At 39.9% G+C, this 63,279-nt stretch overlaps 1 protein-coding gene across 1 annotated transcript; it reads left to right on the top strand.

Annotated features, from left to right (window-relative positions):
- The first annotated feature begins 5,279 nt into the window (after window positions 1-5,279).
- On the top strand, window positions 5,280-50,899 carry LOC135481420 (uncharacterized). Its single transcript, XM_064761244.1, has 5 exons — window positions 5,280-5,594; window positions 5,997-6,092; window positions 6,808-7,038; window positions 48,109-48,131; window positions 48,392-50,899. Exons 1-5 carry the CDS (start codon window positions 5,352-5,354, stop codon window positions 48,591-48,593), a joined length of 795 nt encoding a protein of 264 aa, XP_064617314.1. The 5' UTR covers window positions 5,280-5,351; the 3' UTR covers window positions 48,594-50,899.
- Window positions 50,900-63,279: the final 12,380 nt, after the last annotated feature.

Below are 63,279 nucleotides of genomic sequence, written 5' to 3'. Positions count from 1 at the left end.
GAGACAAGCCGAGTAATCAGCGTGCCAGCGCGGCACAATGACCCATGTAAGCGGGGATATAGTTCATGTAATGTGAAAGCCCGCTTCTCAGCGTTAATTTAATTCAAAATGATAGGACTGATACCGTGAACACGAGTCTATCCATTGGCCTGAAAATCGTGTTCTAAAACGTGAATACGAATTACATGAAGAACATGACTGATACGCCCTCAGGCTGTTGGGATCGCGCCATATTTTCTAATTCCATAGGGTTGCACTAGTTTAAAGCAAGTCTTCGAGCCACCTCATGCCAATAAGTCGTGCAGCCAGGGGTTTTCTGTGTCTCCATTACGTTAGATGATAGTTGTGCGCAGTGTTTGTGAACCAGCCTAAAACTAGACTTGATCATTTCTCGTATAGCTCGGAAGTGGGCCTGTTGATTTGCATTGTAGGCTTACATTCTTAGGACAAAGAAATGAACACAATGAAGTGATCATATTTCATTCCACACTGGAGAATAGCGAGAGAAAAAACACCTTACCATTTGTTTGTGAACATTATGATTATGTGTTTGTCTCGTTATTAACATACATTGCAGCTGCTGGTGGAAAGATATCACATAGAACCATGGACAAGGATGGATAGATATTACATAGACACAGGAGGATATAGAAAGATGCAGGAAAAACACTATATCAAGAGGGGAATCAGTGCGGAGAAGGGGCGGTCATTCCATCAAAGTACGCGAAGACCTCAGATGAAAAATACTGACCACGAACCTCATGTGAACAATGCACACAAATACACACAAAGATTTATCATAGCTGTAGCTCAGTTGCCATCGGACGTTTTCTCATCAATATATTTTATGTTTATTTATTCTATTGATGTCTTACGCCGTACTCAAGAATATTTGACTTATACGACGGTGGTCATCATTATGTTGGGAGAAAACAGGACAGAGCCCGGGAGAAACCCACAACCATCTGCTGGTTGATGGCATATCTGCCCACGTGTATACAACGGGAGAGGAAGTTTGTCCATTTAGGAGTGTAACGCGAATGTTACCGTCCTCGTGCGACCTGCGGGACGAGATGTCCTCATCCGGCTTCCATATCAATTCTTTACCCGTCTTGTGTACTTTCTTTTTCCGTTATCAATTTGCTGTTCATTTAATGCCGCTTGAATTCTGTGTGTAACTGTTGTAGCTATAGCCTATTCTCATTATACCAGTGTTTTGAAGGTATTCTGTTTGAAAGTAAATGTGATAACAAATATAAATGACACTCTCGTTTGCCACTCAGCACTGGAAAGGTTAGGGCAAGGAAACAGGGGGTGGTTTGGCCCCGTGCAGTATAATGTGTCTGGGTGGCGTAAAAACGTGACGTGTCATGTTTGGTGTCTTTAGCAGGATACTTCAATGGCTGCAGCCTTTGGTGGTATGAACACGTCCCTGTCACAAAAACACCATGTATGTACACATAGCTAATAACTCTTCGTCGTCATATGGTTGAAAAATTGTTCAGTTCGGCGTAAAACTCCAAGCATGCATTATACATACATATAGAAAACTAATATAAATAATTTGCACCCAACTGCTGAAGTAATTTTAGGGAAACTGGTAAATTTCTTAAAATAAGGCATTCGCATATACAGCCTAGAGTTAAAAGGTAACCCTGCTAACCAGTGTAGAGTATAAATGTGTAAAAGCATATCGAGGGATTTACCTCCCCTCCTGAGATCACGTGCATTTCTCTGAACTAAGTATTTTCTGTTTCAGACTGCGTAGTTTTGTGGGTGTTGTGAAGCACGGTGTATTTGTGTTGACAGGTAAGTCATGTAAGATTGAGTACGTCTATTTTGATGGCTGGATGTTTCTATCAGGTGAGGATGTCATATCGACAGTATTTAATTGGTCGAGTTTTGCTCAGATGGATACAAAGTAGACATGCGACTGGGGCGTGTCTTTACATAGACTTCTACCCTCAGCCTGTGGGTAAACCTCTAACACTGTCGATACGCAGTCAGAATATTTCCATCTCCCGGAAAACGACTAATTTTGGTTCATGTTGTTAATTGTGTCGATCTTGTCACTATAAATACAGGGCGATGGTACGTAAATTATTAATGTGAATTTTTGAAGCTTTTGACCTTAAAAGGCATTATGCAGAGTTATGTTTAAGGTCGATTACTGGCGGTGACGTGTCGCCCGTGGCACACAAAGCCAGGACAGCCCAACCAGGGATCGCTGTTTGTTTACTTGCTTTCTTGTTTTTTTTTTTTTTTTGTTTTTTTTTTTTTTGTTACAACCGCTTGCCCGCCTGAACCAAATATCAAAACTTTTTATTTTATAAACACCCAGATTTATATATAAGCATGAAGTGGACTACGTGTATTATTAACGCCACAAACAGCAGGACATTACAGGCTCCCTTAGTGATATCCGACAATGGAGGGTGTAACTTGACACAGCTTATCCCGTACAGGACGGTCGTATACCCAAATTCAGGCCGTTTTATAGGCTAGCCAGGGCTGTCTGTGTGATGCTTTAGCAAAACACTAACCTACTTCTACAGCCTACAGCTTAGACCAGGGGCTTACACCAGGCTGATAGGTGTATGTGTCTAGACATGTATGTCACATTTCTGGTGTGCAGCGTCAACTTAAGTTTTAAACATTGTATGTTTTATCATGGCCCGAGACCTCGATCTAAGGGTGGCTTATATATATATATCTATATATATATATATATATACTTATACGTAGGGACCGCTAGCCACCCTTAGCCCAAGAGCTATGTGGACCAGATTCCGGTATAATGCTTACGAAGAGCTACCCCCTCGTCCAATTCAGATGCATTCGGTCAGCGAGGCGCACATGTGCAGCAGCGGGTGACCTTTCCGTGATATCATATCTTGAAATCTACACTGATACTAGAAGTTATCTATGCCTTAAATCAAACATGTGATAGAAAATGAATAAAGATTTAATTTTAGCTGCTTATCAGAAGTATGACGTACCAGATGTTTTGAAAAGACCACAGATGGAGGTAATCATGGCGATATTTTCCGATACAAGTGTATTTTGCCTTCTGCCAACTCGGTTTAGGAAAAGTTAATTTCTGTTTTACGATTTTATCCATTATAATTTATACACACCTGAATAGTGGTTACCCCCCCCCCCCCCATTCCTTACCCCTTACATGGTAATAAAAAATTGTTGAGAACGACGTTAAACCCCAAGCACTCACTCACTCATTTACATGGTAATAAAAAATAATATGAAAGTTTCCGCATGTAGGGCTCTTCGCTGGCGTCGACAACGTATTGGTTGTCTTTCTTTTGTATTCGACGTATCCCCTACATTCCATCCTTTCCCCTACATTCCATCCTTCCCCTACATTCCATCCTTTCCAGAAATTAACATTCTGACGACTTACCATGCAACTGTTGCTTTCAACAGCAAATGGTAAACGTCATGGCACCAGATCGTCCTGCATGGTGTCGTTGCTGGACTTCTGGTGTACATGGCAACATTCTTCAGCAAAAAAACTATCGAGGCCTTCACGTACCGTAATGCCTGTGGTGCCCAATTTTAAATGGAGCGAATGTCGAAGGTAACCTCCCTTTTTCACTGCGAATTTAATCTGACAGTTTGCACAAACTGTGGGGTTCGTCATTTTGCGCCATGGCCTTCTGTCAAATTCGCGTCTCCTCCGGTCACATGGCTTTGTGCCTGTCAGAACTAACAGCCAGCTTATCAAAACATAATGACGTAATGAAAGGTCAACCACGGATGCGTATAGGCAGGCAGCAATAACACGGTTTAGTAGGTCAGAATGTCGACACGGCATGTGAGCATAAGTCACAACTGTGAATTATCTTGGATTTACTGGTCGTAAAGGCTACAGAATGCGGAAAAACTTGGCAGAGATAGAGAGGATGACACGGTGAACGTAGTTCCCAGGAGTTTTTCCCTGTTAAGGCATGTATTGGTTCATTTTGCGCGGATTTTTGTTGCGCGTAGTTTCTCTGCGCCAGGGTGTTTTTCCATACCACTATTTTATCCTGGATGACTCCTCGGTTATGATCTACGCCTAACCCCATATTAAAAGATCACAGCCAAGATCATAGGCTAGTTTAATCAGCCTTGATTGCACGATATAGCACACTGTGGTAGTCTTTACTTCTGTGGTTCCTCACAATAAACAATAAAACACTGAAATTTGGAAGAGTTGGACTGTTACAATTTGAATTCATATCAAGGTAGACATTCGCCCCGATTATCATATAACGTTCAGTTCTCTTCACTACCATTGTAGTCCAGACGTTTGACCCCATTATCATGTAGGGTTAAGTTCCTTTCCGTGCCACTGTAGTTCAGACATTTGACTCCATTATCATGTAGGGTCATGCCTCCTTCACTAACACCATAGTCCAGATGTTTCACAAAATACATGTATCTTATACCTGAAGCCCCCACCCTTTCTGTTGAAGGTGTTTGCTAATTGGCTGGCCTTACCTTTAAATCAGCAGACCTCTCGTTTTCACACACCAATCTGCTATTCACGGATGGTGCTGTATAAAGGTGTCATCACTGTCAAACACGTCTGGCCAAATTGTCTTGATCAGATCTTTGTCAAAAAAATGTCAGGTACATGATAAATGCTAGAATCGGTCAAATGTCTAACTAAGCAGTTATTTCCTCTCAGGGAAGCGAAGGCGCTCAAACTCTCATATATCATATGTAAAGCAATGCTTCTTCGGCAAAAGCGACAAAAAATACTGTATCCTATATGTTGTTGAAAGAGAGGAACAGGCACTGCACTGTACATGGAGACTGTTACTGTGTTGAATTTTATATTTTCGTAAATGGGAGAACCTGTATTGGTGTCAGTCTAAGTAATTAGCTGGTTTTATTTCAGTGAAAAACCGAGCGTGTAATGGCTGAAAGCAAGGAAAATCGTGAAGAAGTTCTCACATGCCCGATATGTGTGCAAACATTCCGGAAACCAGTAACGTTACCTTGTCAGCACAGTTTTTGCAGGGAGTGTATTGCTGTGTATGCTGACAAGTCTAAACCTGGACAGACAGATGAGGTCACCTGTAGCACGGGAGTGAGGGTGTTCACCAGCTGATCTCATGCCCTGTATGTCGGACACCAATCAGTCTGGGAAGGGAGGTGCGGCTGGTCTGCCTCCCAACTTTCACACCTGGCAGAAATAGTGGAGAGGTTCTCTTCTTGCTGTGAAGGTTGAGGATGACATCCCATATTGTTCTCTGTGTGGTGAGGATAATCAGGCTAAAGCTGTCAAGTTTTGTACCGACTGTTGTTTACTGTATTGTAAAGACTGTTTGGCTTCTTTTCATCCCATGATGGGTGCTATGAAGCGTCACCGGCTGATTTCGTCCCAGGAGTACCTCTCTCTGGAAACCTCACAGCGACAAACCAGTGGCAGGGATGAACAATCAACTCAGCAGCCGTCATGTCCAAAACATGGTCAGCCATTCGGCTTGTACTGTGTACCGTGCCGGCTGGTGATCTGTATGGGGTGTGTGGTTGACCATCCGGAACATGCTGTGCGGGATATACCATCTGCAGCGGAGAATGCCAAGGTAATGCGAAAAAGACATTCGTATATTAGTCAACAACCACAGTGAATATTCTGAGTCATTAATCGTGAAGTCAATTCCAAACATAACGATTAATACGACATACGAAAAACTAAGAAGTTGTGTAAGTTCAAAATTACTTTGAGATCATGCAAAGAGAAGTAGTAAACAGTTTTCAATGATGTTAGAAAGACGCAAGGATATTCTAAGCAAATGACTTAAATCACAATTTAAATCGTGTACCGCGCTAGTATATAGGTCGATAATCACTATAAATGTCATGATTTGGAATGGTATAATGACCCATAGTTTGTAATCTATAGTGAAGAATGTTGCTTTTTGTCCTGTACTGTAGTGAGTCGTTTTAAAGACGATCTTTTTAATGTAGCATTTTTTCCATTACAGCCAGCGGTCTTGAACAAGACCAGTGAACTGGAGAAAGTGCTACAAGAAACTAAAGAATCACTGTCAGGAGTTACGAGGCTGTACAATAAGATACAGGTTGGTAGTTTTGATGACACTTGGTCAAGTTGTGATTTATTGCATACTTGGTGACTCATTTTTCTTATGAAAATTATAGCTACTCTCAGTGACACAGACGCGATATGCCCACCTCGGGCAACTCCAGTAGGTACATCATCGTCGATTATACGCTGTCATAATATCTATATTGTATATACGCACTCCACATATGTGATGGGGACCGGCCCCGATAGCACAGTTGGTCGAACGTCCACTTCTTGAGCGGTAGACCCTGGGTCAACTCACACCTAAGACTTTAAAAGAGGAAGTTGTAACTTCCTTTCTTGGGGTTCAGCATGAAGGCGATAGAGTAAGGACTGTTTGACCCGTATCAGTATAATGGCTTGGGTGGGTCGGCTTACTTGCTTTCGGTAAGGCGTCTTAGTGAAGCAGCAATAGATAAAAGAGCGGTGAAAATCCGTCCTGCAATAAAGAGGTACATTACATGCACCCTAAGGATTCCTCCGTCATCATATGACTGAAAAATTGTAAAAGCACGACTTTAAACCCCAGGCGCTCACTCACTGGTCTGTGATCTGGCGACACCTGGGATTAATAGACGTCTCTTAATCCCAGGGTGACACTCTTGGTGTTTGAACCAAACCACTGGTGATCTCCACAGCATAAAGGCTGCACCATCTCACCCTGCCTGGATGGTCTGGATGAGATAATAAACGTTCCTTTTGTTTGTCAGGAAACCCAGGAACTTCACACTCAAGAGGTAGAAAGGGCTTATTGTGCAGCCTTGGAAGCCTTACAAACCTGGAAACAACAGTCCTTAGATGGCATAAAAACACGCTATTCACAGTGGGGTGTGGAGTGTAGCGCTATACTCAAACATTTCCAGCTACATTCCCAGGAAATGGAGAGAATGGTCGAGGCTTCCAAAGATTTATTAGCCTCAATGGACATCGAGTTTTTACAGGTAAGTCAAACATGTACAATCTCTACTATTGGTTCAGCTGCCTCAGCTCCAGTTAAATACTTCAACTAACCACACAGGACAACCTGACAATAATTTGTCACCTTCAGAGAACGTACAAAGTTTTCTTACATGTATGGGCTGTGGATATCTTGGTTCTGACTGCTCATTTGTAAACAAATGTGATCTGTATGCTATGTAAGTACTCATGCAATGACCCTAATACACAGTTATCAGGTGTTCAAATCCATCTCATGGTGCCAGATCTATTAAAGTTTAGGCCCAGAGTTGAACTGCTTCACTATGTTCAGTGGTTCTCTCTGGTCGCTGTCTGTTTTTCTACTCATAAGCGATAAGACTAATATACAACTCTAGAATCCTATCTATGTAATATTCTACTACCCTTCGATTCCTTTTTATTACATACAACGCACTGCTTGGCTCTATGCCAAGTGCACATTATCTTGATCGTTAGATACCCCCCCCCCCCACCCCCCTGATAACGAGACAGAAGCGTTTGACGTCTGGACGGGTCTTTTGTAGTTCTATGGGTGGATAGAGGTTGTTATAAACAAAGAAACAAAATGGCTATTTTTCTGTCGGAGCGAACGTTTATTTTAAAGAAGAAAAGTATCAGGTTACAGATAATTTAAAGCCCATTGGTGTTAATGCTACACAATAAGAGATAATAATGGTTTCACGAAAATTTTTTTTTTTTACATACGGACCTGATAATTCTTCTTGTGAGTTTTCTTTCACCGGCCTCTCCCAAACGTCCCAGTTGACCACAAACCATGGTATGGCAATCAACCAATGGATCTAAAAAAGATCGGATCCATGATGTCTGATATTTCCCGCGATGCAAAACTTAGCCGCCGGTACACGAATCACTGCGTCCGGGCTACGACAGCCACAGTTCTTGCTGATGACGGGGTTTCTGTGATGGACGTTATGTCTGTGACAGGCCACCGCAATGAATCCAGTGTACGGAGTTATGTCACCAAACCGTACGTTTCAAAACGCCGTGAAATCAGCATTATCCAGCATGCTTCAAGTGTGTTATCAGAAAATGCTGAAAGTGAAAATGCCGTTGAGTGAAAATACTCCCATGTCAGTCACGCCACTTCCAGTGCAAATGCCCAACGCTGTTGACTATAATGTTACACGTAACAGTAGCAATACCATCCAAATGGCAAAATCCCAGTTTTCAGTCACGCCTCAAAGTTTTGGAGGGCTGTTCAACAATGCAACAATAAATAACAACAGAGTTCACATCAACTTCACATCCTCTGGATAGCGGACTGGCTGCAGATCGCCCTTTTCAACTCCCAATCCTTGTTTGATGTTTATCCGAGTTAAACTATTGTTTTTTTTCCCCCACAATGTTCAGTCCGTTTACTCATGTTTTCTCTCCGCAAACGCTATTGTCTGACTGCCGCCAAAATATTGCCGTTGACCCAGATCTTCAAATGTGGTACATCATGTGACTTTTATGCATGAGTGTGACGTGTATATTTTACGTAACTGGTACGGCGCACTGAGTGAAACGTGCACAGGGCTGGTTTAATGTACTATAACTTTGTACAGATTGTGTCATTACAAATTTAAATTGTGATCCATCCATTGTATTTCACAATACAATAAACGCAAATCATATTTATCTTCATGATACCTTCAACATATAAATTATAATATATTTATTTGCTTACTTATAATAAGCATAAACACGTACCTATGATGTTGTTATTGTTTTGTTATTTATCAACATATTTTGAGAAATTAATATTGAATTGAAAATGTGAACTGAAGTGTTCCATTATTTCAACATTCGTTACCCAGTGTTTATGAATTTGATACAGAACACAACACGACTGCAAAGCATTTAGCCTACACAAGTAAACCAAATCAAATTCAGTATCAAACTATTGTTAACCTAATTTTGTGTTTCAATTATTTTTTTTTTTTCGTACGTAATTCAAACTTTAACTAGAATGGATCTGCGAATAGCAGATCCTAGGCCGGGATCCCGGATCTGATCGATGACGTTTTCCCCTTCATGTTCTGTGTTCGAAGGACACATGTTCCACATGCACGGCTTTCAAAGATTCCATGCGACCTTACACCGTTTGTTATTGAGGCAGTCGGCCGGTCATTTGCATTCCCTCGAATAGATCGGCGACCTTGATGATGCTACGCTATGCCCAGTGAAAAACAGTCGTCCCTTGGCAGGCTTAGCCCGCTGTTAGTAAGAAATAATGCAAAAACACGACCAGTGTAACAGCAAGTTTGTACATTCACATCTCAATCCACGACCTGCCATGCACAGACTCACTGCTCCACTGATAGCTCGGCCATCGTTAGAAAGTCCGCACATGTCCATATCTGTCAATCACCCTGGCCTGTTTAACGTATAGTAAAGAGGACGAGGTCTGCGCAAAACAAAGCTAACTTTTACAGGTCCACGTCGTTTGCTGTTGTAGTTAGATCTCTACGCCATCTAATAGAGTACTGGAGTTAGATGGGAACTGGAATCAATGTCATCCTACAACCGTTTCGGGAGATCACGGATAGTGTAGCCGAAAGCATCAGGTCAAATACTACAAACCCAGTCCAGTCCCCATCTAACTCCATGTTAAAGCAATAGGATTCCCACCTTTTTCTAAACAAAAAACGGTGTTGTGATTTAAACGCTTGTAGCGAAAAAACTATTGATCGGAGCTCAAATCTGTTGACGATTGATCGAAAGAGCATGTCTTGGGCTCCAATTTCGTACAGGTTGCACATTTCTAGCTGCCATAGTTCTCGAGATACAGGTCACTGAAGTTACGTCACTTTTTTGAGTTTTTTGCTAATATCTCAAAAAGTTACACAGATATGCAAAAAATACAAGCAGATTCGGAATCAGCAGCTCAAGATACACCAGAATAAGTTCAGAACATTTGAACTTTGAGAATTTTTTGTGACGTCTCAAATTCGACCAATAGCGAACTTCCAGAATTTTGACCGGAAGTGAACCATTTTCGCAATCTTTAAAGAACTCGTAACCTACTAGCTGCATGTCAAATTTGAAAATGATCGGTTCAGTGGTTCTGGAGAAGAAGATTTTTAAAGATTTCACACAAAATCCAATATGGCGGCCGAACCACGTGACATAGCAAAAAAGTGGAGAATTTGTCCCGAGATATTCACCGCCAGAATATGTGTGCAAAATATGGGACCTGTATGTTGAACAGTAAAAAAGTTTCCATGCGAACAATCTCGGTGAAAAAAAAATAATAATAATAATAATAATACTAGAATGGATCTGCGAATAGCAGATCCTAGGCCGGGATCCCGGATCGGATCGATGACGTTTTCCCTTATTTGTCCTTTGAATGGTGACACAGATCGAAGATTTTCAGCACACATAGAGTACATGTGTAGCGCTTTCCACTCAGTGATGTTTAGGTTTACGGCTGTAACGGTTTTCTCTCACCAGACCTCCACATATGTTGAAAAATTGAGCTTTTTCGCATTTTGATTGCAATTGGCGGCAAAACTATACGTCGCCATCAAGAAATAAGTCCAGATTCATGATCAGGACGTCAAAGTACGTCGGGTACCATGCTTACAATGCCCGTGCCTTTATCGTGGTCACAAATGCATTGAAAATGCATCATATAACATGGGGACGTCGAAGAGCAAAATACAGCAAATCGGCCTTTGGACAATATTTGAAGTACTGCAACTCCCACATTTATTGACACACTTTAATGATTTTCCGCACGCCTAGAGTACCCAAAAAGCCCTTTGTACTCAGTCATTTTCAGCTCCACCTTTGCAGCAGTCTTGTGTCACGTCACCTCCAAACATGGGCGAAAATTGCACTTTTTCGCACTTTCATGGCAACTGGCGACAAAACTGTGCGTCGGAGAAAGGAAAAAGCACCAAATTCGTCCTCAGAACATCCAACACGCCTAGCAGCCTGCTTAAAATCTTGAAAGTGACAACATTTTCATCGCCTGACAAATTGCCAAACCTGGGATCGAACTCTGACATGACTAACACGCGACAGCGGTAAGAGAAAAGAAAGAAAGAAGAAAATTCATAGTGTGTACTTTTATGTCTCAATCCACGACCTGCCATGCACAGACTCACTGCTCTACTGATATCTAGGCCGTTGTCCGAAAGTCCACACCTGGACCAGGGCACATGTCCATATCTGTCAATCACCCTGACCTAGTTAGCGTACAGTAAACAAGACACGGTCTGCTCAAAACAAAGCCAACTTTTACAGGCCCACGTCGTTTGCTGTTGTAGTTAGATCTCTTTGCCATCTAATAGAGTACTGGAGTTAGATGGAAACTGGAATCAATGTCATCCTACAACCGTTTCGGGAGATCACGGACAGTGTAGGCAAAAGCATCAGGCCAAATACTACAAATCCAGTCCATTCCCCATCTAACTCCATGTTAAAGCAATGGGATTCCCATCTTTTTCTAAACAAAAACGGTGTTGTTTTTAAATCGCTTCTAGCGAGAAAACTTTTATTCGGAGCTCAAATCCGTTGACGATTGATCGAAAGAGCTTGTCTTGAACTACATTTTCATGCAATTTGCACATTTCTAGCTGCCATAGTTCTCGATTAAAACGCCATTGAAATTACGTAATTTTTTTAGTTTTTTGCTAATATCTCAAAAAGTTACACAGATATGCAAAAAATACAACCAGATTCGGAATCAGCAGCTCAAGATACATCAGAATACGTTCAGAACAATTGAACTTTGAGAACTTTTTGTGACGTCACAAATTCGACCAATGACGAACTTCCAGAGTTTTGACCGGAAGTGAACCATTTTCGCAAACTTTAAAGAACTCGTGACCTACTAGCTGCATGTCAAATTTGAAAACGATCGGTTCAGTGGTTCTGGAGAAGAAGATTTTTAAAAGTTTTATACAAAATCCAATATGGCGGCCGAACCACGTGACATAGCAAAAAAATGGAGAATTTATCCCTGGAAAATCACCGCCAAAATTTGTGTGCAAAATTTGAGATCTCTATGTTGAAAGGTGAAAAAGTTTCCTTGCTAACAAAGTCGGTGAAAAAAAAATAATAAGAAAAAACAGAACGATAACAATAGGGATCCCGTTCGGGAGAACGGGATCCCTAAATAAGAACTAGAATGGATCTGCGAATAGCAGATCCTAGGCCGGGATCCCGGATCGGATTGATGACGTTTTCCCCTTCATGATCTTTGTTCGAAGGACACATGTTCCACAAACACGGCTTTCAAAGTTACCTTGCGACCTTACACCGTTTGTCACTGATGCAGTCGGGCGGTCATTTGCATTTCTTCGAATAGATCGGCGACCTTGATGATGCTACGCTATGCCCAGTGAAATACGGTCGTTCCTTGGCAGACTTAGCCCGCTATTTGTAAGAAATAAAGCAAAAACACGACCAGTGTAACACAAAGTTTGTACAGACTCACAGCTCCACTGATAGCTCGGCCATCGTTAGAAAGTCAGCACTTGGACCAAGGCATATGTCCATATCTGTCAATCACCCTGGCCTGTTTCAGAGAACGAGGCCTGCGCAAAACAAAGCTAACTTTTACAGGTCCACGTCGTTTTCAGTTGTAGTTAGATCTCTACGCAATCTAACAGAGTACTGGAGTTAGATGGGAACTGGAATCAATGTCATCCTACAACCGTTTCGGGAGATCACGGACAGTGTAGCCGAAAGCATCAGGTCCAATACTACAAACCCAGTCCAGTCCCCATCTAACTCCATGTTAAAGCAATAGTATTCCCATCTTTTTCTGAACAAAAAACGGTGTTGTCATTTAAACGCTTGTAGCGAAAAAACTATTGATCGGAGCTGAAATCCGTTGACGAATGCTCGAAAGAGCATGTCTTGGGCTACAATTTCGTGCAGGTTGCACATTTCTAGCTCCGACAGATCTCGAGTTACAGGTCATTGAAGTTACGTCACTTTTTTGAGTTTTTTGCTAATATCTCAAAAAGTTACACAGATATGCAAAAAATACAACCAGATTCGAAATGTGCAGCTCAAGATACATCGAAATACGTTCAGAACAATTGAACTTTGAGAACTTTTTGTGACGTCACAAATTCGACCAATGGCGAGCTTCCAGAGTTTTGACCGGAAGTGAACCATTTTTGCAAACTTTAAAGAACTCGTGACCTACTAGCTGCATATTAAATTTGAGAACGATCGGTTCAGTGGTTCTGGAGAAGAAGATTTTTAAAGATTTTACTCAAAATCCAATATGGCGGCCGAACCACGTGACATAACAAAAAAGTGGAGAATTTGTCCCGAGGTATTCATCGACAGAATATGTGTGCAAAATTTGGAACCTGTATGTTGAACGGTAAAAAAGTTTCCATGCGAACAAAGTCGGTGAAAAAAAAATAATAATAATAATAATAACTAGAATGGATCTGCAAATAGCAGATCCTAGGCCGGGATCCCGGATCGGATCGATTACGTTTTCCCCAGCCGATAATACACGGCCCTTGTAACAACAAGTTGATGTAAATGTGCCGAATGTGGTAAATCTGCCTTACGACCTTTTTTGAAAACGTGCATATCCTGTGTTTGTTGACACAGATCAAAGATTTTTAGAACACGTAGACTAAATGTGCAACGCTTTGCACTCAGTGATTTTCAGCTTTACAGATGTAACGGTTTTCTCTCACCAGACCTCCAAATATGGGGAAAAATTGCCCCTTTTCGCGTTTTGATCGCAATTTGCAGCAAAACTGTCTGTCGCCACCAAGAAATAAGTGCAGATTCATGACCAGGACGTTAAACTAGGTCGGGTGGCATGATTGCAATGTTCGTGTGTTCATCCTAGTCGCAAATGCATTCAAAATGCATCATATAACATGAGGACGTCAAAGTGCCAAACATGGCCAATCGACCTTTGGACCATTTTCCAAGCCCTGCAACTCCCACATTTCTTATGACAGTTCAACGATTTTCCCCACGTCTACAGTACAAAAATAGCCCTTTGTACTCAATCATTTCCAGCTCCACAGCTACAGCGGTTTTGTGTCACCTGACCTCCAAACATGGGCGAAAAATGCAATGTTAGCATTTTCATGGCAATTGGGGACAAAACCGTGCGTCGGATAAAGGAAAAACCACCAGATTCGTCATTAGAACATCCCCCTGCGCCTAGTGGTCTATTTAAAGCCTTTAAATTGACAACATTTTCATCGCCTGACAAATTGCCGAAACTGGGACCGAACTCTGACATAAATGACGGGCGTCAGCAGTAAGAGAAAAGAAAGAAGAAAAATCAAAGTTTGTACTTTCATGTCTCAATCCACGACCTGCCATGCTCAGATTCAGCGCTCTACTAATATCTAGGCCATTGTCAGAAAGTCAACACCTGGACCACGGCAAATGTCCATACCTGTCAATCACCCTGGCCTGGTTAGCGTACAGTAAAGAAGACAAGGCCTGCTCAAAACACAGCTAACTTTGACAGGTCCACGTCGTTTGCTGTTGTAGTTAGATCTGTACGAAGTCTAATAGAGTACTGTATAGCTGAATGTCATCCCACAACCGTTTTGGGAGATCACGGACAGTGTAGGCGAAAGCATCAGGTCAGATACTATGAACCCAGACCAGTCCCCATCTAACTCCATGTTAAAGCAATAGGATTCCCATCTTTTTCTAAACAAAAAATGGGGTTGTCATTTAAACGCTTGTAGCGAAAAAACTATTGATCGGAGCTAAAATCTGTTGACGAATGCTCGAAAGAGCATGTCTTGGGCTACAATTTCGTGCAGGTTGCACATTTCTAGCTGCCATAGTTCTCGAGTTACAGGTCATTAAAGTTACGTCACTTATTTGAGTTTTTTGCAGATATCTCAAAAAGTTACACAGATATGCAAAAAATACAAGCAGATTCGGAATTAGCAGCTCAAGATACATCAGAATACGTTCAGAACATTTGAACTTTGAGAACTTTTTGTGACGTCACAAATTCGACCAATAGCGAACTTCCAGAGTTTTGACCGGAAATGAACCATTTTCGCAAACTTTAAAGAACTCGTAACCTACTAGCGGCATGTCAAATTTGAGAACGATCGGTTCAGTGGTTCTGGAGAAGAAGATTTTTAAAGATTTTGCACAAAATCCAATATGGCGGCCGAACCACGTGACATAACAAAAAAGTGGAGAATTTGTCCCGAGATATTCACCGCCAGAATATGTGTGCAAAATTTGAGACCTGTATGTTGAACGGTGAAAAAGTTTCCATGCGAACAAAGTCGGTGAAAAAAAAATAATAATAATAATAATAAGAAAAAACAGAACGATTACAATAGGGATCCCGTTCGGGAGAACGGGATCCCTAACTAGAATGGATCTGCGAATAGCAGATCCTAGGCCGGGATCCCGGATCGGATCGATGAAGTTTTCCCCTTCATGTTCTGTGTTCGAAGGACACATGTTTCACATACACGGCTTTCAAAGTTTCCATGCGACCTTACACCTTTCGCCATTGAGGCAGTCGGCCGGTCATTTCCATTCCCTCGAATAGATTGGCGACCTTAATGATGCTACGCTATGCCCAGTGAAAAACGGTCGTTCCTTGGCAGACTTAGCCCGCTAATTGTAAGAAATAACGCAAAAACACGACCAGTGTAACAGCAAGTTTGTACATTCACATCTCAATCCACGACATGCCATGCACAGACTCACTGCTCCACTCATAGCTCGGCCATCGTTAGAAAGTCAGCACTTGGACCAGTTCACATATCCATATTTGTTAATCACCCTGGATTGTTTAACGTATAGTAAAGAGCACGAGGTGTGCGCAAAACAAAGCTAACTTTTACAGGTCCATGTCGTTTGCTGTTGTAGTTAGATCTCTACGCCATCTAATAGAGTACTGGAGTTAGATGGGAACTGGAATCAATGTCATCCTACAACCGTTTCGGGAGATCACGGACAGTGTAGCCGAAAGCATCAGGTCAAATACTACAAACCCAGTCCAGTCCCCATCTAACTCCATGTTAAAGCAATAGGATTAGCACCTTTTTCTAAACAAAAAACGGTGTTGTCATTTAAACGCTTTTAGCGAAAAAACTATTGATCGGAGCTCAAATCTGTTGACGAATGCTCGAAAGAGCATGTCTTGGGCTACAATTTCGTGCAGGTTGCACATTTCTAGCTTCCACAGATCTCGAGTTACAGGTCATTGAAGTTACGTCACTTTTTTGAGTTTTTTGCTAATATCTCAAAAAGTTACACAGATATGCAAAAAATACAAGCAGATTCAGAATCAGCAGCTCAAGATACACCAGAATACGTTCAGAACAAATGAACTTTGAGAACTTTTTGTGACGTCATAAATTCGACCAATGGCGAACTTCCAGAATTTAGACCGGAAGTGAACCATTTTCGCAAACTTTAAAGAACTCGTAACTTACTAGCAGCATGTCAAATTTGAAACCGATCGGTTCAGTGGTTCTGGAGAAGAAGATTTTTAAAGATTTTACACAAAATCCAATATGGCGGCCGAACCACGTGACATGGCAAAAAAATGGAGAATTTGTCCCGAGGTATTCACCGCCAGAATATGTGTGCAAAATTTCAGACCTGTATGTTAAACGGTAAAAAAGTTTCCATGCGAACAAAGTCGGTGAAAAAAAAATAATAATAATAATAATAACTAGAATGGATCTGCGAACAGCAGATCCTAGGCCGGGATCCCGGATCGGATCGATGACGTTTTCCCCTTCATGATCTGTGTTCGAAGGACACATGTTCCACATACACCGCTTTCAAAGTTTCCATGCGACCTTACACCGTTTGTCACTGAGGCAGTCGGCCGGTCATTTGCATTCCCTCGAATATATCAGCGACCTTGATGATGCTACGCCAAGCCCAGTGAAAAACGGTGGTTCTTTGGCAGACATAGCCCGTTATTTGTAAGAAATAACGCTAAAACACGACCAGTGTAAAAGGAAGTTTGTACAGACTCACAGCTCCACTGATAGCTCGATAATCGTTAGAAAGTCAACACTTGGACCGCGGCACATGCCCATATCTGTCAATCACCCTGGCCTTTATAATGTATAGTAAAGAGCACGAGGCCTGCGCAAAACAAAGCTAACCTTTACAGGTCCACGTCGTTTGCTGTTGTAGTTAGATCTCTACACCATCTAATAGAGTACTGGAGTTAGATGGGAACTGGAATCAATGTCATCCTACAACCGTTTCGGGAGATCACGGACAGTGTAGCCGAAAGCATCAGGTCAAATACTACAAACCCAGTTTTGTCCCCATCTAACTCCATGTTAAAGCAATAGGATTAGCACCTTTTTCTAAACAAAAAACGGTGTTGTCATTTAAACGCTTGTAGCGAAAAAACTATTGATCGGAGCTCAAATCTGTTGACGAGTGCTCGAAAGAGCATGTCTTGTTCTACAATTTCGTGCAGGTTGCAGATTTCTAGCTCCCACAGATCTCGAGTTACAGGTCATTGAAGTTACGTCACTTTTTTGAGTTTTTTGCGAATATCTCAAAAAGTTACACAGATATGCAAAAAATACAAGCAGATTCAGAATCAGCAGCTCAAAATACACCAGAATACGTTCAGAACATTTGAACTTTGAGAACTTTTTGTGACGTCATAAATTCGACCAATAGCGAACTTCCAGAATTTTGATCGGAAGTGAACCATTTTCGCAAACTTTAAAGAACTCGTAACTTACTAGCAGCATGTCAAATTTGAAACCGATCGGTTCAGTGGTTCTGGAGAAGAAGATTTTTAAAGATTTTACACAAAATCCAATATGGCGGCCGAACCACGTGACATGGCAAAAAAGTGGAGAATTTGTCCCGAGATATTCACCGCCAGAATATGTGTGCAAAATTTCAGACCTTTATGTTAAACGGTAAAAAAGTTTCCATGCGAACAAAGTCGGTGAAAAAAAAATAATAATAATAATAATAACTAGAATGGATCTGCGAATAGCAGATCCTAGGCCGGGATCCCGGATCGGATCGATGACGTTTTCCCCTTCATGTTCTGTGTTCGAAGGACACATGTTCCACATACACGGCTTTCAAAGTTTCCATGCGACCTTACACCGTTTGTCACTGAGGCAGTCGGCCGGTCATTTGTATTCCCTCGAATAGATCGGCGACCCTAATGATGCCACGCTATGCCCGGTGAAAAACGGCCGTTTCTTGGTAGATTTAGCCCGCTATTTGTAAGAAATAACGCAAAAACACGACCAGTGTAACAGCAAGTTTGTACATTGACATCTCAATCCACGACCTGCCATGCACGGACTCACTGCTCCACTGATAGCTCGGCCATCGTTAGAAAGTCAGCACTTGGACCAGGGCACATATCCATATCTGTCAATCTCCCTGGCCTGTTTAACGTATAGTAAAGAGGACAAGGCCTACGCAAAACAAAGCTAACTTTTACAGGTCCACGTCGTTTGCTGTTGTAGTTAGATCTCTACGCCATCTAATAGAATACTGGAGTTAGATGGGAACTGGAATCAATGTCATCGTACAACCGTTTCGGGAGATCACGGACAGTGTAGCCGAAAGCATCAGGTCAAATACTATAAACCCAGTCCAGTCCCCATCTAACTCCATGTTAAATCAATAGGATTCCAATCTTTTCTAATCAAAAAACGGTGTTGTGATTTAAACGCTTGTAGCGAGAAAACTATTGATCGGAGCTCAAATCCATTGACGAGTGCTCGAAAGAGCATGTCTTGGGCTACAATTTCGTGCAGGCTGCACATTTCTAGCTGCCATAGTTCTCGAGTTACAGGTCATAGAAGTTACGTCACTTTTTTGAGTTTTTTGCTTATATCTCAAAAAGGTTTGCAGATACAAAAAAAATACAAGCAGATTCAGAATCAGCAGCTCAAGATACATCAGAATACGTTAAGAACATTTGAACTTTGAGAAATTTTTGTGACGTCACAAATTCGACCAATAGCGAGCTTCCAGAATTTTGACCGGAAGTAAACCATTTTCGCAAACTTTAAAGAACTCGTGACCTACTAGCTGCATGTCAAATTTGAAACCGATCGGTTCAGTGGTTCTGGAGAAGAAGATTTTTAAAGATTTTACACAAAATCCAATATGGCGGGCGAACCACGTGACTTAAGAAAAAAACAAAAAATATACCCCTGGAAAATCACCGCCAGATTGTGTGTACAAAATTTGAGACCTCTATGTTGAACGGTGTTTGAGTTCTGCTGCTCACAAAGTCGGTGAAAAAAAAATAATAATAATAATAATAATAATAATAAGAAAAAACAGAACGAAAACAATAGGGATCCCGTTCGGGAGAACGGGATCCCTAACTAGAGTGGATCTGCGAATAGCAGATCCTAGGCCGGGATCCCGGATCTGATCGATGACGTTTTCCCCTTCATGATCTGTGTTCGAAGGACCCATGTTCCACATACACGGCTTTCAAAGTTTCTATGCGACCTTACACCGTTTGTCACTGAGGCAGTCGGCCGGTCATTTGCAATCCCTCGAATAGATCAGCGACCTTGATGATACTACGCTATGCCCAGTGAAAAACGGTCGTTCCTTGGCAGACTTAGCCCATTAATTGTAAGAAATAATGCAAAAACACGACTAGTGCAACACAAAGTTTGTACAGACTCACAGCTCCACTGATAGCTTGGCCATCGTTAGAAAGTCAGCACTTGGACCACGGCACATGTCCATATCTGTCAATCACCCTGAACTGTTTAACGTATAGTAAAGAGCACGAGGTCTGCGCAAAACAAAGCTAACTTTTACAGGTCCATGTCATTTGCTGTTGTAGTTAGATCTCTACGCCTTCTAATAGAGTACTGGAGTTAGATGGGAACTGGAATCAATGTCATCCTACAACCGTTTCGGGAAATCACGGACAGTGTAGCCAAAAGCATCAGGTCAAATACTACAAACCCAGTCCAGTCCCCATCTAACTCCATGTTAAAGCAATGGGATTTCCACATTTTTCCAAACAAAAAACGGTGTTGTCATTTAAACGCTTGTAGCGAAAAATCTATCGATCGCAGCTCAAATCCATTGACGAATGCTCGAAAGAGCATGTCTTGGGCTACAATTTCGTGCAGGTTGCATATTTCTAGCTGTCATAGTTCTCGAGTTACAGGTCATTCAAGTTACGTAACTTTTTTGAGTTTTTTGCTAATATCTCAAAAAGTTACACAGATATGCAAAAAATACAAGCAGATTCAGAATGAGCAGCTCAAGATACATCAGAATACGTTCAGAACAATTGAACTTTGAGAACTTTTTGTGACGTCACAAATTCGACCAATAGCGAACTTCCAGAGATTTGACCGGAAGTAAACCATTTTCGCAAACTTTAAAGAACTCGTGACTTACTAGCTGCATGTCAAATTTGAAAACTATCGGTTCAGTGGTTCTGGAGAAGAAGATTTTTAAAAGTTTTACACAAAATCCAATATGGCGGCCGAACCACGTGACATAGGAAAAAAGTGGAGAATTTGTCCCGAGATATTGACCGCCAGAATATGTGTGCGAAATTTGGAACCTGTATGTTGAACAGTGAAAAAGTTTCCTTGCTAACAAAGTCGGTGAAAAAAAAATAATAATAATAATAATAATAACTAGAATGGATCTGCGAATAGCAGATCCTAGGCCGGGATCCCGGATCTGATCGATGACGTTTTTCCCCTCCATGTTCTGTGTTCGAAGGACACATGTTCCACATACACGGCTTTCAAAGTTTCCATGCGACTTTACACCGTTTGTCACTGAGGCAGTCGGCCGGTCATTTGCAATCCCTCGAATAGATCGGCGAACTTATTAATGCTACGCTATGCCCAGTGAGAAACGGTCGTTTCTTGGCAGACTTAGCCCGCTAATTGTAAGAAATAAGGCAAAAACACGACCAGTGTAACAGCAAGTTTGTACATTCACATCTCAATCTACGACCTGCCATGCACAGACTCACAGCTCCACAGATAGCTCGGCCATGGTTAGAAAGTCAGCACTTGGACTAGGGCACATGTCCATATCTGTCAATCACCCTGGCCTGTTTAACATATAGTAAAGAGGACGAGGTTTGCGCAAAACAAAGCTAACTTTTACAGGTCCATGTCGTTTGCTGTTGTAGTTAGATCTCTACGCCATCTAATAGAGTACTGGAGTTAGATGGGAACTGGATTCAATGTCATCCTACAACCGTTTCGGGAGATCACGGACAGTGTAGCCGAAAGCATCAGGTCAAATACTACAAACCCAGTTAAGTCCCCATCTAACTCCATGTTAAAGCAATAGGATTCCCACCTTTTTTTATTCAAAAAATGGTGTTGTCATTTAAACGCTTGTAGCGAAAAAACTATTGATCGGAGGTCAAATCCGTTGACGAATGCTCGAAAGAGCATGTCTTGGGCTACAATTTCGTGCAGGTTGCACATTTCTATCTGTCATAGTTCTCGAGTTACAGGTCATTGAAGTTACGTCACTTTTTTTACTTTTTTGCTCATATCTCAAAAAGTTACACAGATATGCCAAAAACACAGACAGATTCAGAATCAGCAGCTCAAGATACACCAGAATACGTTCAGAACAATTGAACTTTGAGAACTTTTTGTGACGTCACAAATTCGACCAATGGCGAGCTTCCAGAGTTTTGACCGAAAGTGAACCAGTTTCGCAAACTTTAAAGAACTCTTGACCTACTAGTTGCATGTCAAATTTGAAAACGATCGGTTCAGTGGTTCTGGAGAAGAAGATTTTTAAAGATTTTACACAAAATCCAATATGGCGGCCGAACCACGTGACATAGCAAAAAAGTGGAGAATTTGTCCCGAGATATTCACCGCCAGATTATGTGTACAAAATTTCAGACCTGTATGTTGAACGGTAAAAAAGTTTCCATGCGAACAAAGTCGGTGAAAAAAAAAAAATAATAATAATAATAATAATAATAATAATAATAATAAGAAACTAGAATGGATCTGCGAATAGCAGATCCTAGGCCGGGATCCCGGATCGGATCGATGACGTTTTCCCCTTCATATTCTGTGTTCGAAGGACACATGTTCCACATACACGGCTTTCAAAGATTCCATGCGACCTTACACCGTTTGCCATTGAGGCAGTCGGCCGGTCATTTGCATTTCCTCGAATAGATCGGCGACCTTAATGATGCTACGCTATGCCCAGTAAAAAACGGTCCTTCCTTGGCAGACTTAGACCGCTAATTGTAAGACATAACGGAAAAACACGACCAGTGTAACAGCAAGTTTGTACATTCACATCTCAATCCACCACCTGCCATGCACAGACTCACTGCTCCACTGACAGCTAGGCCATCGTTAGAAAGTCAGCACTTGGACCATGTCCATATCTGCCAATCACAGTGTCCTGTTTAACGTATAGTAAAGAGGATGAGGTCTGCGCAAACCAAAACTATCTTTTACAGGTCCATGTCGTTTGCTGTTGTAGTTAGATCTCTACGCCTTCTAATAGAGTACTGGAGTTAGATGGGAACTGGAATCAATGTCATCCTACAACCGTTTCGGGAGATCACGGACAGTGTAGCCGAAAGCATCAGGTCAAATACTACAAACCCAGTCCAGGCCCCATCTAACTCCATGTTAAAGCAATAGAATTCCCATCTTTTTCTAAACAAAAAACGGTGTTGTGATTTAAACGCTTGTAGCGAAAAAACTATTGATCGGAGCTCAAATCTGTTGACGGATGCTCGAAAGAGCATGTCTTGTTCTACAATTTGGTGCAGGCTGCACATTTCTAGCTGCCATAGTTCTCGAGTTACAGGTCATTGAAATTATGTCACTTTTTTGAGTTTTTTGCTCATATCTCAAAAAGTTACACAGATATGCAAAAAATACAACAAGATTCAGAATCAGCAGCTCAAGATACATCAGAATACGTTCAGAACAATTGAACTTTTAGAACTTTTTGTGACGTCACAAATTCGACCAATAGCGAGCTTCCAGAATTTTGACCGGAAGTGAACCATTTTCGCAAACTTTAAAGAACTCGTGACCTACTAGCTGCATGTCAAATTTGATAACGATCGGTTCAGTGGTTCTGGAGAAGAAGATTTTTAAAGATTTTACACAAAATCCAATATGGCGGCCGAACCACGTGACATGAAAAAAAAATGGAGAATTTATCCCTGGAAAATCTCCGCCAGAATACGTGTGCAAAATTTCAGACCTGTATGTTGAACGGTAAAAAAGTTTCCTTGCTAACAAAGTCGGTGAAAAAAAATAATAATAATAATAACTAGAATGGATCTGCGAATAGCAGATCCTAGGCCGGGATCCCGGATCGGATCGATGACGTTTTCCCCTTCATGTTCTGTGTTCGAAGGACACATGTTCCATATACACGGCTTTCAAAGTTTCCATGCGACCTTACACCTTTCGCCATTGAGGCAGTCGGCCGGTCATTTGCATTCCCTCGAATAGATCGGCGACCTTAATGATGCTACGCTATGCCCAGTGAAAAACGGTCGTTCCTTGGCAGACTTAGCCCGCTAATTGTAAGAAATAAGGCAAAAACACGACCAGTGTAACAGCAAGTTTGTACATTCACATCTCAATCCACGACATGCCATGCACAGACTAACTGCTCCACTGATAGCTCGGCCATCGTTGGAAAGTCAGCACTTGGACCAGTTCACATATCCATATTTGTTAATCACCCTGGATTGTTTAACGTATAGTAAAGAGCACGAGGTCTGCGCAAAACAAAGCTAACTTTTACAGGTCCATGTCGTTTGCTGTTGTAGTTAGATCTCTACGCCTTCTAATAGAGTACTGGAGTTAGATGGGAACTGGAATCAATGTCATCCTACAACCGTTTCTGGAGATCACGGACAGTGTAGCCGAAAGCATCAGGTCAAATACTACAAACCCAGTTTTGTCCCCATCTAACTCCATGTTAAAGCAATAGGATTACCACCTTTTTCTAAACAAAAAACGGTGTTGTCATTTAAACGCTTGTAGCGAAAAAACTCTTGCTCGGAGCTCAAATCCGTTGACGAATGCTCGAAAGAGCATGTCTTGGGCTACAATTTCGTGCAGGTTGCACATTTCTAGCTCCAACAGATCTCGAGTTACAGGTCATTAAAGTTACGTAACTTTTTTGAGTTTTTTGCTAATATCTCAAAAAGTTACACAGATATGCAAAAAATACAACCAGATTCAGAATCAGCAGCTCAAGATACACCAGAATACGTTCAGAACATTTGAACTTTAAGAACTTTTTGTGACGTCATAAATTCGACCAATGGCGAACTTCCAGAATTTTGACCGGAAGTGAACCATTTTCGCAAACTTGAAAGAACTCGTGACTTACTAGCAGCATGTCAAGTTTGAAACTGATCGGTTCAGTGGTTCTGGAGAAGAAGATTTTTAAAGATTTTACACAAAATCCAATATGGCGGCCGAACCACGTGACATAACAAAAAAGTGGAGAATTTGTCCCGAGATATTCACCGCCAGAATATGTGTGCAAAATTTCAGACCTCTATGTTGAACGGTAAAAAAGTTTCCATGCGAACAAAGTCGGTGAAAAAAAAATAATAATAATAATAATAATAATAATAACTAGAATGGATCTGCGAATAGCAGATCCTAGGCCGGGATCCCGGATCGGATCGATGACGTTTTCCCCAACCAATAATACACGGCTCTTGTAACAGCAGGTTTATGTAAATGTGCCGAATTTGGTAAACCTCCCTGAGGAATTCTTTGAAAACGTGCATGTCCTGTGTTTGTTGACACAGATCAAAGAGTTTTAGCACACATAGACTACATGTGTAACGCTTTGCACTCAGTGATTTTCAGCTTTACAGTTGTAACGGTTATCTCTCACCAGACCTCCAAATATGGTGAAAAATTCCGCTTATTTCGCTATTTGATGGCAATATGCGGAAAAACTGTACGTCGCCATCAAGAAATATTTCCAAATTGATAATCAGGACGTCAAACTACTTCCGGTGACATGCTTACAATGTTCGTGTGTTCATCTTAGTCGCAAATGCATTTAAAATGCATCATATAACATGGGAACGTCAAAGTGCCAAACATAGCCAATCGGCCTTTGGACAATTTTTCAAGACCTCCAACTCCCACATTTATTATGACAGTTCAACGATTTTCCGCACGCCTACTGCACTCATATAGCCCTTTGCACTCAGTCATTTTCAGCTCCACAGCTGCAGCAGTTTTGTGTCACGTGACCTCCAAACACGGGCGAAAATTACACTTTTTCGCACTTTCATAGCAATTGGCGACAAAACCGTGCGTCGAAGAAAAAAAAATACTACACTCGTGATCAGAACATCGAACTACGCCTAGCAGCCAACTTAAAACGTTAAAGTTGACAACATTTTCATCGCTGTCCAAATTGGCTAAGCTGGGATCGAACTCTGATATGACTGACAGGCGTCAGTCATGTCAGTTGTAGATAGATGTTGCTGTTGTAGATAGATCTCTACGCCATCTAATAGAGTACTGGAGTTAGATGGGAACTGGAATCAATGTCATCCTACAACCGTTTGGGGGGAGATCACGGACAGTGTAACCGAAAGCATCAGGTCAAATGCTATAAACCCAGTCCAGTCCCATCTAACTCCATGTTAAAGCAATAGGATTCCCATCTTTTTATAAGCGAAAAACGGTGTTGTCATTTAAACGCTTCTAGCGAGAAAACTATTTATCGGAGCTCAAATCCATTGACGAATGATCGAAAGAGCATGTCTTGAGCTACAATTTGGTGCAGGTTGCACATTTCTAGCTTCTATTGTTCTCGATTAAAACGCCATTGAAATTACGTAACTTTTTTGAGTTTTTTGCTGATATCTCGAAAAAGTTACACAGATATGCAAAAAATACAACCAGATTCGGAATCAGCAGATCAAGATACATCAGAATGCGTTAAGAACAATTGAACTTTAAGAACTTTTTGTGACGTCACAAATTCGACCAATAGCGAGCTTCCAGAGTTTTGATCGGAAGTGAACCATTTTCGCAAACTTTGAAGAACTCGTAACCTATTAGCTGCATGTTAAATTTGAAATCGATCGGTTCAGTGGTTCTGGAGAAGAAGATTTTTAAAGATTTTACACAAAATCCAATATGGCGGACCGAACCACGTGACATGAAAAAAAAATTGAGAATTTATCCCTGGAAAATCTCCGCCAGAATACGTGTGCAAAATTTCAGACCTGTATGTTGAACAGTAAAAAAGTTTCCTTGCTAACAAAGTCGGTGAAAAAAAAATAATAATAATAATAAGACTAGAATGGATCTGCGAATAGCAGATCCTAGGCCGGGATCCCGGATCGGATCGATGACGTTTTCCCCTTCATGTTCTGTGTTCGAAGGACACATGTTCCACATACACGGCTTTCAAAGTTCCCATGCGACCTTACACCGTTTGTCACTGAGGCAGTCGGCCGGCCATTTGTATTCCCTCGAATAGATCGACGACCCTAATGATGCTACGCTATGCCCAGTGAAAAACGGTCGTTTCTTGGCAGATTTAGCCCGCTATTTTTAAGAAATAAGGCAAAAACACGACCAGTGTAACAGCAAGTTTGTACATTCACATCTCAATCCACGACCTGCCATGCATGGACTCACTGCTCCACTGATAGCTCGGCCATCGTTAGAAAATCAGCACTTAGACCACGGCACATGTCCATATCTGTCAATCTCCCTGGACTGTTTAACGTATAGTAAAGAGGACGAGGTCTGCGCAAAACAAAGCTAACTTTTACAGGTCCACGTCGTTTGCTGTTGTAGTTAGATGTCTACGCCATCTAATAGAGTACTGGAGTTAGATGGGAACTGGAATCAATGTCATCCTACAACCGTTTCGGGAGATCACGGACAGTGTAGCCGAAAGCATAAGGTCAAATACTACAAACCCAGTCCAGTCCCCATCTAACTCCATGTTAAAGCAATAGGATTCCCGTCTTTTTCTACACAAAAAAAGGTGTTGTCATTTAAACGCTTGTAGCGAAAAAACTATTGATCGGAGCTAAAATCCGTTGACGAATGCTCGAAAGAGCATGTCTTGGGCTACAATTTCGTGCAGATTGCACATTTCTACCTTTCATAGTTCTCGAGTTACAGGTCATTGAAATTATGTCACTTTTTTGAGTTTTTTGCATATATCTCAAAAAGTTACACAGATATGCAAAAAATACAACCAGATTCAGAATCAGCAGCTCAAGATACATCAGAATACGTTCAGGACAATTGAACTTTGAGAACTTTTTGTGACGTCACAAATTCGACCAATGGCGAACTTCCAGAATTTTGACCGGAAGTGAACCATTTTCGCAAACTTTAAAGAACTCGTGACTTCCTAGCTGCATGTCAAATTTGAAACCGATCGGTTCAGTGGTTCTGGAGAAGAAGATTTTTAAAAGTTTTACACAAAATCCAATATGGCGTCCGAACCACGTGACATAGCAAAAAAGTGGAGAATTTGTCCCGAGATATTCACCGCCAAAATATGTGTGCAAAATTTGAGACCTGTATGTTGAACGGTAAAAAAGTTTCCATGCGAACAAAGTCGGTGAAAAAAAAAATAATAATAATAATAATAAGAAAAAACAGAACGATTACAATAGGGATCCCGTTCGGGAGAACGGGATCCCTAATAATAAGAAAAAACAGAACGATTACAATAGGGATCCCGTTCGGGAGAACGGGATCCCTAAAAACAGAACGATTACAATAGGGATCCCGTTCGGGAGAACGGGATCCCTAATAATAATAATAATAAGAAAAAACAGAACGATTACAATAGGGATCCCGTTCGGGAGAACGGGATCCCTAATAATAATAATAATAATAAGAAAAAACAGAACGATTACAATAGGGATCCCGTTCGGGAGAACGGGATCCCTAACTAGAATGGATCTGCGAATAGCAGATCCTAGGCCGGGATCCCGGATCGGATCGATGACGTTTTCCCCAACCAATAATACACGGCCCTTGTAAAAGCAAGCTTATGGAAATGTGCCGAATGTGGTAAATCTGCCTTAGGACATTCTTTGAAAACGTGCATGTCTTGTGTTTGTTGACATAGTTCAAAGAGTATTAGCAGACATAGAGTACATGTGTAACGCTTTGAACTCAGTGATTTTCAGCTTTACAGCTGTAACGGATATCTCTCACCAGACCTCCAAATATGGTCAAAACTTCCGCTTTATCGCCTTTTGATGGCAATTATGCGGAAAAACTGTACGTCGCCGGAAAAAAATATGTCCAAATTCATGATTAGGACGTCAAGCTACGTCTGGTAGTATACTTACAATGTTCGTGTGTTCATCCTAGTCACAAATGCATTCAAAATGCATCATATAACATGGGGACGTCAAAGTGCTAAACATAGCCAATCGAAGACAAGGCCTACTGAAAACAAAACTAACTTTTAGAGGTCCACGTCGTTTGCTTTTGTAGTTAGAATTCTACGCGACCTAATAGAGTACTCTATAGCTGAATGTCATCCTGCAATCGTTTCGGGAGATCACGGACAGTGTAGCCGAAAGCATCAGGTCAAATACTACAAACCCAGTCCAGTCCCCATCTAATTCCATGTTAAAGCAATAGGATTCCCATCTTTTTCTAAGCGAAAAACGGTGTTGTCATTTAAACGCTTCTGGCGAGAAAACTATTGATCGGAGCTCAAATCCGTTGACGAATGATCGAAAGAGCATGTCTTGGGCTACATTTTCGTGCAGGTTGCACATTTCTAGCTCTTATAGTTCTGGATTAAAAGGCCATTGAAATTACGTAACTTTTTTCAGTTTTTTGCTAATATCTCAAAAAGTTACACAGATATGCAAAAAATACAACCAGATTCGGAATCAGCAGCTCAAGATACATCAGAATACGTTGAGAACAATTGAACTTTGAGAACTTTTTGTGACGTCACAAATTCGACCAATGGCGAGCTTCCAGAGTTTTGCTCGGAAGTGAACCATTTTCGCAAACTTTAAAGAACTCGTGACCTACTAGTTGCATGTCAAATTTGAAAACGATCGGTTCAGTGGTTCTGGAGAAGAAGATTTTAAAGGTTTTACACAAAATCCAACATGGCGGCCGAACCACGTGACATGAAAAAAAAATGGAGAATTTATCCCTGGAAAATCTCCGCCAAAATATGTGTGCAAAATTTCAGACCTCTATGTTGAACAGTAAAAAAGTTTCCTTGCTAACAAAGTCGGTGAAAAAAAAATAATAATAATAATAATAAGAAAAAACAGAACGATTACAATAGGGATCCCGTTCGGGAGAACGGGATCCCTAACTAGAATGGATCTGCGAATAGCAGATCCTAGGCCGGGATCCCGGATCGGATCGATGACGTTTTCCCCTTCATGTTCTGTGTTCGAAGGACACATGTTTCACATACACGGCTTTCAAAGTTTCCATGCGACCTTACACCGTTTGTCACTGAGGCAGTCGGCCGGTCATTTGCATTCCCTCGAATAGATAGGCGACCTTGATGATGCTACGCTATGCCCAGTGAAAAACGGTCGTTCCTCGACAGATTTAGTCCGCTAATTGTAAGAAATAAGGCAAAAACACGACCAGTGTAACAGCAGGTTTGTACATTAACATCTCAATCCACGACATGCCTTGCACAGACTCACTGCTCCACTGATAGCTCGGCCATCGTTGGAAAGTCAGCACTTGGACCAGTTCACGTGTCCATATCTGTTAATCACCCTGGCCTGTTTAACGTATAGTAAAGAGCACGAGGTCTGCGCAAAACAAAGCTAACTTTTACAGGTCCATGTCGTTTGCTGTTGTAGTTAGATGTCTACGCCTTCTAATAGAGTACTGGAGTTAGATGGGAACTGGAATCAATGTCATCCTAAACCTGTTTCGGAAGATCACGGACAGTGTAGCCGAAAGCATCATGTCAAATACTACAAACCCAGTCCAGTCCCCATCTAACTCCATGTTAAAGCAATAGAAATCCCACCTTTTTCTAAACAAAAACCGGTGTTGTGATTTAAACGCTTGTAGCGAAAAAACTATTGATCGGAGCTCAATCCATTGACGAATGCTCGAAAGAGCATGTCTTGGGCTACAATTTCGTGCAGGTTGCACATTTCTAGCTGCCATGGTTCTCGAGTTACAGGTAATTGAAGTTACGTCACTTTTTTGAGTTTTTTGCTTATATCTCATAAAGTTACACAGATATGCAAAAAATACATGCAGATTCAGAATCAGCAGCTCAAGATACATCAGAATACGTTCAGAACAATTGAACTTTGAGAACTTTTTGTGACGTCACAAATTCGACCAATGGCGAACTTCCAGAGTTTTGACCGGAAGTAAACCATTTTTGCAAACTTTAAAGAACTCGTAATCTACTAGCTGTATGTCAAATTTGAAAAAGATCGGTTCAGTGGTTCTTGAGAAGAAGATTTTTAAAGATTTTACACTAAATCCAATATGGCGGCCGAATCACCTGACATAGCAAAAAAGTTGAGAATTTGTCCCGAGGTATTCACCGCCAGAATATGTGTGCAAAATTTCAGACCTGTATGTTGAACGGTGAAAAAGTTTCCATGCGAACAAAGTCGGTGAAAAAAAAATAATAATAATAATAACTAGAATGGATCTGCGAATAGCAGATCCTAGGCCGGGATCCCGGATCGGATCGATGACGTTTTCCCCTTCATGATCTGTGTTCGAAGGACACATGTTCCACATACACCGCTTTCAAAGTTTTCATGCGACCTTACACCGTTTGTCACTGAGGCAGTCGGCCGGTCATTTGCATTCCCTCGAATATATCAGCGACCTTAATGATGCTACGCTATGCCCAGTGAAAAACGGTCGTTCTTTGGCAGACATAGCCCGCTATTTGTAAGAAATAACGCTAAAACACGACCAGTGTAACAGGAGGTTTGTACAGACTCACAGCTCCACTGATAGCTCGACAATCGTTAGAAAGTCAACACTTGGACCGCGGCACATGTCCATATCTGTCAATCACCCTGGCCTGTTTAATGTATAGTAAAGAGCACGAGGCCTGCGCAAAACAAAGCTAACCTTTACAGGTCCACGTCGTTTGCTGTTGTAGTTAGATCTCTACACCATCTAATAGAGTACTGGAGTTAGATGGGAACTGGAATCAATGTCATCCTACAACCGTTTCGGGAGATCACGGACAGTGTAGCCGAAAGCATCAGGTCAAATACTACAAACACAGTCCAGGCCCCATCTAACTCCATGTTAAAGCAATAGGATTAGCACCTTTTTCTAAACAAAAAACGGTGTTGTCATTTAAACGCTTGTAGCGAAAAAACTATTGATCGGAGCTCAAATCTGTTGACGAATGCTCGAAAGAGCATGTCTTGTTCTACAATTTCGTGCAGGTTGCACATTTCTAGCTCCCACAGATCTCGAGTTACAGGTCATTGAAGTTACGTCACTTTTTTGAGTTTTTTGCTAATATCTCAAAAAGTTACACAGATATGCAAAAAATACAACCAGATTCAGGATCAGCAGCTCAAGATACACCAGAATACGTTCAGAACATTTGAACTTTGAGAACTTTTTGTGACGTCATAAATTCGACCAATGGCGAACTTCCAGAATTTTGACCGGAAGTGAACCATTTTCGCAAACTTTAAAGAACTCGTAACTTACTAGCAGCATGTCAAATTTGAAACCGATCGGTTCAGTGGTTCTGGAGAAGAAGATTTTTAGAGATTTTACACAAAATCCAATATGGCGTCCGAACCACGTGACATGGCAAAAAAGTGGAGAATTTGTCCCGAGGTATTCACCGCCAGAATATGTGTGCAAAATTTCAGACCTGTATGTTAAACGATAAAAAAGTTTCCATGCGAACAAAGTCGGTGAAAAAAAAATAATAATAATAATAATAACTAGAATGGATCTGCGAATAGCAGATCCTAGGCCGGGATCCCGGATCGGATCGATGACGTTTTCCCCTTCATGATCTTTGTTCGAAGGATACATGTTCCACAAACACGGCTTTCAAAGTTACCTTGCGACCTTACACCGTTTGTCACTGATGCAGTCGGCCGGTCATTTGCATTCCCTCATATAGATCGGCGACCTTAATGATGCTACGCTATGCCCAGTGAAAAACGGTCGTTCCTTGGCAGACTTAGCCCGCTAATTGTAAGAAATCAGGCAAAAACACGACCAGTGTAACAGCCTGTTTGTACATTCACATCTCAATCCACGACATGCCATGCACAGACTCACTGCTCCACTGATAGCTCGGCCATCGTTGGAAAGTCAGCACTTGGACCAGTTCACATGTCCATATCTGTTAATCACCCTGGACTGTTTAACGTATAGTAAAGAGGGCGAGGTCTGCGCAAAACAAAGTTAACTTTTACAGGTCCATGTCATTTGCTGTTGTAGTTAGATCTCTACGCCTTCTAATAGAGTACTGGAGATAGATGGGAACTGGAATCAATGTCATCCTACAACTGTTTCGGGAGATCACGGACAGTGTGGCCGAAAGCATTAGGTCAAATACTATAAACCCAGTCCAGTCCCCATCTAACTCCATGTTAAAGCAATAGGATTCCCATCTTTTTCTAAACAAAAAACGGTGTTGTCATTTAAACGCTTCTAGCGAAAAAACTATTGATCGGAGCTCAAATCTGTTGACGAATGATCGAAAGAGCATGTCTTGTTCTACAATTTGGTGCAGATTGCACATTTCTAGCTGCCATAGTTCTCGAGTTACAGGTCATTGAAATTACGTCACTTTTTTGAGTTTTTTGCTCATATCTCAAAAAGTTACACAGATATGCAAAAAATACAACAAGATTCAGAATCAGCAGCTCAAGATACATCAGAATACGTTCAGAACAATTGAACTTTGAGAACTTTTTGTGACGTCACAAATTCGACCAATAGCGAGCTTCCAGAGTTTTGACCGGAAGTGAACCATTTACGCAAACTTTAAAGAACTCGTGACTTACTAGCAGCATGTCAAATTTGATAACGATCGGTTCAGTGGTTCTGGAGAAGAAGATTTTTAAAGATTTTACACAAAATCCAATATGGCGGCCGAACCACGTGACATGAAAAAAAAATGGAGAATTTATCCCTGGAAAATCTCCGCCAGAATACGTGTGCAAAATTTCAGACCTCTATGTTGAACAGTAAAAAAGTTTCCTTGCTAACAAAGTCGGTGAAAAAAAAATAATAATAATAATAATAATAATAATAAGAAAAAACAGAACGATTACAATAGGGATCCCGTTCGGGAGAACGGGATCCCTAATAATAATAATAATAAGAAACTAGAATGGATCTGCGAATAGCAGATCCTAGGCCGGGATCCCGGATCGGATCGATGACGTTTTCCCCTTCATGTTCTGTGTTCGAAGGACACATGTTCCACATACACGGCTTTCAAAGTTTCCATGCGACCTTACACCGTTTGTCACTGAGGCAGTCGGCCGGTCATTTGTATTCCCACGAATAGATCGGCGACCCTAATGATGCCACGCTATGCCCGGTGAAAAACGGCCGTTTCTTGGTAGATTTAGCCCGCTATTTGTAAGAAATAACGCAAAAACACGACCAGTGTAACAGCAAGTTTGTACATTCACATCTCAATCCACGACCTGCCATGCACGGTCTCACTGCTCCACTGATAGCTCGGCCATCGTTAGAAAGTCAGCACTTGGACCAGGGCACATATCCATATCTGTCAATCTCCCTGGCCTGTTTAACGTATTGTAAAGAGGACAAGGTCTACGCAAAACAAAGCTAACTTTTACAGGTCCAGGTCATTTGCTGTTGTAGTTAGATCTCTACGCCATCTAATAGAATACTGGAGTTAGATGTGAAATGGAATCAATGTCATCCTACAACCGTTTCGGGAGATCACGGACAGTGTAGCCGAAAGCATCAGGTCAAATACTATAAACCCAGACCAGTCCCCATCTAACTCCATGTTAAATCAATAGGATTCCAATCTTTTCTAAACAAAAAACGGTGTTGTCATTTAAACGCTTGTAGCGAAAAAACTTTTGAGCGGAGCTCAAATCCATTGACGAGTGCTCGAAAGAGCATGTCTTGTTCTACAATTTCGTGCAGGCTGCACATTTCTAGCTGCCATAGTTCTCGAGTTACAGGTCATTGAAGTTACGTCACTTTTTTGAGTTTTTTGCTTATATCTCAAAAAGTTTTGCAGATACAAAAAAAATACAAGCAGATTCAGAATGAGCAGCTCAGGATACATCAGAATACGTTCAGAACAATTGAACTTTGAGAACTTTTTGTGACGTCACAAATTCGACCAATAGCGAGCTTCCAGAATTTTGACCGGAAGTGAACTATTTTCGCAAACTTTAAAGAACTCGTAACCTACTAGCTGCATGTCAAATTTGAAACCGATCGGTTCAGTGGTTCTGGAGAAGAAGATTTTTAAAGATTTTACACAAAATCCAATATGGCGGCCGAACCACGTGACTTAAGAAAAAAACAAAAAATATACCCCTGGAAAATCACCGCCAGATTGTGTGTACAAAATTTGAGACCTCTATGTTAAACGGTGTTTGAGTTCTGCTGCTCACAAAGTCGGTGAAAAAAAAATAATAATAATAATAATAACTAGAATGGATCTGCGAATAGCAGATCCTAGGCCGGGATCCCGGATCTGATCGATGACGTTTTCCCCTTTATGATCTTTGTTCGAAGGATACATGTTCCACAAACACGGCTTTCAAAGTTACCTTGCGACCTTACACCCGTTTGTCACTGATGCAGTCGGCCGGTCATTTGCATTCCCTCATATAGATCGGCGACCTTAATGATGCTACGCTATGCCCAGTGAAAAACGGTCGTTCCTTGGCAGATTTAGCCCGCTAATTGTAAGAAATCAGGCAAAAACACGACCAGTGTAACAGCCTGTTTGTACATTCACATCTGAATCCACGACATGCCATGCACAGACTCACTGCTCCACTGATAGCTGGGCCATCGTTGGAAAGTCAGCACTTGGACCAGTTCACATGTCCATATCTGTTAATCACCCTGGACTGTTTAACGTATAGTAAAGAGGGCGAGGTCTGCGCAAAACAAAGTTAACTTTTACAGGTCCATGTCATTTGCTGTTGTAGTTAGATCTCTACGCCTTCTAATAGAGTACTGGAGATAGATGGGAACTGGAATCAATGTCATCCTACAACTGTTTCGGGAGATCACGGACAGTGTGGCCGAAAGCATCAGGTCAAATACTATAAACCCAGTCCAGTCCCCATCTAACTCCATGTTAAAGCAATAGGATTCCCACCTTTTTCTAAACAAAAAACGGTGTTGTGATTTAAACGCTTGTAGCGAAAAACTATTGATCGGAGCTCAAATCCGTTGACGATTGCTCGAAAGAGCATGTCTTGGGCTACAATTTCGTGCAGGTTGCACGTTTCTAGCTGTCCTAGTTCTCGAGTTACAGGTCATTGAAGTTACGTAACTTTATTGATTTTTTGGCTGATATCTCAAAAAGTTACACAGATATGCAAAAAATACAACCAGATTCGGAATCAGCAGCTCAAGATACATCAGAATACGTTCAGAACATATGAACTTTGAGAACTTTTTGTGACGTCACAAATTCGACCAATGGCGAGCTTCGAGAGTTTTAGCCGGAAGTGAACCATTTTCGCAAACTTTGAAGAACTCCTGACTTACTAGTTGCATGTCAAATTTGAGAACGATCGAATCAGTGGTTCTGGAGAAGAAGATTTTTAAAGATTTTACTCAAAATCCAATATGGCGGCCGAACCACGTGACATAGCAAAAAAAAAAAAATATACCCTAGAAAATTTCCTCTAGATTGTGTGTGCAAAATTTTGAACTTCTATGTTGAACGGTGTTGGAGTTCTGCTGCTAACAAAATCGAAAAAAAAAAATAATAATAATAATAACTAGAATGGATCTGCGAATAGCAGATCCTAGGCCGGGATCCCGGATCGGATCGATGACGTTTTCCCCTTCATGTTCTGTGTTCGAAGGACACATGTTCCACATACACGGCTTTCAAAGTTTCCATGCGACCTTACACCGTTTGTCAAAGAGGCAGGCGGCTGGTCATTTGCAATCCCTCGAATAGATCGGCGGCCTTGATGATGCTACGCTATGCCCAGTGAAAAACGGTCGTTTATTGGCAGTCTTAGCCCGCTATTTGTAAGAAATAAGGCAAAAACATGACCAGTGTAACAGCAAGTTTGTAAATTCACATCTCAATCCACGACATGCCATGCACAGACACAGCTCCACTGATAGCTCGGCCATCGTTAGAAAGTCAGCACTTGGACCAGGGCACATGTCCATATCTGTCAATCACCCTGGCCTCTTTAACGTATAGTAAAGAGGACGAGGTCTGCGCAAAACAAAGCTAACTTTTACAGGTCCACGTCGTTTGCTGTTGTAGTTAGATCTCTACGCCATCTAATAGATAACTGGAGTTAGATGTAAACTGGAATCAATGTCATCCTACAACCGTTTCGGGAGATCACGAACAGTGTAGCCGAAAGCATCAGGTCAAATACTACAAACCCAGTCCAGTCCCCATCTAACTCCATGTTAAAGCAATGGGATTCCCATCTTTTTCTAAACAAAAAACGGTGTTGTGATTTAAACGCTTCTAGCGACAAAAGTATTGATCAGAGCTCAAATCCATTGACGATTGCTCGAAAGAGCATGTCTTGGGCTACAATTTCGTGTAGGTTGCACATTTCTAGCTGCCATAGTTCTCGAGTTACAGGTCATTGAAATTACGTAACTTTTTTGAGTTTTTTGTTTATATCTCAAAAAGTTACACAGATTTGTAAAAAATACAAGCAGATTCGGAATGAACAGCTCAAGATACATTAGAATACGTTCAGAACATTTGAACTTTGAGAACTTTTTGTGACGTCACAAATTCGACCAATGGCGAACTTCCAGAGTTTTGACCGGAAGTGAACCATTTTCGCAAACTTTAAAGAACTCGTAAGCTACTAGCTGCATGTCAAATTTGAAAACGATCGGTTCAGTGGTTCTTGAGAAGAAGATTTTTAAAAGTTTTACACAAAATCCAATATGGCGGCCGAACCACGTGACATGAAAAAAAAATGGAGAATTTATCCCTGGAAAATCTCCGCCAGAATTTGTGTGCAAAATTTGAGATCTCTATGTTGAAAGGTGAAAAAGTTTCCTTGCTAACAAAGTCGGTGAAAAAAAAATAATAAGAAAAAACAGAACGATAACAATAGGGATCCCGTTCGGGAGAACGGGATCCCTAACTAGAATGGATCTGCGAATAGCAGATCCTAGGCCGGGATCCCGGATCGGATCGATGACGTTTTCCCCAACCAATAATACACGGCCCTTGTAAAAGCAAGCTTATGGAAATGTGCCGAATGTGGTAAATCTGCCTTAGGACATTCTTTGAAAACGTGCATGTCCTGTGTTTGTTGACATAGATCAAAGAGTATTAGCAGACATAGACTACATGTGTAACGCTTTGCACTCAGTGATTTTCAGCTTTACAGCTGTAACGGATATCTCTCACCAGACCTCCAAATATGGTCAAAAGTTCGGCTTTATCGTCTTTTGATCGCAATTATGCGGAAAAGCTGTAAGTCGCCGGAAAAAAATATGTCCAAATTTATGATTAGGACGTCAAACTACATCTGGTAGTATGCTCACAATGTTCGTGTGTTCATCCTAGTCGCAAATGCATTCAAAATGCATCATATAACATGGGGACGTCAAAGTGCTAAACATAGCCAATCGAAGACAAGGCCTGCGAAAAACAAAGCTAACTTTTACAGGTCCACGTCGTTTGCTTTTGTAGTTAGAATTCTACGCGACCTAATAGAGTACTCTATAGCTGAATGTCATCCTACAATCGTTTCGGGAGATCACGGACAGTGTAGCCGAAAGCATCAGGTCAAATACTACAAACCCAGTCCAGTCCCCATCTAACTCCATGTTAAAGCAATAGGATACCCATCTTTTTCTAAGCGAAAAACGGTGTTGTGATTTAAACGCTTCTAGCGAGAAAACTATTGATCGGAGCTCAAATCCATTGACGATTGATCGAAAGAGCATGTCTTGGGCTACATTTTCGTGCAGGTTGCACATTTCTACCTCTTATAGTTCTGGATTAAAAGGCCATTGAAATTACGTAACAATTTTCAGTTTTTTGCTAATATCTCTAAAACTTACACAGATATAGAAAAAACACAAGCAGATTCGGAATCAGCAGCTCAAGATACATCAGAATCCGTTAAGAACAATTGAACTTTGAGAACTTTTTGTGACGTCATAACTTTGACCAATAGCGAGCTTCCAGAGTTTTGACCGGAAGTAAACCATTTTCGCAAACTTTAAAGAACTCATAACCTACTAGCTGCATGTCAAATTACAAAATGATCCGTTCAGTGGTTCTGGAGAAGAAGATTTTTAAAGATTTTACACAAAATCCAATATGGCGGCCGAACCACGTGACATGAAAAAAAAATGGAGAATTTATCCCTGGAAAATCACCGTCAGATTATGTGTGCAAAATTTGAGACCTCTATGATGAACAGTAAAAAAGTTTCCTTGCTAACAAAGTCGGTGAAAAAAAAATAATAATAATAATAAGAAAAAACAGAACGATTACAATAGGGATCCCGTTCCGGAAGAACGGGATCCCTAATAATAATAAGAAAAAACAGAACGAAAACAATAGGGATCCCGTTCGGGAGAACGGGATCCCTAAAAACAGAACGATTACAATAGGGATCCCGTTCCGGAAGAACGGGATCCCTAATAATAATAAGAAAAAACAGAACGATTACAATAGGGATCCCGTTCGGGAGAACGGGATCCCTAACTAGAATGGATCTGCGAATAGCAGATCCTAGGCCGGGATCCCGGATCGGATCGATGACGTTTTCCCCTTCATGATCTTTGTCCGAAGGACACATGTTCCACAAACACGGCTTTCAAAGTTACCTTGCAACCTTACACCGTTTGTCACTGATGCAGTCGGCCGGTCATTTGCATTCCCCTCGAATAGATCGGCGACCTTAATGATGCTACGCTATGTCCAGTGAAAAACGGTCGTTCCTTGGCACACTTTGCCCGCTATTTGTAAGAAATAAGGTAAAAACACGACCAGTGTAACAGCAAGTTTGTACATTCACATCTCAATCCACGACATGCCATGCACAGACTCACTGCTCCACTGATAGCTCGGCATCGTTAGAAAATCAGCACTTGGACCACGGCACATGTCCATATCTGTCAATCACCCTGGCCTGTTTAACGTATTTGTAAGGAGCACGAGGTCTGCGCAAAACAAAGCTAACTTTCACAGGTCCACGTCGTTTGCTGTTGTAGTTAGATCTCTACGCCATCATGTACTAGAGTTAGATGGAAATGGAATCAATGTCATCGTACAACGGTTTCGGGAGATCACGGACAGTGTAGCCGAAAGCATCAGGTCAAATACTACAAACCCAGTCCAGTCCCCATCTAACTCCATGTTAAAGCAATAGGATTCCCGTCTTTTTCTTCACAAAAACGGTGTTGTCATTTAAACGCTACTAGCAAAAAAACTATTGATCGAGCTCAAATCTGTTGACGAATGCTCGAAAGAGCATGCCTTGGGCTACAATTTCGTGCAGGTTGCACATTTCTAGCTGTCATAGTTCTCGAGTTACAGGTCATTGAATTTACGTCACTTTCTTGAGTTTTTTGCTTATATCGTAAAAACTTACACAGATATGTAAAAAATGTAAGCAGATTCGAAATCAGCAGCTCAGGATACATCAGAATACGTTGAGAACAATTGAACTTTGAGAACTTTTTGTGACGTCATAAATTCGACCAATAGCGAACTTCCAGAGTTTTGACCGGAAGTGAACCATTTTCGCAAACTTAAAAGAACTCGTGACCTACTAGTTGCATGTCAAATTTGACATTGATCGGTTCAGTGGTTCTGGAGAAGAAGATTTTAAAGATTTTACACAAAATCCAATATGGCGGCCGAACCACGTGACATAGCCAAAAAAGAAAAAATATACCCCTAGAAAATTTCCACAAGATTATGTGTGCAAAATTTGGAATTTCTGTCTTGAACGGTGTTTGAGTTCTGCTGCTAACAAAATCGAAAAAAAAAAAAATAATAATAATAATAATAAGAACTAGAATGGATCTGCGAATAGCAGATCCTAGGCCGGGATCCCGGATCGGATCGATGACGTTTTCCCCTTCATGTTCTGTGTTCGAAGAACACATGTTCCACATACACGGCTTTCAAAGTTTCCATGCGACCTTACACCGTTTGTCACTGAGGCAGTCGGCCAGTCATTTGCATTCCCGTGAATAGATCGGCGAACTTAATGAAGTTAGGCTATGCCTAGTGAAAAACGGTCGTTCCTTGGCAGACTTAGCCCGCTATTTGTAAGAAATAACGCAAAAACACGACCAGTGTAACAGCAAGTTTGTACATTCACATCTCAATCCACGACACGCCATGCACAGACTCACGGCTCTTATGATAGCTCGGCCATCAATAGAAAGCCCGCACTTGGGCCACGGCACATGTCCATATCTGTCAAATACCCTGGCCTCTTTAACGTGTAGTAAAGAGGACGAGGTCTACGCAAAACAAAGCTAACTTTCACAGTTGCATGCCGTTTACTGTTGTAGTTAGATCTCTACGCCATCTAATATAGTACTGTATAGCTGAATGTCATCCTACAACGGTTTCGGGAGATCACGGACAGTGTAGCCGAAAGCATCAGGTCAAATACTACAAATCCAGTCCATTCCCCATCTAACTCCATGTTAAAGCAATAGGATTCCCATCTTTTTCTAAACAAAAACGGTGTTGTTTTTTAAACGCTTCTAGCGAGAAAACTTTTAATCGGAGCTCAAATCCGTTGACGAATGATCGAAAGAGCGTGTCTTGAACTACATTTTCATGCAATTTGCACATTTCTAGCTGCCATAGTTCTCGATTAAAACGCCATTGAAATTACGTAATTTTTTTAGTTTTTTGCTCATATCTCAAAAAGTTACACAGATATGCAAAAAATACAACCAGATTCGGAATCAGCAGCTCAAGATACATCAGAATTCGTTCAGAACAAATGAACTTTGAGAACTTTTTGTGACGTCATAAATTCGACCAATGGCGAGCTTCCAGAGTTTTGATCGGAAGTGAACCATTTTCGCAAACTTTAAAGAACTCATGACCTACTAGTTGCATGTTAAATTTGAAACTGATCGGTTCAGTGGTTCTGGAGAAGAAGATTTTTAAAGATTTTACACAAAATCCAATATGGCGGACGAACCACGTGACATAACAAAAAAGTGGAGAATTTGTCCCGAGATATTCACCGCCAGAATATGTGTGCAAAATTTCAGACCTGTATGTTGAACGGTAAAAAAGTTTCCATGCGAACAAAGTCGGTGAAAAAAAAATAATAATAATAATAAGAACTAGAATGGATCTGCGAATAGCAGATCCTAGGCCGGGATCCCGGATCTGATCGATGACGTTTTCCCCTCCATGTTCTGTGTTCGAAGGACACATGTTCCACATACACGGCTTTCAAAGTTTCCATGCGACTTTACACCGTTTGTCACTGAGGCAGTCGGCCGGTCATTTGCAATCCCTCGAATAGATCGGCGAACTTATTAATGCTACGCTATGCCCAGTGAGAAACGGTCGTTTCTTGGCAGACTTAGCCCGCTAATTGTAAGAAATAAGGCAAAAACACGACCAGTGTAACAGCAAGTTTGTACATTCACATCTCAATCTACGACCTGCCATGCACAGACTCACAGCTCCACAGATAGCTCGGCCATGGTTAGAAAGTCAGCACTTGGACTAGGGCACATGTCCATATCTGTCAATCACCCTGGCCTGTTTAACATATAGTAAAGAGGACGAGGTTTGCGCAAAACAAAGCTAACTTTTACAGGTCCATGTCGTTTGCTGTTGTAGTTAGATCTCTACGCCATCTAATAGAGTACTGGAGTTAGATGGGAACTGGATTCAATGTCATCCTACAACCGTTTCGGGAGATCACGGACAGTGTAGCCGAAAGCATCAGGTCAAATACTACAAACCCAGTTAAGTCCCCATCTAACTCCATGTTAAAGCAATAGGATTCCCACCTTTTTTTATTCAAAAAATGGTGTTGTCATTTAAACGCTTGTAGCGAAAAAACTATTGATCGGAGGTCAAATCCGTTGACGAATGCTCGAAAGAGCATGTCTTGGGCTACAATTTCGTGCAGGTTGCACATTTCTATCTGTCATAGTTCTCGAGTTACAGGTCATTGAAGTTACGTCACTTTTTTTACTTTTTTGCTCATATCTCAAAAAGTTACACAGATATGCCAAAAACACAGACAGATTCAGAATCAGCAGCTCAAGATACACCAGAATACGTTCAGAACAATTGAACTTTGAGAACTTTTTGTGACGTCACAAATTCGACCAATGGCGAGCTTCCAGAGTTTTGACCGAAAGTAAACCAGTTTCGCAAACTTTAAAGAACTCTTGACCTACTAGTTGCATGTCAAATTTGAAAACGATCGGTTCAGTGGTTCTGGAGAAGAAGATTTTTAAAGATTTTACACAAAATCCAATATGGCGGCCGAACCACGTGACATAGCAAAAAAGTGGAGAATTTGTCCCGAGATATTCACCGCCAGATTATGTGTACAAAATTTCAGACCTGTATGTTGAACGGTAAAAAAGTTTCCATGCGAACAAAGTCGGTGAAAAAAAAATAATAATAATAATAATAATAATAATAACTAGAATGGATCTGCGAATAGCAGATCCTAGGCCGGGATCCCGGATCGGATCGATGAAGTTTTCCCCTTCATGTTCTGTGTTCGAAGGATACATGTTTCACATACACGGCTTTCAAAGTTTCCATGCGACCTTACACCTTTCGCCATTGAGGCAGTCGGCCGGTCATTTGCATTCCCTCGAATAGATTGGCGACCTTAATGATGCTACGCTATGCCCAGTGAAAAACGGTCGTTCCTTGGCAGACTTAGCCCGCTAATTGTAAGAAATAAGGCAAAAACACGACCAGTGTAACAGCAAGTTTGTACATTCACATCTCAATCCACGACATGCCATGCAAAGACTAACTGTTCCACTGATAGCTCGGCCATCGTTAGAAAGTCAGCACTTGGACCAGTTCACATATCCATATTTGTTAATCACCCTGGATTGTTTAACGTATAGTAAAGAGCACGAGGTCTGCGCAAAACAAAGCTAACTTTTACAGGTCCATGTCGTTTGCTGTTGTAGTTAGATCTCTACGCCATCTAATAGAGTACTGGAGTTAGATGGGAACTGGAATCAATGTCATCCTACAACCGTTTCGGGAGATCACGGACAGTGTAGCCGAAAGCATCAGGTCAAATACTACAAACCCAGTTTTGTCCCCATCTAAGTCCATGTTAAATCAATAGGATTAGCACCTTTTTCTAAACAAAAAACGGTGTTGTCATTTAAACGCTTGTAGCGAAAAAACTATTGATCGGAGCTCAAATCTGTTGACGAATGCTCGAAAGAGCATGTCTTGGGCTACAATTTCGTGCAGGTTGCACATTTCTAGCTCCCACAGATCTCGAGTTACAGGTCATTGAATTTACGTCACTTTTTTGAGTTTTTGCTAATATCTCGAAAAGTTACACAGATATGCAAAAAATACAACCAGATTCAGAATCAGCAGCTCAAGATACACCAGAATACGTTCAGAACATTTGAACTTTAAGAACTTTTTGTGACGTCATAAATTCGACCAATGGCGAACTTCCAGAATTTTGACCGGAAGTGAACCATTTTCGCAAACTTTAAAGAACTCGTAACTTACTAGCAGCATGTCAAATTTGAAACCGATCGGTTCAGTGGTTCTGGAGAAGAAGATTTTTAAAGATTTTACACAAAATCCAATATGGCGGCCGAACCACGTGACATGGCAAAAAAGTGGAGAATTCGTCCCGAGGTATTCACCGCCAGAATATGTGTGCAAAATTTCAGATCTGTATGTTAAACGGTAAAAAAGTTTCCATGCGAACAAAGTCGGTGAAAAAAAAATAATAATAATAATAATAATAATAATAACTAGAATGGATCTGCGAATAGCAGATCCTAGGCCGGGATCCCGGATTGGATCGATGACGTTTTCCCCTTCATGTTCTGTGTTCGAAGGACACATGTTCCATATACACGGCTTTCAAAGTTTCCATGCGACCTTACACCTTTCGCCATTGAGGCAGTCGGCCGGTCACTTGCATTCCCTCGAATAGATCGGCGACCTTAATGATGCTACGCTATGCCCAGTGAAAAACGGTCGTTCCTTGGCAGACTTAGCCCGCTAATTGTAAGAAATAAGGCAAAAACACGACCAGTGTAACAGCAAGTTTGTACATTCACATCTCAATCCACGACATGCCATGCACAGACTAACTGCTCCACTGATAGCTCGGCCATCGTTGGAAAGTCAGCACTTGGACCAGTTCACATATCCATATTTGTTAATCACCCTGGATTGTTTAACGTATAGTAAAGAGCACGAGGTCTGCGCAAAACAAAGCTAACTTTTACAGGTCCATGTCGTTTGCTGTTGTAGTTAGATCTCTACGCCTTCTAATAGAGTCGCCACGATATGGCTGAAATATTGCCGATGTGGCGTTAAGCCATAATCATTCATTCATTCATTCTAATAGAGTACTGGAGTTAGATGGGAACTGGAATCAATGTCATCCTACAACCGTTTCGGGAGATCACGGACAGTGTAGCCGAAAGCATCAGGTCAAATACTACAAACCCAGTTTTGTCCCCATCTAACTCCATGTTAAAGCAATAGGATTACCACCTTTTTCTAAACAAAAAACGGTGTTGTCATTTAAACGCTTGTAGCGAAAAAACTCTTGCTCGGAGCTCAAATCCGTTGACAAATGCTCGAAAGAGCAGGTCTTGGGCTACAATTTCGTGCAGGTTGCACATTTCTAGCTCCAACAGATCTCGAGTTACAGGTCATTAAAGTTACGTAACTTTTTTGAGTTTTTTGCTAATATCTCAAAAAGTTACACAGATATGCAAAAAATACAACCAGATTCAGAATCAGCAGCTCAAGATACACCAGAATACGTTCAGAACCTTTGAACTTTAAGAAGTTTTTGTGACGTCATAAATTCGACCAATGGCGAACTTCCAGAATTTTGACCGGAAGTAAACCATTTTCGCAAACTTTAAAGAACTCGTGACTTACTAGCAGCATGTCAAGTTTGAAACTGATCGGTTCAGTGGTTCTGGAGAAGAAGATTTTTAAAGATTTTACACAAAATCCAATATGGCGGACGAACCACGTGACATAACAAAAAAGTGGAGAATTTGTCCCGAGATATTCCCCGCCAGAATATGTGTGCAAAATTTCAGACCTGTATGTGGAACGGTAAAAAAGTTTCCATGCGAACAAAGTCGGTGAAAAAAAAATAATAATAATAATAATAATAATAATAAGAAAAAACAGAACGATTACAATAGGGATCCCGTTCGGGAGAACGGGATCCCTAATAATAATAAGAAAAAACAGAACGATTACAATAGGGATCCCGTTCGGGAGAACGGGATCCCTAATAATAATAAGAAAAAACAGAACGATTACAATAGGGATCCCGTTCGGGAGAACGGGATCCCTAAAAAACAGAACAATAACAAAAGGGATCCCGTTCGGGAGAACGGGATCCCTAATAATAAGAAAAAACAGAACGAATACAATAGGGATCCCGTTCCGGAAGAACGGGATCCCTAAAAAACAGAACGAATACAATAGGGATCCCGTTCGGGAGAACGGGATCCCTAATAATAAGAAAAAACAGAACGAATACAATAGGGATCCCGTTCGGGAGAACGGGATCCCTAATTACGTTTAAACAGTTGAGCTCCCCACTTTTGTTGTCGTTTTGCTGATGCCTTAGATTTCCAGCTTCTTTAGCTCGGTAGACAGAGTTTGGGAAAACTTTTGATCTGCCCGAACTCTCGTTGCCAGCAACGAGCGACCTCTCCGGGTCACTGTCAGTGTGGTCGCTGTTTGACACCGTGCCTTTCTCATCGAAGCCTACCTGATAACAGCGTCTTAGCTGAAATATGAAAGCAGCCCTGCAGATGTGTTATTTTATAGTGCTATATTTTATAGTCGGAATTGTTTTCGAGAAATAAACGTATTCTTTTTATTATTCTATCCTAGTCGTGAAGCATGTCCGTAATATTTAGCATCGCATTTTAACACCCCATGTAAAACACATTATGGTTTCGGCGAGAATTAGGTCACGCCCCTTTAGAACGTTCAGTTGGACGAAAACAACGTGTCGGGGAAAGTGGGGGCGTTTCTTGCTGTTAATGTATTCCGCAATGGCGTTTTGTTATAATTACGAAAACATTTTGCTGCTACCAAGGTAATAGAATAGAAATAATGTTCGCGTCAGGGTAGTCTAACGGTAGTTTTACATCAAATCGATGTGGAAGAGTTGACAAATTTTAGGTCTCAGGCTTCGCCTCCGGCCTAAAATATAAACTCTTCCACATCGATTTGATGTTAAACTACCGTTAGACTACCCTGACGCGAACATTATTTTTTAATTAATAAAGAGTACGTTGTCTGATGTTTTTCGAAATACGAATACGAGCAGTAATGAAGTCCTTATCAGTGTTTGAAAACATAAATTAGCCAATGTACAAAAGGGATATAGACAACCATGTCTCAGTTGATGTCCCTCGGGCTCTACCCAGTTTCCTCCAACCCCAATGCTGAACGCCATCATATAAGAGAAATATTTTGAACACCACGTAAAACACCAATCAAGCAAACCATCATGTTATGGCTGTATATACTGTCCAGATTTTCATTCATCCAGATGCGTTTTTCAGCCCAAAACAGTTGATTTTAGGAAGTTCAGACCCATCGGCGATAAGCCATTAACACAATGGCTACTTTCACAAGCTTGTAACACGCAAAATTTCACAGCGTTTACTGTGTTTGAGATATTTGTTTGCGATTTTAATCATCATCCTTGTTTTATGGATAAGTATACTTCATTGAAGGATAAATTTTACTATAGGCTATCATTTTCATAAACATTTTGTGAAAGGAACTACTAAGAGAAAGACCAGAATTAAGCCATTTCTTCATCTTCCTGATATCATTGGTTGATATCCCTCTCTTTAGAAGACTTTTACCCTGGTCTTCTGATTTATAGTCCACTATGTATCTTCTCCCCACAGCCGTTACGGTAAGGGGAGATAACTCTAGTGTATTTCACTATCATAAAACTTTTTGCCATTATACTTGTGAAATTGACAAAGGATTGCTTCTCTTACAGAAGTACCAAATTAAATCATTATCACAACTGAGTATTTATACAACAACTAACTTCAAGTTGGTTACTGTTTTACTTGTACTCGGTGGAACAAATCGTTTCATTTTCAACTAAGATTGGGTGATCGGGAAATCTTTGGAGGAAAAATTGCACTGTAACAAGCTCCATAGAATTTATTACACCGGAATTTAGAGCTGATTTTGACAGTGTTTTTGACTAGGGAGTGGTCTAATTGTTTAAGGGAAGAGCCAAGGGCCCCTGTGTACTATAGGGGAGCTAAGACATTTCATTTATACCTGCGTTTTTGTGACATGTTGTGTTGAAAGTATACCCCAATTCGTCCAAAATTTGGGACAGATATCAGTAGTGTTGAAAGTAGAATGTGATATTTCTTTACCAGCGCTTTAGAAAAGTAAAGATATAAGTATGTTGTTGATGAGATGGTCATGTAAGAAAAAAGAAACTCAATAATTCTGCCAGGATTACATATATATTGGCTAAAATGAGCAGACCAGGTGACCCAGATTTTAGAAGAAATAGTACAGGTAAAGAATCTTTGTTTCTGTTATCATCTTTACATGAATTTATATGTGTTTTCAATTCTGTTTGTTGACAGGGTTCCACGGACTTCACCAAAACGTATGTATAAATGTGTTATACCTCTCTAGGTTTGTTATACATGTGCAAGTGACTATTGTCAGCAGATGTGTTTCTGTAACACTGAGTACCAACGCTGTACTTGTCCAAAACATGACCCAGGTGTATATCTAGTGTTCAAACAAACATTTGCTCAGACAAATGAGACCTACATCTGAGTACATCATGACATTTTCATAACTGTGTGATACACAGGTTTACCACACAACTGTGTCTCTTTGTTTCCTCTCCTCCTCTCACAGAATTGATGACCAGCTGAATGAGATAAGAGCAGATCTGGAGAAACATGAGGTCAGCAGACAGGAGCTTCTAGATTCTGTACAACATGACCAAGTTGTCCCTAGACAGGTGACTGTAAAAGAGACAGTGGAAGAACGTCAGGACATAGAAGCAGCGGTCGGCGGGCAACCCCTATGTGTTACAAGTAGGTTGTTACATGTATAAAAGGTATACATTAAGGTGTGCTCAGAGGACAAAAACAACTGTAGGGTTTACATTAGTATGTGCATCAAAGATACAGACATAAAGTGGAGAAGGTGCACAGTTGTGTGCGTTCAAAACACGCGGTGGAGTGTAAAGAAAACAAGACGACATGAGCTGTAATGCAGCAGGGCGCACCCAGAAAATGAACAGTATTCCAAGAGTAACAAAAGTGAGAAGAGTTTACAAAAAGCACAGATAGTGTGAGGTGTACATTAGGGTGTGAACAAAACACAAACTTAGGTCCGGCATTAATTACTGTGTCCACGTAAGACACAAACTAATCTGAGGTATGCATTAGGGTGAGCAAAAAAGATACAAACTAATGTGAGGTATGCAATAGGGTGGGCAAAACAGATACAAATTAATGTGAGGTATCCAATAGGGTGGGCAAAACAGATACAAACTAATGTGAGGTATGCATTAGTGTGGGCAAAAGAAAAATACAAACTAATGTGAGGTATATAGTAAGGTGTGCAGATGGGATATAAACTAATGTGAGTTATACAGTAGGGTGTGCACGGAAGACACAAGCTAATATAGAGACATGAAATAAGGTATGGTACTTGTAAAGTGTACACTGGGCTCAGAAGTCGAAAGGAAATCAGTAGGCTGTCCTGAGAGATTAAAAGCCAATGCAAGCTACTTATAGCATGGTTTGCTCAGAAATAAGAAAAAAAATAAAATAAGTGTATTCAACAATATGTTATTTTCTTCAAAAAAGGAAAGCACATTGCAGAGTGTACAGTTAGAACAGGACAGATGGTAGTGTATCCCTCGGTGTCTGGGTGATATTTACTTCGTGTTCAAATAAACAAGTGCACTGTTATAACAGGACACGTGGCAAGGCACGTCATGTTTGCAAATCAGTAGGTGTACTGTTAATACAGAACAGATTACATATTGTACAACTGAGTGTCTGAGAGATGTTTACCGCATGATTGTGTACAAATCAGTAGGTGTACTGTTAATACAGAACAGATAACATAGTGTACCACTGAGTGTCTGAGTGATGTTAACCTCATGACTGTGTACAAATCAGCAGGTGTACTGTTAATACAGAACAGATAACACAGTGTACAACTGAGTGTCTGAGTGATGTTTACCTCATGATTGTGTACAAATCAGCAGGTGTACTGTTAATACAGAACAGATAACATAGTGTACCTCTGAGTGTCTGAGTGATATTTACCTCATGATAGTGTACAAATCAGTAGGTGTACTGTTAATACAGAACAGATTACATATTGTACAACTGAGTGTCTGAGTGATGTTTACCTCATGATTGTGTACAAATCAGTAGATGTACTGTTAATACAGAACAGATAACATAGTGTACCTCTGAGTGTCTGAGTGATGTTAACCTCATGACTGTGTACAAATCAGCAGGTGTACTGTTAATACAGAACAAATTACATATTGTACAACTGAGTGTCTGAGTGATGTTTACCTCATGATTGTGTACAAATCAGCAGGTGTACTGTTAATACAGAAAAGATAACATAGTGTACAACTGAGTGTCTGAGTGATATTTACCTCATGATTGTGTACAAATCAGCAGGTGTACTGTTAATACAGAACAGATTACATATTGTACAACTGAGTGTCTGAGTGATGTTTACCTCATGATTGTGTACAAATCAGCAGGTGTACTGTTAATGCAGAACAGATTACATATTGTACAACTGAATGTCTGAGTGATGTTTACCTCATGATTGTGTACAAATCAGTAGGTGTACTGTTAATACAGAACAGATAACATAGTGTACCTCTGAGTGTCTGAGTGATGTTAACCTCATGACTGTGTACAAATCAGCAGGTGTACTGTTAATACAGAATTGATTACATATTGTACAACTGAGTGATGTTTACCTTGTGATTGTGTACAAATAAGTAGGTGTACTGTTAGAAAAGGATAGATAACATAGTGTACCCTTTAGTGAAATAAAAAGAAAGTAACTTGGAATATTGAAGTCATAATATTAGTCTGTATTTCTGTTACTATGTTTGTGGCATCATCAGGAAATATATATAGTAAATAATACATAGGTTTGTATACATGTAGCCGCGTAGGTGTACAATGCATGCACGTATAAAGACAAAACACTGTATGGTAAGTTAGCAGAAAGACAGGAGTGGTTGAGCGTGAGTGAGTGAGTGAGTGAGTGCTTGGGGTTTAACGTCGTACTCAATGGTTGAGCGTGAATGACATAATATGAAGCTGGTATTGCATGAGAAAGTACTGAGGAAAAGGGAATAGAATGTACAGCTGAAGACCCAGAGCTCTCTCTCTCTCTCTCTCTATATATATATATATGCAATATATATATATATATATATATATATATATATATATATATATATATATATATATATATATATATATATATATATATATGCAATGTCTCTTATACCAGCTTAATATTATGCAGTTCCTCGTATCTGTTTTTGTTTATTATTATTATTAATATGAAAGGGTAGAGGTGTAAGCCCATATATTTATAATTGTTGATCTACCTTTTTTCATCACTTAATATACGTTTTTCTTTCTTAGTCTTGAAATATTTAACTGCAGAAAATATTTACTGTGAATCCAGCAATTGATTACTACTAATAATTCTGATAGATTAAATAGCCTTTGCGGTTTTGTGGCAATGAAAGTCACTGGGTAAGTTATTTGTGATGAGTTACCTCCCTTACTACACAAACGGCTTCGGTACTCCACGAACGACAACAGGCCTACTACAGCTTCATAGTGAATTGTGTGTTCAAATGTGCCATAACTGACAACTAAAACCAATGACTGGATAGAGGAAGGTATTATTCTTGTTGTAGGTGATAAGTTTCGAACAAATTAGATCACTAAAAGTCTGTATTTTAACCCAGTATTTAGCCTTTGTCTTAGGGCTACCCGTCATTTAGTGACGGATCCTTGTCGAAGCTCAACTCTTTCATACTGGCTGAAAATGACTGAAATCTATGTATAAATTAAATTCGTGTCAGCAATATATGTCATTTTATTCCAAGAGATTGTGTTGAGAATTAAATATACAGTATGTGTACAGGTATTTAAACCTCAGTCTTACAGGGTGTGTTTATGGTTTTCTGTTGTTTATGCTGCATCTGTTGTGTTTTCGCAGAGCCGACGCTGAGATTCACAGAGACAGACGACAGTGAGCTGAGAATCACTGACAACGGCTGTGTGGTGAAGGGTGAGGGATTGTCCATGGTGTGGAGGTGGATGAGAGCTGTGACAGACGGGCGTTATCAGACGGGCAGGTACTACTGGGAGATACACATCACCTGTTCACATGACTGTTCCTGTCGTGTAGGAGTGACACAGGAGAGCTGTGATGTGAGTGAGGAGACAGACCCTGGCCGTAACTCCTGGTACATTGAGATGGTGTACAGTGATGATGAGGTCAGGTGTTATAGTGACTGTGCTGGTGAGGTCAAACCTGACTATCTACAGGACAGACGTTACACACGACCTCATCACCTGGGTGTGTACCTGGACTGTGATGACCACACACTGACAGTCCTGGACTGTGACAACAACCAGGTAATGTACACTGACAGTGGTGTTATCGTCACAGAGCCTCTAGTGCCATGGGTTGAGTTTGGCTGGTCTGGATCTGTGTCTGTGTCTGCTCGTCTGGTACCGGGTGACTCTGCAACTCTGCCTCCAGTTCTCTGTGATATGATAAGCACTTCCTGACCATCGGGTAATTATTCATTACATCTTTTCCATAATATTATAATTTGTTGAAATACACTGTTTTGTTAAGTCTTTTTTAAAAAAAGAAAAAAAAAATGATCAGTTTGTAGATGTTTTAGTTAATGTGAGCAGTGTGGCTAATTCAGTATGTATAGCTTCTTCTGCAAAGTGGTCAGTGATTTGTCACAAGCTTACAGCTTGGTGTAGTTATACACAGTCTATCTGACTTGTCCTGAACATCAATGTCAGTTTTCTTTCAGACAAAATACATGTAGATAATGACTGGGTAGTTTTATTTTTAGTGATGGTGACTTGTAAATCAGCATAATCAGGAGTGTCACTGAGCAAAACAGGTCAGAGTTTGTACTTGACAATACGTATAGTCAACATGTTACATGTAGTAGGATGTACATTTGTGACAAAAAATCTTGTAGAAATAAATAACCAATAATCTGTATATATAGAATAGTGCACTTACCACGTAACTAACCACAAAATTGGGTTACACTTTGTCAAGACTGCTCTTTTTTGGTGCACTGGTCTCTTGTACCTAACTTCGTGGAAACTTGCCGCAGTATTTCGCCCCACTGAAAAAAAAATATTTTGCCTCTCTCAGAACGCGAGTACCTCAATATCGGATCTAACTACCAAAAACAGCCTTTTTCCAAATAACTTTCTCAGAAAGTGGCTAAGGGTATAGAAAATTATTTTTCTTACCATGATCGGGCCAGTACGTCATAACCCATGAGTGGTTTCAGATTAAATCGTAAAAACGGACCAGATCAGATTGACGTTGTTGTTGCAGCGCGTTACACAAGATAATTCTGTTTTGAATTCCGGTCGACCCTATGTTGTCTGCATGATGAGGTTAATCCTATGCTGAACAAGAACTGTTTTAGGATGCCATTATCTTGAAAACATTGTCAGCTGTAAGTTTCTCCTTTCCTAAATGTTTCTCTATTTGTCAACTTTGCTTATTCAAACTTTGGCGTTCACAACAGTTTGTCATGATTTGGGCATAGTTTGAGTATGTGACATGTTTACAAGAGTAAATATTTTAAGCTGTTTATCAGATTTTTATCTTCAGTATAAACACATTGACATTTACTGGACTATTTGTGTTTATTAAATACCTCTACCACATTACTATGTAAACATTTTTTTTATGAATAAATACCCGTTGGCATTAATCCAAACTGCAATGAAAATGTGTTTAGAAAACACTTTTTTTTAGTGTGTACTCTACATCTTTAACCTTTTCAGCCTCTGAAATCTTTACTGGAATCTGTGCATACATTTATTAGGAAAATGATGCTAAAATAATTTGTTTCTGTCACTCAGTATGTAAACCTCATAAAAATGTGCCAGTTATTTCTCTACACTCCGTAGTTCTCTAACAATATTTCAGATATATGTATTGTGGATATAACCTTTTTTCCTTTAAATGACTTCTACATGTAAGTGCTGTGATATGACCTGTGACATGTATTATTGTATTCACTGTCCTCTAAGCATTATGCCCACATTATGATATTTTCTAATTTCTAAATACATGTATATACATTGATTATGTTGCATTTTATTTAGAATATAGTTTTTTTTTATTGCATGTGCTTAGCTTGATGAAATAATTAAAGTATCATTGTTGCGAATTTGATTACCAATCCAAAAAATAAAAAGTAAATAAGTACTTTTTTTGAGTTCCCATACATGTATTTTCAGTAAAACACTCAAGGTGTTGATGTAAAATCAGCTGGCAAATCATCTTTGATCTCTGAACTTTGCAAATGTGAAAGTCTGGCTTGTACATGATTTACTATAGGAAACGGCTTCATCCCCAGTATTGTTGCTGTAAAGATTATGAGGTCACTGCACCATTTCATCAGCTTTCTGTTATGTTGATGTCAGATGTTGTTGTATTCATGTATGATTCAGGGATATTTGGCCATTCTCTGTCTTTTGTGTTCCAGCTTCTGAAACATTTGGTTAATAAAAATAAGTGATTGTGTAATGTGTAATCGTCGTTTGAATGGTTGAATTACAGTGTCAATAAAATGTAGTAATACACACTTAAATCATGCACAATATGTAGCATTTTTACACAGTTTTACGTACACCAATTTCACACTCAACATGATCAAGTTACCTGATGTGTATCTTCTCAGTAGTGCTGGGTTTCCTCTCATTTTACCTGATGTGTATCTTCAGCTGTGATGGGTTTCCTGTCTGACTGATACATCGTGCGAATGTTACCTGATGTGTATCTTCCCAGGTGTGGTGGATTTCCTGCCTCTCTGACACTAGGTCCACATATGACGTGATGTGTAACTTCGGAGGAGAGTTGGTTTTCCCCTTTCTCTAATACCGGGTACATACATTATACATGATGTGTAACTTTTCAGGAGAGCTGGTTTTCCCTCTCACTAATACCAGGTCCACACATTACCTGATGTGTGGCTTCTCAGGAGAGCTGGTTTTCCTCTCTCTCTAATACCGGGTCCACACATTACCTGATGTGTAACTTCTCAGGAGAGCTGGTTTTCCCCTCTATTGAAGGGTCCAAACATTATTTGATGTGTAACAACTCAGGAGAGTTGGTTTTCCCCTCTCATTAGGCTTGAAGCATATTGGAGGCTGGGTTTTATAGTCGCTAACTTAACATAAAGAAGGCCAAGTCCAGCTCATGCTGGCTTCCTCTCTGGTCCTACATGTGCGGGGAATGGTATACCAGCAACCTGCGGATGGTCGTATCAATGAAACATCATTGAGTGCGGCGTAAAACGCCAACCAAATATATTTGTTTAAAGAAGGCTCCTTATTAACTCTCTACCGGTGAGGGTCTGAAAGCATCAAGGCTGGGCTTCAAACTCTTGTGATGGACAGAATTCAACATTTTAACTCACGATTTCCTGGCGGAATCGTAACTGATAGATAGTGCGTGTAGGCTACTGCCTCACTTCTTATGTGCGGGGAGACGATGAATTTAGTTAACCTACGACTCTTTCCATGTGTAGGATGATATGATTTCTTGATGGAATGAAGACATGATGGGCGCCAGGTGACGAGGTGTTGAGGTAACAAGCTACAAAATCAGGAAAAACGAAGTTCGTTAAGTATTTATGTTACATAGTTAGAAGCTGTGAATCAAGATAAAATAATAAATACAATAAATACAGCCTACCTGGTGGTAGATGTATGTATATCATTACACACCACAGCAGCTCGTAAAAATCATTACTTTTAAAGGTTTATCAATTAGGGGAGTGGGTTCTAACGGACTAGCTAACTCTGGAGGATCAGGTGCGAGTCTCAGTAGATCCATGGATAGTGTACAAATCATCATGTTATAATAGCCGACGTAAACTCTCATTATAAATATAGTCAGGAACCTCACATGTAGATGGTTGTGCCAGTAGGTGTAAAATGCTCTCCAGAGAAAAGTCCGTTTTGGTCCCATGAGATACTCTGCACCGGCATTACGCTTTTTACTCTTTTAGTTTAAATGAGGTTAACAAACGATTTCCAACACACATCATGTAATATTCAGAGCCAAGAATGATACAGATAACTGTGCAACAGCTATGGTAAACTCACACATGTATGCCGGTGTGAAAAAGGCACAAGTATCAATCTTTTCACTTCTATATACAGTGTTTTCCATAAACTTTTTCAAATTTAATTAGCAGATGAATTTTAGCTAAAAAGCATACTTGATATTAACGTGTAAGACAAAGGTTGTTGGAAAGAATTAGAAAGACTTCAGCCGACAGTAAATTCAAACTGTTGTTTTACAAGAGTTGCCTGCATTTACATGTACGAAATCGTACAAGTGTGAGGAAGGACACCTGAACTCTATCCCAGGCTGGAGTTGAAAAGCGTTTACTTGTCTCAGATGTGTAACTTAGGTTTTAACCCATTAATATGTAGGCAGATATAAAGGTTGAATTTTGATTACATTTATTTTAGTTAAAAGCTAAAATATATAATAAGCCCTGATATGAATTCCAATTGTGCCATGACATTCATATATGATTCATTATTAATATGATGCATTTTGCTGAAAAAGGTATATTTTCAACACTCATACATATATTAAATAAAAATAAAAAGTCGGGGCAAGTAGATAATTTAAACATATCTGTAGATACTTAAAATATGTATATCTGTCTAAATAGCAATATGCAACTGTAAATGAATTATACAAGGACCACGTGATCAGCAAGGTCAGAGGTTGCAGTACCCTAGGTGGCTATAAACTCCTTTGTTAACTGTGACAAATGCAGATATTTCAGATACTTACCTTTTCTTTTATTTTCTTTTATCTGTACTGGTTTTTGTTAAATAAAATGTTTCCATACTGTGGTTAAGCAGCTTGCTATGCACTAATATAAAATAGAAGCGATAAATGAGGACTGTTCCATAGTTTATTAGGGTTCCAATGGTTGAATACATTACACTTGTTAAGTCTTTGTTGTTCGTTTTAGTACATGCAGTGAATGTGGAAGAGTTTAAATTTTAGAACCAGAGGTCAAATTAGAATATCTGCGTCCCACGTTTAAAATATTCATGAAATGTTGTGTTTTCTTGTGGTCTTCTCGGTATTTTGGCGTATAGTTTATGACATGTTTTCAGCTTGGATAATTTTACAACTTTAATGAGGAAAATAATATATAAAGGGCTGGAAGTTTAATTTGTTATCGTAATCTACCATTTCATGCTCCTGTGAAAGTGTACATGATACACGCTTTATACGTTTGAACCATCATACATCATATACCTTTAAATAAATAATGGGTTTCTCCATGTTTCTTCTGATTTTGCTATGATTGTTGTTTTAAAATTGGTATCTATTCTTTGATAGACTAGAGAGAGTTTACCTAAATTACGGTATTTAATTGATTATTTGAGGTAATGGGGCAAAATGGACTGTGACTGTGGTCCGTTTTGCCCCAGGTGGTTAATTTTCTTGTGCAACTTTGCAAGGAAAGACACCCACAAAATCTATGAGAACTAGGATAAAACCAGGCTTACCATAGATCACAGGTCATCAAAATTTTGCCCGGCCCCTTGGGAACCTCTTTGTCGACATTTATTGTCCATAGTAACGTTTATGTGCTGCAAATAGCTATATCTATCATTAGAAATGACCATAAAAACGGTACGACAAATGGCATTAAATTTGACATAAAAGTCGGTTTTGTCCCGTGGGTCCGTTATGTCCGAAACACGTGCTCATAGAACTCACGTCACTTTTCCAAAACTGACGCTATCACAAACAATATGTCATGATTAGATATTTACAGATTACAATTACAGATATATCAGAACGTTATTTAAATACACTGGTGCATAACAACGGAGAAAGCTATTGGACTCATTACAAATTTGACGAGAACACATTCAAGTTCGATTTCAACAACAAAATCTACAGCCCTCATCAGCAAATATCTCTCAAATAGATGTACACAGTTCCGTGTTATGAAGACGACGGAAGTTAGTTTCAATTATGTTTAAAGTCACCTCACATTGGAGGGGGAATCTGTCGAGATTCGAGCCTGTAACAAGAGTTAAAGGATAAACGATTTTGCTGTCAACAAACTGCCTGCAGTAATAATGTTCATGTCAAGAATATAGTTCTATCTTCAATGCATTATAACCATCTAATTGTTACAGCTGGGTGCCTTAACTCCTTGACTGAAGCATGCATGTTTGCTGTGTTCACATGAATGGGTTGGCAGCTGGTTAATGGGGATCTGCGGAGTTGTATGTTTTTGTAATGCTTGTTCAATTCTTGGCACAGGCTACTGTTCCTGGGTGTGAAGAATGTAGATATATATAAAGAGATCTGGTTGTTTTTCTGTCATGCTTTGAAACTATTTTGACCTGACATTTCATAGACTTGCACAGTGGGGGAGATCATAATGGAGACTTACAACATGTGTGTACGCGCAATATTTGAGTCGTACGTTCTAGTCTTTTGCGTCTATACACACTTACTTCAGTGGAGTTCCTACTATGCCTATGTTGTTAGGATTGGTAGCTTCCAGACTTGGGGTTAGTGAACTGAAGTTACTACTTTGAGGATTGAAACGTTTCCCTTCGCCTTTTTCTCACAGTCAGAAAATCTAATTTGTTACTGGTTAGTTTGGCTAAGTTTGACCCTAGCAAAGAGCTAGTCTTGCAGAAAGTGCATATGAGCGACGATTATGTAGTGTTTTTTTATGAAGAGGTCTAAAACTGTTCAGTTTTGTTAGCAGGAGTTAAAGTTTCCCCTGATTGCAATACCGGGATCTGCTTTATGTTTGGTAACTGCCTTCAAGACTATGTCTATGTGCAGTTGTGGCGATCTTGATACGACTCTATTTTCTTTGCCTCATAAGAATACAATTCGTCCTGTTACGCATATGTCGTGTCTGTGTGTTCTACGTCGGTGTTTGTCTGCAACTGGGTATAATGCTAGCCTATTTTCTGGGCGTCATTTTCAGAAGGGTGGTGCGTCGTACGCATTTCAGGCTCAGGTTTCAGGTGAAGTCATACAGATGTCAGGAGACAGGGCTAGGAGACAGGGCTAATGGGGGGTGGTTGGTGGAAGTCACTTTGTCCTGAAAAGAGCATTGGAAGGGATGGAAGTCGCTTTGTTTGATCTGAGAACAGCATTGATTGGTATGGAAGCCACTTTGTCTGTCCTTGAAAGAGCATTGGGGGAATTGAAGCCGCTTTGTCTAACCTGGAAAGTGTATTTGTATGTTTGTATTTACTGGTTTCTCTAACATTTCATTTTCAGTGTTAACTTTAGAAAATAAGGGTTCATATATGTGAAGAGATATCCGAGCCGTACCTTATATAATATTCAATTGACTTGCGCGGGTCTAGTCTCAAGATTCAGAAATGAGATAGAGTAGCTACCCCACGATCAATGTGTGAGACGTCAACCATACGAGACAAGTATATTGACTTTAATGAATACATGTACTTCTTTTAAGTCCACCTAACAGAGCCTTGTGTTATGAAGTTTATTTTCGTTATATGGTGAGTTACAATGGATGCCCACTATGAAAGAAAAAATCTGCCAAACTGTGTGCCCAATACCACTATATGTAACAAATAATTTTATTGGTTTCAGAAGAAGCCTTCCGATATAATATGCCTGTTTGTACATGTATATAATGACAGTTTATTTGAAGAGTCTTCTAGGATGTTATCGCTTTCACGTTGTCAAGTCTGACCGCTTGTTATAAAGCTAGGAGGGTAAACAAAGCAAGAAATATTTTTTCTTTGGTTTGCCCAAATGTGCCTATTTATCACAAATATAGACTAATTTCCAGCGGCTTTTCTCAAAGAGCTTGTACATTAGTTCGATGTTTCCATGGTAGTAACAATCAACATGGCCGACACGTAGGCACATGTGGAATATTACCTTGGACTGCTGTTTTGTAACGATGGTTAAAAACGCGTCTCTGGATGACCGCTTATCTGGGTGAGTACCGCAACTTCAGCATTTTGTGTCATGATCATGGAGGGTTCTATTATTCCAGCTCCCTCGCTGGCTGGTTTCTTCAATTCAGTTCTCTTCATTCATTCATTTTATTAGCTTACAAGGAATAAAATAGAAAAAGAAAGAAAAACAATGATACATCTGGATAATCAACAAGAAAAGGGACATTCCATCTACAACAAAATTTGCTAAATTACTCAGTTCTCCTTTAACGGTGGGTTGGAGACGGTATCTTACTTTATATACACCTGGCTTTAGCCAAATATCCTCCCAAGATTGGACGTAACTTTAATTGTTTTGAATTTGGGCATTCCATTATGAAATGGTACTCATTACCAACACTGCTAGTATCACACTTCGTAAATCAACGACCATTTCTGTTGTATTGTACCAATGACCTGTCTCTATGGGGAGTCTATTGTTACTTGTGGTAAATGTAGCAAGACCTTTGCAAGTCTTTGGATTTAACACTGACATATATAGTCCACATGTAATATTCATATCTCTATTTCCGTATGTAACCAAATCCAGATTCACACAAGATATTTTCGACCAATGATGACGATATAAAATGACACACACTGGGTAAGGAGTACCTCACTTGATAGCTAAAGGTGGAGAAAATATAAACCCCACATAAAGTTCAGATGAAAGTGTGCCAAAAGTTAGTCGTAAATTCATATACTGGCAACATAAGTTCTTCACTAGTTCTAATGTACTGAGTTATTACAATCAAAAAATAATCTGTTCAATTTAACAAGAAGTCTGAGTGATGCTAGATTGCATTCTCTTATTATAGCACAGCATTGTGTAATATTTAACATAGTACTCGGTTTGTCTTATACAATCGTTATGTTGAATTAATAGACAATTTGTGTTATATTTAAAGGCAGAGAAAACAAAGAAAGTTCAGATGAAAGCGTGCCAAAACCTAGTCTTTTTGTAAAGAGAAAGACACGTGAAAATGATTCTTGTATGGTGAGTATTTGGAACCACTTTTTGGTAGATATAGTGTTTGTGTAATAATGCTATAAACCAGGAAGTAAGACATGTTTAATGATATATTTGCCCTAGAATTGGTCTTTTCGGCGAATAAACGTGGTCAGAATGGATTTTGATCATATTTGTAAGTTAAATATATTCATAAATATTATCATAATTCAAATTAAATACCTATGTTTGAATATAAACAACAAAATTTAAAAATTACAAATCCTTCTTTTTAATATCATTATGCAACAATGATAAACAGCCAAATTTGATCCCAAATACTTACCATACAAAATATTTTCAGATACCCTTTTCTTGTAAAAAAATTCCCCCAAAATTTAAAGGCCATATTTGCAAATAAGTTTTCACGCTCTTTCATGTGAATTAGGTATCACTTTTACATTTTGTTCTCCTTTAAAGGAAATACCTCTATAAATCAAAGTAGTTTTCACTAAATAGACCACTTAAAAGAATGTAAAAATATATTTTCATTTTTTAAATATATTTTTGTGTAAAGAGTTAAAGGCGTTCAAACGTTCGAATTCTGAGGGGAGCTTTTTGGACCATATTATCAGAGTTTAGGAACTTTTACGTCACAGGAAGTGAAAAAATCTGAAAGAATAAATGAAAGAAATTTTACGCATAATTTTCATTTGTCTTTGTGATGAACCATACTTCATATTTTAGTTTCTTTCAGTATGGCATCTTACTTCCTCGTCCTTCCGCAGTTCGTAATTAAACAAGCAACCTTGCGCTCGTAAAGTCGGATATACGATGGAAAGACACCAAGTTTCCCATAAATAGTATAGTCTGCAGTTCAAGATTTAAATTGATAATTTATTCAGAAAAACCTTCGATTAAGATTAAAGATTTCAATCCACAAACTGTACAGCCTTGAAAAAGATTAGTTGGATAGTCTTATTAAAGAGGTAATTTGTAGATCAATAAAAATCGATAAGGAAGTCATATTTTATGTAAGAGCTTTTGACAACTGGATAATTAGCTGTTTCCCGATATTAATGTATCATCCAGTACACTTAATCACAGTACCGGGATCCACAACATCTTTCCATATCTACATACATTCTAATGCCGAGCGTGACAAAATAAAATCGTCCAGATCTTCAGATTTACAGAAAACAATATCGGTGACAATTTGTCACCTTGTCCGACGCGAACTTGGCAAATAAAATAATTGCTTCTGTTTGTTTTTTTTCATCTGATATGCACCATTTAATTGAGCAATACATGTTTGTGATCAGTCAAACATTTCGTATTTGCATAGTTTATCTCACAATCCATCTCTCTAAACTTCATTAAATGCTTTCGGAAAATAAATAAATGTACTATAAAACTTTTCTTGTAACTAAGAAAAAAAATTATAATAATGTTTAAAACAAAATATTGTCCAAAGTAGAATATTGTTTTTTGAAGCCACACTGTGCCTCTAAAAATACTGTGAATTTTTTATAAAATAGACAGAGTATTTTATTAATAATTGCTGTAGACATATAACCCATACAGCTTAAAATTGTCGCAGGGTGATAATTATGTGGATCAGCTAGGTCGCCCTTGTTTTTATAAATCGGTCTGACAATCCCAATTATCCAACTTTCAGATATAACTCCGGCATCAAACATAATTAAATGACATAATTTCTTGACTAGTTCTAATGCAATGAGTTATTACAGTCAAAAAATAATGTGTTAAATTTAACAGCAGTCTGTTGTCTGAGTGATGCTAGAATGTATTCTATTATTATCGTACAGTTGTCTGATAGAATCGTTATGTTGTGTTAAATAGACCATTTGTGTTATATTTAAAGCCGGAGAAAACAACAAAGTTCGGATGAAAGCGTGCCAAAGGTTAGTCGTAAATGTAACACATGTTTAGTAAATATATTTGCACCAGAATTTGGTACTTTGGTCTACCAAATGTGTTCAACCCGGATTTCATCATATTTATATGTTTAATATATTCATAAATATTATCATAATTCAGACTGAATGCATATGTTTGTATAAAAAGAAAATAATTGACATGCCAAAGAATTCATTAGACATGCATCACATCATTATTTAGAACATTATTATACAACAACGATAAATACCAAAAGGTGGTACTAAATACTCACTAGATATTAAACATATTTGTATTGCAGAGTAAGTTTACAAATTTATAACCTCAGTTATTCCCTCTACCGAGCTGTTTTGAAAATATCTGCCTTTCGACACCTATACTGTTTAGAAACTGCGCCGCTAACACAAAAGATGCATTATTACTATCTAACACAGTATTATCAGTCAACAAGACCTCTGTTTCAATGTAGTCATTCATCATAGCAAATATATAGCGAAAGTTGAAATCTCCCATCAACTACATTCGTTTAAAGCTAGGTCCGGTGCGTGTGATGTCATCTTGTAGTTCTTTAAAACAATGTTCGGCAT

This window comes from Liolophura sinensis, unplaced genomic scaffold, assembly GCF_032854445.1.
Source record: "Liolophura sinensis isolate JHLJ2023 unplaced genomic scaffold, CUHK_Ljap_v2 scaffold_76, whole genome shotgun sequence".
Classification (NCBI taxonomy): Eukaryota; Metazoa; Mollusca; class Polyplacophora; order Chitonida; family Chitonidae; genus Liolophura; species Liolophura sinensis.
This window is presented reverse-complemented; position numbering and strand designations above follow the sequence as displayed.

What these genes read in the sequence shown, in the direction of transcription:
- LOC135481420 (XM_064761244.1), top strand. Translation starts at nt 5,352, where the DNA reads ATGATGGGTGCTATGAAGCGTCACCGGCTGATTTCGTCCCAGGAGTAC. An exon ending in GGCTGTACAATAAGATACAG is followed by an intron (nt 6,093 to 6,807) that starts GTTGGTAGTTTT and finishes TTTGTTTGTCAG; the next exon opens with GAAACCCAGGAACTTCACAC. An exon ending in TCCACGGACTTCACCAAAAC is followed by an intron (nt 48,132 to 48,391) that starts GTATGTATAAAT and finishes CTCCTCTCACAG; the next exon opens with AATTGATGACCAGCTGAATG.